General features: G+C 53.3%; 3 protein-coding genes across 6 annotated transcripts in view; 2 read left to right on the top strand and 1 right to left on the bottom strand.

Moving 5' to 3' along the window:
- The window catches only part of LOC116958342 (membrane-associated progesterone receptor component 2), a 13811-nt gene extending 4048 nt beyond the window's left edge, over window positions 1-9763 (top strand). For both annotated transcript variants that reach the window (XM_032980898.2, XM_032980899.2), the window contains exons 2-3: window positions 2661-2816; window positions 6748-9763. In XM_032980898.2, coding sequence (XP_032836789.2) covers window positions 2661-2816; window positions 6748-6845 — 254 coding nt within the window. In that variant the 3' untranslated portion in view covers window positions 6846-9763. The remainder of the gene's footprint in view (window positions 1-2660; window positions 2817-6747) is intronic.
- A 5668-nt stretch (window positions 9764-15431) lies between these two features.
- On the bottom strand, window positions 15432-55016 carry AKAP17A (A-kinase anchoring protein 17A). Of its 3 annotated transcripts, none has more exons than XM_076058560.1 (9): window positions 54835-55016; window positions 42695-42904; window positions 34637-34819; window positions 31039-31204; window positions 30242-30405; window positions 23349-23459; window positions 22135-22283; window positions 17048-17288; window positions 15432-15924 (listed from the first exon to the last, which is right to left on the bottom strand). In XM_076058560.1, the coding sequence occupies exons 2-9, from the start codon at window positions 42848-42850 to the stop codon at window positions 15436-15438; spliced, it is 1659 nt and encodes a 552-aa protein (XP_075914675.1). In that variant the 5' UTR covers window positions 42851-42904; window positions 54835-55016; the 3' UTR covers window positions 15432-15435. The 3 variants fall into 3 exon arrangements, with proteins under 3 accessions (XP_075914675.1, XP_075914677.1, XP_075914674.1); XM_076058562.1 differs by lacking the exon at window positions 54835-55016 and adding an exon at window positions 42133-42217 and having other exon boundaries at window positions 42695-42828; XM_076058559.1 differs by lacking the exons at window positions 42695-42904; window positions 54835-55016 and adding an exon at window positions 38489-38560.
- A 14689-nt stretch (window positions 55017-69705) lies between these two features.
- Window positions 69706-72089, top strand: part of LOC142908216 (arginine--tRNA ligase, cytoplasmic-like) — a 3456-nt gene continuing 1072 nt past the window's right edge. Inside the window, exons 1-2 of the mRNA XM_076058563.1 lie at window positions 69706-69875; window positions 71790-71948. Of these exons, the coding sequence (XP_075914678.1) occupies window positions 69831-69875; window positions 71790-71948 (204 nt within the window). The 5' untranslated portion in view covers window positions 69706-69830. The remainder of the gene's footprint in view (window positions 69876-71789; window positions 71949-72089) is intronic.

Below are 72089 nucleotides of genomic sequence, written 5' to 3' on the forward strand. Positions count from 1 at the left end.
TGAGGGTGGTTGTGAGGATGGTGGAGGTGGTGGTGGTAGTGGTGAGGGTGGTGGTGGTGGTGGAGGTGGTGGTGGTGAGGGTGGTGATGGTGGTGAGGGTGATGGTGTTGGCGAGGGTGGAGGTGGTGGTGGTGGCGAGGGTGGTGAGGGTGGTGGTGGTGAGGGTGGTGGTGGTGGTGAGGGTGGTGGTGGTGAGGGTGGTGGTGGTGAGGGTGGTGGTGAGGGTGGTGGTGAGGGTAGTGGTGGTGGTCGTGAGGGTGGTGGAGGTGGTGGTGATGAGGGTGGTGGTGGTGGTGGAGGTGGTGGGGGTGGTGGTGGGGGTGGTTGAGGTGGTGGTGGTGAAAGTTTCAAGCGAGAATTTCATCATCACTTGCAGCTGTGACTCATGCAGCTGCAATGGCTGCTTTGGGTACGTGGTCCAGACCTCCCCAGCGACCCTGGCTGACAGAGGATGTTTGAGAAAAAGCGACAGGCCACTCTCATCGGCTACAGCATCCCACGTCAGAAAATGAGGAGGCTTACCGCAGCCTTCGCTCGGAGGTTCGGAGAGCCGTGAGGCGCTGCAAGGATGGGTAGTGGTCGCGGGTTGCTGAGGAGATGGAGTCTGCCTCAGTGGCCTGCGATCACAAATCTTTATTTAACTCCATCAAAAAAGTTACCTGCAGCGCCATACCTATTACCATCATTAGGGGAAAGAACGGTGATCCAACCTCCGACCCCCAGGAACAGGTTTGCAGATTTGCTGAACATTTCTGTGGGGTCTTGGGGGAGGGAAAATCCCTCAGCCAGGAAAACATCATGGCACAAAGTGGGGATGACCCTGCTGAGGCTGCGGTGCCTCAAATATTGCAGGAGGAAGTCACCCCCTGTGAGTGGCTGGCTGAGGTGCCATCTGTTGAGGAAGTACTGAAGGCAATCCGGAGTCTGAGACCAGGAAAGGCAGCGGGCAGAGATGATCTCCCAAGCGAAATGCTGAGGGAGGGTGGCGTTTGTGCACAGACTGCCCTACATGACATCATAACAACAGTCTGGACCACTGGACGGGTTCCGCAGGATTGGAAGGATGCCCTGGTGGTCCCTCTCTGTAAGAAGGGGGACCGCACAGACTGTAACAACTACGGGGGCATCTCACTCCTCAGTGTGCCGGGAAAGGTCCTGGCAAGGATTATTCAACATCGCCTTGCCAGGCACGCTGAGGAGAGGCTTGCAGAGCCCCAATGTGGTTTCAGGAAAGGGCGGTCCTGCACAGATGCCATATTTTCTGTCCGTCCGCTACAGCAGAGGTGTAGGGAATTCCAACAAGACCTACATCTCTGCTTTATTGACCTGGTCAAGGCCCATGATACCATCAGTAGGCCTGGGCTCTGGGTCGTTCTTCGTGCTTTTGGAGTCCCTGACCCTCTGCTCACGATCATTAAGGACCTTCATGATGGTGAGCGGGCCCGGGTAAAACTACGTGGCCGGGAGTCGGAGCCATTCCCCGTTCACCTTGGGGTGCGACAGGGAAGTCTTCCTCTGGCTCCCACATTTTTTAACATCTATTTCTACCACGTGGTTCGTGAAGCCTTCGATGGCTGTACCGGAGGAATTTCCATCCGGTACAGATACAGTGAGTGGCTCCGACGCGATGAAATCTTGAATGGTTTCTTAATAAATCTTCGGTCCAGTCGGCTGTCTCTCTTCTCACTCGCACTGCCGATGGCACGTGGCGCTCGGCCGCTCTCCGGCACGCCGCCGGCTGCCCGCGCCCTCGGGAGCGGTGAGCGGCTGAAGGTGGAGCCGCCACGTGGCCCATGGAGACGTAGGGGCGGCGGCGGCGGTGGCGGCGGCGGCGACGGGGAGCTCCTCTTGATTCGTCGCGCGCCGACCCCCCGCCGATATTCGCTCCCCGGCGACTAAACCCCGCCCCTGGCCACGCCCCTCTTGGAACCTTCTGGAGCGTTCCAGAGGCTTCCCGGGTGGCTCCGCCCCATGACCTTTGGCCGAGATGTAATCATTTCCCCGAGATAACCCAGAACTGCATATCACGCCACTCCCCACGTAATACAGGAGATGGCGCTCTCGTTACACGGACACAATGGGAGGCTGATCGGCGCCCGGGTGCGGTCAAGGGATGGCTCCCTATTGCTCAACCAACGTTATGTATGCCGATGATTTGGGAGTTTCTGCTCACTCGGAGGAGGAGTTGGAGACGCTGCTGCTGAGACTGGAGCGTGCCACTAAGAGGTGGGGTCTTACCATCAGCCCCACCAAAACTAAGCACCTGCCTGGGTATTTTGTACCATCGGACACTCCACCCCCACAACTCCCAATCGGTGATGGGGCAGTTGTGGAGAGAGTGGAGAGTTTCCCATACCTGGGCAGTGTGCTCATGACCGGCTCCAGTTTAACAGCAGAGGTCTCGCTCCGAATCAGTCGAGCGGCAATCTTTTCACCGGTTGCGTAACGCTGTGTGGAAGCTACCTGGTCTGTCGCTCCGCACTAAGCTTCAGGTCTTCTCGGCCACGGTCATTCCCTCCCTTCTCTACGCTTGCGAAACGTGGACCCCCCCTAATGGAACATCTCTCTCCCCCCCCTCCCTCTCCCTCTCCCCCCTACCCCTCCCCCCCTACCCCTCCCTACCCCTCTCTCCGTCCCCTACCCCCCCGTCTCTCCCCCAGATGGCCCCTATGGAGCGTTTGCCGGCCGCGATGCCTCCCGTGGCCTGGCGTCCTTCCGGCTGGACACGGACGCCCTGCGGGACACCTATGACGACCTCTCAGACCTCACCGCTGTGCAGACGGAGAGCGTGCGGGAGTGGGAGATGCAGTTCATGGGTCAGAGACTCGCGCAGAGACTCACACAGAGACTCACGCAGAGACTCACGCAGAGACTCACGCAGAGACTCACTCAGAGACTCACGCAGAGACTCACGCAGAGACTCACTCAGAGACTCACGCAGAGACTCACTCAGAGACTCACTCAGAGACTCACACAGAGACTCGCACACACACAGAGACTCACACAGAGACTCACTTAGAGACTCACGCAGAGACTCACACAGAGACTCACTCAGAGACACGCAGAGACTCACGCAGAGACTCACTCAGACTCACTCACTCAGAGACTCACTCAGAGACTCACTCAGAGACTCATGCAGAGACTCACGCAGAGACTCAGAGACTCACACAGAGACACACAGAGACTCACTTAGAGACTCACGCAGAGACTCACTCAGAGACTCACTCAGAGACTCACACAGAGACTCACGCAGAGACTCGCACAGAGACTCACGCACTCACACAGACTCACACACACACAGAGACTCACTCAGAGACTCACTCAGAGACTCACTCAGAGACTCACGCAGAGACTCACGCAGAGACTCACGCAGAGACTCACTCAGAGACTCACTCAGAGACACGCAGAGACTCACTCAGAGACTCACTCAGACTCACTCACTCAGAGACTCACTCACTCAGAGACTCACTCACTCAGAGACTCACACAGAGACTCACTCAGAGACTCAGAGACTCACTCAGAGACTCGCTCAGAGACTCACGCAGAGACTCACGCCGAGACTCACACAGAGACTCACTCAGAGACTCACTCAGAGACACTCACTCAAGAGACTCACACAGAGACTCACGCAGAGACTCACTCAGAGACTCACACAGAGACTCACTCAGAGACTCACTCAGAGACTCACACAGAGACTCACTCAGAGACTCACGCAGAGAGTCACTCAGAGACTCACTCAAGAGACTCACACAGAGACTCACGCAGAGACTCACTCAGAGACTCACGCAGAGACTCGCGCAGAGACTCACTCAGAGACTCACTCAGAGACTCACTCAGAGACTCACCTCAGAGACTCACTCAGACTCACCCACCACAGACTCACTCACCACAGACTCACTCACCACAGACTCACTCACCACAGAGACTCACCACAGAGACTCACCACAGAGACTCACCACAGACTCACTCACCACAGACTCACCACAGAGACTCACCACAGACTCACCACAGAGACTCACTCTCCACAGACTCACCACAGAGACTCACCACACACAGAGACTCACCACAGACTCACCACAGACTCACTCTCCACAGACTCACCACAGAGACTCACCACACACAGAGACTCACCACAGACTCACCACAGACTCACTCACCACAGAGACTCACCACAGACTCACTCTCCACAGACTCACCACAGAGACTCACCACAGACAGACTCACCACAGACTCTCCACAGACTCACTCACCACAGGGACTCACCACAGACTCACCACAGAGACTCACCACAGACTCACTCACCACAGACTCACCACAGAGACTCACCACAGAGACTCACCACAGACAGACTCACCACAGAGACTCACCACAGACTCACTCACCACAGACTCACTCACCACAGACTCACTCACCACAGACTCACCACAGACTCACTCACAGACTCACCACAGACTCACCACAGACTCACTCACCACAGACTCACTCACCACAGACTCACCACAGAGACTCACCACAGACTCACTCACCACAGACTCACTCACCACAGACTCACCACAGAGACTCACCACAGACTCACTCCCCACCGACTCACTCACCACAGACTCACTCACCACAGACTCACTCACCACAGAGACTCACACCACAGAGACTCACCACAGACTCACCCACCAGACTCACCACAGAGACTCACCACAGACTCACTCACCACAGACTCACTCACCACAGACTCACTCTCCACAGACTCACTCACCACAGACTCACCACAGACTCACCACAGACTCACTCACAGACTCACCACAGACTCACCACAGACTCACTCACGACAGACTCACCACAGAGCCTCACCACAGACTCACCACAGACTCACTCACCACAGAGACTCACCACAGAGACTCACCACAGACTCACCACAGACTCACTCACCACAGACTCACCACAGAGACTCACCACAGACTCACCACAGACTCACTCACCACAGACTCACCACAGAGACTCACCACAGACTCACCACAGAGACTCACTCACCACAGACTCACCACAGAGACTCACTCACCAGACTCACTCACCACAGAGACTCACTCACCACACAGACTCACTCACCACAGACTCACTCACCACAGACTCACTCACCACAGAGACTCACCACAGAGACTCACCACAGAGACTCACCACAGAGACTCACCACAAACTCACCACAGAGACTCACTCACAGACTCACTCACCACAGACTCTCACCACAGAGACTCACCACAGAGACTCACCACAGAGACTCACCACAGAGACTCACTCACCACAGACTCACTCACCACAGAGACTCACCACAGAGACTCACTCACCACAGACTGACTCACCACAGAGACTCACTCACAGACTCACTCACCACAGACTCTCACCACAGAGACTCACCACAGACTCACCACAGAGACTCACCACAGAGACTCACCACAGACTCACTCACACACAGACTCACCACAGAGACTCACCACAGAGACTCACCACAGAGACTCACCACAGACTCACTCACCACAGAGACTCACTCACCACAGACTCACTCACCACAGAGACTCACTCACCACAGACTCACTCACACACAGACTCACCACAGAGACTCACTCACCACAGAGACTTACTCACCACAGACTCACTCACCACAGAGACTCACCACAGAGACTCACTCACCACAGACTCACTCACACACAGACTCACCACAGAGACTCACTCACCACAGACTCACTCACACACAGACTCACCACAGAGACTCACTCACCACAGACTCACTCACCACAGAGACTCACCACAGAGACTCACTCACCACAGACTCACCACAGAGACTCACCACAGACTCACTCACCACAGACTCACCACACACAGAGACTCACCACACACAGAGACTCACCACACACAGAGACTCACCACAGAGACTCACCACACACACAGACTCGCTCACCACAGACTCACTCACCACAGACTCACCACAGAGACTCACCACAGACTCACTCACCACAGACTCACCACACACAGAGACTCACCACACACAGAGACTCACCACAAAGACTCACCACAGACTCACTCACCACTCACCACAGACTCACTCACCACAGACTCACTCACCACAGACTCACTCACCACAGACTTACTCACCACTCATCACAGACTCACTCACCACAGACTCACTCATCACAGACTCACTCACCACAGACTCACTCATCACAGACTCACTCACCACAGAGACTCACTCACCACAGAGACTCACCACACAGACTCACCACAGAGACTCACCACAGAGACTCACCACAGAGACTCACTCACCACAGAGACTCACCACAGAGACTCACCACAGACTCACTCACCACAGAGACTCACCACACAGACTCACTCACCACAGACTCACTCACCACACAGACTCACCACAGAGACTCACCACACAGACTCACTCACCACAGAGACTCACCACAGAGACTCACCACAGACTCACTCACCACAGAGACTCACCACACAGACTCACTCACCACAGACTCACTCACCACAGACTCACCACAGAGACTCAAAACAGACTCACTCACCACAGACTCACCACAGACTCACCACACAGACTCACCACACACACAGACTCACCACAGACTCACTCACCACAGAGACTCACCACAGAGACTCACCACAGACTCACTCACCACAGACTTACCACAGAGACTCACCACACACACAGACTCACACAGAGACTCACCTCCCCCCCCCGTGCCCCTACAGAGAAGTATCGCTACGTTGGGCGCCTGCTCCGCCCGGGCGAGGAGCCGGCGGACTACACGGACGAGGAGGACCTCCGGGACACCTCCAGGGACAACTGACGGCAGCGCTCGGCACGGAGGGGCGGCAGCAGCGGCAGCAGCAGCAGCTGCCTACGACGGCGATGCGATTGGTCGATCCGTGGGAGGGGAGGTGGCTCTGGGTGGGCTGGGGGCGGGGTGTTCACGGTGGGGAGGGCGGTTAGGGTCAGGAAGCTGGACTACACTGGACCCGGACTGGACTCGACCGGATCAGACCGGACCGGACCGGATCAGACGGGACTAGACCGGACTGGACCAGATCAGACGGGACTAGACCAGACTGGACCGGACTAGACCGGACCGGATTAGACTAGACTGGACCGGAATGGACCAGACTGGACCAGATCAGACTGGACTAGACCGGATAAGACCTGACCGGACTAGACCCGACTAGACCTGACTGGACTAGACCCGACTGGACCGGATCAGACTGGACTAGAGGGAGTGCCGAGCACCCGGTTTGCTTGGGCGAGTCCAAAGATGCGATTGATCGAAGTGAACGCGCTGCGACGCGATTGGATGATGAATTTAGCGAGCGAGCCTCGCGATTGGACATTCGTTTAAGTGAGCGAGCGCCGCGATTGGTTGTTGTCGGTGCGCAGGCGCCGCGATTGGCCGAATCTTGACGGGGCGCCGCGATTGGCCGAATCTTGACGGGGCGCCGCGATTGGCCGAATCTCGCCGGGCTGCGAATAGCGATGATGCGTCTACTCGGCACTGCGATTGGCCAAATCGTGAACGATCGCTGGGGAGAGGGAAGCTTCGCCATTGGCCCGGCGTCTGGAACGCGAATGCCCGACGCCGCCCGATTGGCCGAGTGTGGCGGCGTCGGCGGAAGTCGCGTGAATGTGGGGGGTGGGGGCGGCTTGCGGCCATACTGGGCTCCACGTCCGCTCGTGGCTCACGGGAGCCGTGGCGAGTGGGGCGCTTTGCCTGCCACGCCCGGGGGCCGTGGGTCCGATCCCGACCGCGATGAGGCCCGCTGCTGTGTACTTGGGCTCCGCGTGTGTCTGGGCTCTCTCCCCCGCGGTGGCCGCGTGGATCTACGCTGCTGCTATAAATTCCCACGCGATGATGAACCACTTTGGCGTTTTGAGTGGGTGGGTTTTTGAGTGGGTGGGTGAGCTGGTTGGGGGCGAGTTGGAAGGCATGGGCCAGATCAGCTCAGTAACAACGGTAGGAGGCTGCTGGACTTCTGTGCAGGCCATGGGCTTGTTATTACCAACACGCTGTTCCGGCATCGGAGCATCCACACAACATCACGGATGCACGCCGGGTCCAAGCAAGAACATCTGCTGGACTACATAGTGACGGACCAGCGGATGCGAGCCCATGTCCTTGACACCAGGACCTACCGTGGAGCTGATCTGCCCTCTGACCATCGACTTGTCATCTGTAAGATGCGCCTGCCATTCTTCCGCTCCGGTGGTGGGTGTACACCCAGGACCCCATTCCAACCCATAGTGGCCTGGTCTCGGCTAGCTGATGAAAGTCCGTGACGTGCGGTGAGGTCAATGGTTGGGGAGGCACTGGCTAGTATCGCAGCCAGATTTACACACACACACATTCGCCCCATAGAGGGAGCTGAAATTCACCATTCAATTGGCACGCTGCACAATGACTATCGGTCAGGCGGCACTATTTCATATTTCATATCAGCATTCTTTACAACACACGCGTACAGGTGAGTTACGTATTCAATTCACGTTTTATAGGCGAATGCAGTTCCACTATTCATACTCGTTCAACACAAATGAAGATACATATTGCATGGTCTTACCTTGACTTTAATTCTAGATTTGAAGCTCTCGTGACTGCAAGGATTCATATTCTTGTTTTTTTTTTTCTCGGTCAAGTCACGCAGGTAAAATAAAATAAATGAAAACAACTAAATTCAGTCGCGACGTTTTCGGGAGGCAACACCAGCTTCCGTCTTCAGGTGGAACAGTCGCAGCAGAAGATCTGTGTCACGTGGAGAGCTCTTGAGACACCCAAGATTATATAGACGGGGTTCAGGGAGGGGCTAAGTTAAGCCGCCTTTTGTTATGCTGCAGGGGGTTTGGGGGAAGCGATGGCGTGGTGCTTGAGAGCGAGTACATACAACCCACTAGAAGCAACGGCAATGGCCGTACAATTATAAGGCAGCTAAAGTTTGACTTGGTTGATGACATCTTTCCAATGGTTGCTCAATTTAAAACCTTCCTCGGTTGAAGTTGTCTATTTTTGTACATCTGGATGGCTTCATGGACAAATCTTTGGTAGTATCCGGGAGGTTTGCAGAGAACTTTGGCATCGGAGAAAACAATATCATGAGAACCCCGCTGTGTTGAGACAGTGATCAGCCACGGCCGAAGAATTCGTTCTGCCGAGTTTCAAAATCTGATTTGTGCTCGCGAATTCGGTCAGAAATATGTCGCTTCGTCTCCCCGATATAGCAGTCGCCACAGGTGTACGGGTGTTGTGGGAAGGAAACGCAGTGTGGGAAGGTAACGCAGCCACACCATGGTGGCTACAACCACGTCCGCTATAGCCCCGCCCCTCAGTGGTGTATGGGTATAAAGGGCGCGGAGCCAGAGAGCTCGGGGCAGTGTGTTGGGGCCAAGAATGAAGAACCAGTGAAGAAGGAAGGCCGGCTAGATAGACCCTGGGACTTCCCTGACCGCTGTCCTTGTGAGGGCCGGCAGGGTAAGCCAGTGGTGCGGCCCCAGAGCCTCAGAGCCGGAGCCCTTTTAAGGGTCGGTCTGGTTGGTGGGGTGCCGTGATCTGTGCTTGACCAGGGCCAGATCAGATAGCCTCCTCTAGCGCCTGTAGCGGAGGAACTGGGAGCACAGGAGTTAGGCTAGATAGCCTAGGGGGTGTCCCAGCGTGTATACGGGTGAAAAAGCCGTTACCCCTTCCAGTGTAACCCCTGTTAAGTTAAATAAACAGTGCTGCCTCTACTCCACCGTCTCAGTGTCCCGTGAACCCACTACACAGGTACAACTCAATTTGTAAACACCGGGGTACTGTAAGTCAGGAATGACGTCCTTTACGGATGGGATCAGATCACGGATTTTGTGTACTGTATTGAACCGGACCTGGATCTTGTGTTTAGAATTTTGGAAATATTTTTGGTAACGCCTGCTATGTATGGCAGTGTGATGATTTTGATCGGAGTATCAGGTGGTTTGTTTCTGTATGGTGGGAGAAACAGCTTGGCGGATAGTACGGTCCTTTGGATTGCACTCTCATGCTCACATATCCTTTGGATTACACTCTCATGCTCATGTCCTTTGGATTACACTCTCATGCTCACATATCCTTTGGATTACACTCTCATGCTCGCATGTCCTTTGGATTGCACTCATGCTCACATATCCTTTGGATTACACTCTCATGCTCACATGTCCTTTGGGTTGCACTCCCTAGTCGAGGAGGCCGCTCCCCTCCTATCTTACAGTTGCACATTAACATCATGCTAATTAACATCACGCTAATCTCTCACATTAACATCACTGGCCCCGGCCACTTCTTTTTGACCCTTGGGCTACACCCATTTCAAACCTTTTAAAGCAGTCTGCCTCAGCGGCAGGCCAAGGCTTCCCCCACCTGATGATGGACGCTTGGTGTTTCGCCCGAAACGTCGTGATTTATTTTATTTGTTCTGCCGACTACGTGACGACTTTAAAGAGAGACGCACAGAGTGTGTGGATCCCTGCAGTTACGAAAGCCTCAAATCAACGATTGCTTCCAGAATGTTACGAAACATCATTCTCCTCTCATCTCTCATCGGCTGTTGACTTCGGGCAGTGTCGGGCCAAGCGCGACGCATTTCTGCCCGAATCGATCACGGAAACTTGACGAGCTCCCGTCCCTGGCGTTCCACAGCTCCCGTCGTGTCGCGGATTCGTGCGCAACAGAATCCAGTGTCCGTTACTTTATGCTGTAAATGCCCTCGCGAAGAAGCAGGTCGATGCCCTTTGACAGCCAGGGGTCATACCCGGCGGCCATCACCAGGGTGCCACCGTCCCCAACCGTCGGGATTTTCGCTCATAATCCGGAACACAGCAGGCAGATCAGATTGGTAGCTGCTGATCGTCCGAACGAGTCCACAATCTGAGCTCCATCCCGGTGGGCGCTGCTCTTGGTGAACGTCGCTTCGCGACATCGTCCAGTCGCTGGGGTGCGCCTGGTCGACTTATTGAAAAACGTCGCAAGTCCCTCAACTTCTTTCGGTAAATCATATTCTTAGTTTTTTTCGGTAAAGTCACGTTGAAGAGAAACAACAAAATAATAAAATATATATAAAAATAAAAAATTCTCACGACGTTTCGACCATAACTCAAACGGTCGTCTTCAGGTGTGTTGGTTCACATAAATTTATTTTTTATTTTCTTTCGGTAAAGTCACGTAGAAGGGAAACAATAAAAAACGCCACTTTTTTCAAATTTTCTTGCCGTGGTTTTCACACCTGATGACGATTGCTCCTGTTGCGGTCGAAACGTCGTGAGAATTTTATTGTTTTATATTTTTTTATTATTTTATCGTTGCCCTTCCACGTGGCGGTGACTTTACCGAAAGGACCAAGAATATGAACCCCTGCAGTCACGAAAGCTTTAAATCGAAATTTAGTCCCAACTGTTTTAAGGAACGTTTTACTCTCAGGCCTACACTTTGCTGAATGCGAGAGCACCGGGTTCACTTTGCGTGCATCACAATGGGTGACCGTGGCTTCAGGTACCCCCGTCTTGAATCTTGGCCTGCACCCCACTGAGATCTGATGCCATCACAGAGGCTCCGTCGTTAGTCTGAGCTAGCAGCTTTTAAACGCGATCGTGTTTCCCCAACACTCCCAAAACATCAGCAATAGCCTGGTGCTCGTCATCACTGACACCATTGCATCCCAAGGACGCCTCCCTCACCTCACAAGTGACCTCACTTTCAGCCGCACAACGTAACGTCACAGAGGCCTGGGCTTCGTTTTTTTTTTGTGACATCTCCGTTGGCGCGTCCACTTCGGCTGCAACAAATGGGGGCCGCATTAATCTCCCCTTTGATTTCATTTCTAATTACATCACCGAGTTAGCTCGACAAAATGTCGAGCTAACTTTTCATCTTTCTCAGCAAAAGCACGCAATAGCCCCACATAGTTGTCACGATTAGAAGAGCCTTTCACTCTCATCATTACCACGAAATGCCAATTCCTGTTGGGCTAGGAAGCAGGTTCGCATTAATAAGGCCTTTTAAAACCTCACGGTTTTCCTTAAACCTCGGCATTGTGGATGCTGAATAGTAAATCTCTGCCGTTCATTCAAAGCCAGATCCATCCTTGAAGCTCCAAAAGTTTTTAAAGCGATTTGGCTTTGAATGCCCACTTGCCGATTCTTCACGTCCGTAGAGGTTCCTCGGTAGATTTTTCAAGTCACAGAATCCCGCGTGAGTCCAGTCCAAACGTCGCCGGCAGTGGAGAACAGAAGGCAGGGGAAGCGGTGAAGGCGATTTACTTTCGTAGCACAGCCACGCAGCCAGTCTTTTCGTTGACACCACTCCATTTGAAATGACCGTGTTAGTGTCTGTCCCTTCGATTGAAGGAGGTCCTTAAGATCAGGCATTGGCCTACCATTGTTTATCACTCCCTGTTTTGATTGAAAGTCCCAACTTTGAGACGTTTTTCAGAGTCAGATTTATAACCTTTTCCATTTTTTGCAGCCGCTGGAATTTTTTTTTTTTTGCTAGAGCTTGCTAACGTGGAGGGAGAGCGAGCATCATTTACGTGGGCTCAAGACACGCCCCCCTGAGTGAGGCAGATGTGATAGCTGCCTCACTGAGGGGGGCGTGTCCTCACTGAGGGGGGCGTGTCTTCACTGAGGGAGGCGTGTCTGACACCCTCTTCGGTGAGGCAGATGTGATGGCTGCCTCACTGAGGGGGGCGTGTCTTCACTGAGGGAGGCGTCTGACGCCCCCTTCGGTGAGGCAGATGTGATAGCTGCCTCGCTGAGGGGGGCGTGTCCTCACTGAGGGGGGCGTGTCTTCACTGAGGGAGGCGTCTGACACGCCCCCTTCGGTGAGGCAGATGTGATAGCTGCCTGAGGGGGGCGTGTCCTCACTGAGAGGGGCGTCTTCACTGATGGAGGCGTGTCTAACACGCCCCCTTCGGTGAGGCAGATGTGATGGCTGCCTCACTGAGGGGGGCGTGTCCTCACTGAGGGGGGCGTGTCTTCACTGATGGAGGCGTGTTAGACACGCCCCCTTCGGTGAGGCAGGTGTGATAGCTGCCTCCCCTGGTGCTTTTTCATTGCAGTTTCATGACGAGACCAGCGAGCCTAAACATCTTTATACACAGTATGGAAGGCGAGGACATGTAATGAAGGGGTCTACAAACATTACTTTGGTGACATACTGAGATAGTAACAGGCACGTGCTTATTGCCCGCACTCCAATCCAGTTACTGAGGGGTTGCGCAACCAGAGGGGAGGCTGAGCTCGTCGCTGCCTCACCTGTCGTCGTCCCTTCCTGTATTTGCAGCGGAGCTCTGCAAATTTTGGCGATTTTGACTACAAAAAAAATTATTGGAACCGTGCAGAAATGGCATTCATAACACGGATCAGTGGGAAAAATCTTAATGTTTATTTTATTATGTACTTTTCGTTACAGCTATTTTCATTGGAGTGTGACAGGTGGTGAGGCGCTGCCTCCGTTGACCGCATGTCCCCGATGAAAGTTGCAAGCGAGAATTTCATCATCGCCTGCGGCTGGGGTTGGCATCGTCCCCCACTCCTCCTGATGTCGAGGGTAGATGGGCGAGGTTTAGGACTGTGGCTCGTGCAGCTGCAATGGCTGCTTTGGGTACGCGGTCCAGACCTCACCAGAGACCCTGGCTGACAGAGAAGGTGTTCAGGATGGTTGAGAAAAAGCGACAGGCCCACTCTCACGGTCTACAGGATCCCACGTCGGAGGATGAGGAGACTTACCGCAGCTTTCGCTGGATATTCGGAGAGCCGTGAGGCGCTGCAAGGATGGGTGGTGGTCGCGGGTTGCCGAGATGGAGTCTGCCTCAGGAGCTCGCGATCACAAGTCACTCTTTAGTTCCATCAAAAAAGTAACTTGCAGGGCCACACCTATCACCATCATTAGGGGAACGAACGGTGATCCAATCTCCGAGCCCCAGGAACAGGTTTTCAGATTATCTGAGCATTTATGTGAGGTCTTGGGGGAGGGGAAACCCCTCAACCTGGAAAACATCGTGGGGCAAAGTGGGGATGACCCTGCTGAGGCTGCGGTGCCTCAAATATTGGAAGAGGTCAGAGGGTCGAGCGGGATTATCTTTTCATCGGCTGCGTAACGCTGTGTGGAAGCTACCTGGCCTGTCACTCCACACGAAGCTTCAAGTCTTCTCGGCCACAGTCATTCCCTCCCTTCTCTACACTTGCGAAACGTGGACCCCCCTAATGGAACATCTTCGCCGGTTAGAAAAATTTAGGCTGGCCTGCCTACGATCCATCCTGGGTTTAACCAGGCTGGATTGTGTGAGCAGCTCACAAATCCTTGAAAGATCTGGGCACGGTCCCATCGGTGAGCTCCTCCGGCGGGCAAGGCTGCGATGGCTGGGTCATGTAGCCCGCATGCCCAGCCACCGCAAGCCGAAACAGCTTTTGTTCGGCCGGATTGAGGGGGCTAAACGGGGTTGGCACGGGCTAGAGATGGAATGACGTGGTACAGGAGGACGTGGAGCTGAGTGGACTTGCCGATGACTGGTACCAGCGGTGTCAAGATCGGCCTCTGTGGAGGAGGCTCGTGAAGGACGCTACTGGGCAGTTGGAGGCAGTCGCCCTCCAACAACAACGGAGGGCGGAGGAGCGACGCTCACAACAACGAGCGGAGCGCCGGGTGGCTAAAGCACAGCAGGTTGGCACAGTAGGGGGCACAGGTGGTGTATCAGCCAGTCATCTCAGTCAGTCGACCCGTGGCACCTGGGTCTGCCCCGTGACCTCCTGCCAGCGGGCGTTCGACACTTCACGTGGCCTCAGGGTGCACATAGCCTGGCACAAGCGTCGTGGTGACGTCACCGCCACTTAGTGGCGAATGGCGGTTGTTGTTGTTGTTGTTGTGGGTGAGCGGCACGGGCTGGTGAAGAGACGGAGCGACGTGGCACAGGAGCACGTGGAGCCGAGTGGACTTGCCGATGAGCGGTACCGGCGGTGTCAAGATCGCCCTCCGTGGTGGAGGAGGAGGAGGAGGCGTCTCGTGAAGGACGTCGCTACCGAGGCCGTACCAGGCTAGGTGCACCCCGAGGCGACTGGGCAGTTGGAGTGTCCCCGCGTCGGCGACAAGCCGGCACCCTCGGGGTGGTGGTGGTGAAGGGCGACAATCCGGCACCCCTCTGAGCTTTCCACTTTATTATTAAAATAGTAACGAGAACCAACTTGAGCTGCCACGGCAACTCCACGCCCCCCCCCGCTCCGTCACCTCCGGTCGCCACGGCAACCCCCAACCCCCCGCTCCGTCACCTCCGGTCGCCACGGCAACCCCCAACCCCCCGCTCCGTCACCTCCGGTCGCCACGGCAACTTCCCCCCCCCCCCCGCTCCGTCACCTCCGGTCGCCACGGCAACTCCCCCCCCCCCCCTGCTCCGTCACCTCCGGTCACCACGGCGATCGGCCAACCTCCCCGGCGACCGCCTCCCCCGCCTCCCCGACGACCGTCGCCGCGGCGGCGGCGGCGGCGGCGGCCCCGGCGACGACCCCGGCGACGACCCCGGCGACGACCCCGGCGACGACCCCATCTCACCCCCCCCTCCCCCCGCCGGAGCCCCGCCCCCCGCCGGAGCCCCGCCCCCCCCGCGGGTCACCACGGCCGACCTGAGCCTCGTCGCCACCAGGCCCCGGCGCTTCTCCTCCCGCCGGCGCTCGTCGTCGCGGCGACGGCGCTCGTCGTCGCGGCGACGGCGCTCGTCGTCGAGGAGGCGGCGGCGCTCGAGGGCGCGGAGGAGGCGGCGCCGCAGGCGGCGCTCGCGGCGACGCAGCTCGTCGCCGCGGCAACGGCGCTCCTCCGCCAGCGCCCGGAGGCGGCGCTCGTGGGCGTCGCGCTGCCGCTGCTCCTCGTCGCGACGCTGCAGCGCCACCTGGTGGCGGGGAGGGGGCGGTGAGTGAGTGGCTGAGTGAGTGAGTGAGTGGCTGAGTGAGCGAGTGGATGAGTGAGTGAGTGGCTGAGTGAGTGAGTGGCTGAGTGAGTGGCTGAGTGAGTGAGTGGCTGAGTGAGTGGCTGAGTGAGTGGCTGAGTGAGTGAGTGGCTGAGTGAGTGGCTGAGTGAGTGGCTGAGTGAGTGAGTGGCTGAGCGAGTGAGTGGCTGAGTGAGTGAGTGGCTGAGTGGCTGAGTGAGTGGCTGAGTGGATGAGTGAGTGGCTGAGTGAGTGGCTGAGTGAGTGGCTGAGTGAGTGGCTGAATGAGTGGCTGAGTGAGTGGCTAAGTGAGTGGATGAGTGAGTGGCTGAGTGAGTGGATGAGTGGATGAGTGAGTGGCTGAGTGAGTGGATGAGTGAGTGGATGAGTCAGCGGCTGAGTGAGCGGCTGAGTGAGTAGCTGAGTGAGTGGCTGAGTGGCTGAGTAAGTGGCTGAGTGAGCGGCTGAGTGACGAGTGGATGAGTGAGTGGCTGAGTGAGTGGATGAGTGAGTGGCTGAGTGAGTGGATGAGTGAGTGGATGAGTCAGCGGCTGAGTGAGCGGCTGAGTGAGTAGCTGAGTGAGTGGCTGAGTGGCTGAGTAAGTGGCTGAGTGAGCGGCTGAGTGACGAGTGGATGAGTGAGTGGCTGAGTGAGTGGATGAGTGAGTGGATGAGTGAGTGGATGAGTGAGCGGCTGAGTGAGCGGCTGAGTGAGTGGCTGAGTGAGTGGCTGAGTGGCTGAGTAAGTGGCTGAGTGAGCGGCTGAGTGAGTGGCTGAGTGAGTGGCTGAGTGAGTGGCTGAGTGAGTGATTGGCTGAGTGAGTGGCTGAGTGAGTGGCTGAGTGAGTGGCTAAATGAGTGGCTGAGTGAGTGGCTGAGTGAGTGATTGGCTGAGTGAGTGGCTGAGTGAGTGGCTAAATGAGTGGCTGAGTGAGCGAGTGGATGAGTGATTGGCTGAGTGAGTGAGTGGCTGAGTGAGTGGCTGAGTGAGTGGCTGAGTGAGTGGCTGAGTGAGTGACTGACTGAGTGAGTGGCTGAGTGAGTGGCTGAGTGAGCGGCTGAGTCCCACGCCCCCCCCCCCCCCTACCTGTGCACGTCCCAGCAGGTGACGCAGCAGGCGCACCGCGTGCAGGCGCCGCTGTGCCAGCAGCAGCTGGCGCTCCTCGCGTTTGACGCGCAGCAGGAGGCCGCGCTGCTGCTGCTGCTGACGGCGCCGCTCCCGGCGCAGGCCCCGGCGCTGCGTCCGCAGCAGCTGGCGCCGCTGGCGCTCGCGCTCACGCTGCTCACGGCGCTCGTGGCGGAGACGCTCCTCAGCAGCTCGGCGCAAGCTGCGGGGGGAGGGGGAGGGGGAGGGGGGGAGAGGGAGGGTGGGTGAGAGGTTACCTGGGGGTGTCTGGTCCACGTTGTCGTCATCGCCATCACTATCGCCGTCACTATCGTCGTCACTATCGCCGTCACTATCGCCGTCACTATCGCCGTCACTATCGCCGTCACTATCGCCGTCACTATCGCCGTCACTATCGCCGTCACTATCGCCGTCACTATCGCCGTCACTATCGCCGTCACTATCGCCGTCACTATCGCCGTCACTATCGCCGTCACTATCGCCGTCACTATCGCCGTCACTATCGCCGTCACTATCACCGTCACTATCGCCGTCACTATCGCCGTCACTATCGCCGTCACTATCGCCGCCACTATCGCCGTCACTATCGCCGTCACTATCACCGTCACTATCACCGTCACTATCACCGTCACTATTACCGTCACTATCACCGTCACTATCACCGTCAATATCACCGTCACTATCACCGTCACTATCACCGTCACTATCATCGTCAGCGTCATCATTGTCACTATCGCCGTCACTATCGCCGTCACTATCACCGTCACTATCACCGTCACTATCACCGTCAGCATCATCAACGTCACTATCATCGTCACTATCATCGTCACTATCACCATCACTATCACCGTCACTATCACCGTCACTATCATCGTCACTATCACCGTCACTATCACCGTCACTATCATCGTCAGCGTCATCATTGTCACTATCGCCGTCACTATCGCCGTCACTATCACCGTCACTATCACCGTCACTATCATCGTCACTATCATCGTCAGCATCATCAACGTCACTATCATCGTCACTATCATCGTCACTATCACCATCACTATCACCGTCACTATCACCGTCACTATCATCGTCACTATCACCGTCACTATCACCGTCACTATCGCCGTCACTATCACCGTCACTATCACCGTCACTATCACCATCACTATCACCGTCACTATCACCGTCACTATCACCGTCACCATCACCGTCACCGTCACTATCACCGTCACTATCACCGTCACTATCACCGTCACTATCACCGTCACTATCTCCGTCACTATCGCCGTCACTATCACCGTCACTATCACCGTCACTATCACCGTCACTATCACCGTCACTATCATCGTCACTATCATCGTCACTATCACCGTCACTATCACCGTCACTATCACCGTCACTATCACCGTCACTATCACCGTCACTATCACCGTCACTATCACCGTCACTATGATCGTCACTATCACCGTCACTATCATCACTATCACCGTCACTATCACCGTCACTATCACCGTCACTATCACCGTCACTATCACCGTCACTATCATCGTCACTATCACCGTCACTATCACCGTCACTATCACCGTCACTATTACCGTCACTATCACCGTCACTATCACCGTCAATATCACCGTCACTATCACCGTCAATATCACCGTCACTATCATCATCACTATCGCCGTCACTATCGCCGTCACTATCGCCGTCACTATCACCGTCACTATCACCGTCACTATCACCGTCACTATCACCGTCACTATCACCGTCACTATCATCGTCAGCATCATCAACGTCACTATCATCGTCACTATCATCGTCACTATCACCGTCACTATCACCGTCACTATCACCGTCAGCGTCATCATCGTCACTATCACTGTCACTATCACCGTCACTATCATCGTCAGCGTCATCATCGTCACTATCACTATCACCGTCACTATCACCGTCACTATCACCGTAACTATCACCGTAACTATCACCGTCACTATCACCGTCACTATTACCGTCACTATCACCGTCACTATCATTGTCACTATCACCATCACTATCATCGTCAGCGTCATCATCGTCACTATCACTGTCACTATCACCGTCACAATCACCGTCACAATCACCGTCACTATCACCGTAACTATCACCGTCACTATCACCGTCACTATCACCGTCAGCGTCATCACCGTCACTATCATCGTCAGAGTCATCATCGTCACTATCATCACTATCACCGTCACTATCACCGTCACTATCACCATCACTATCACCGTAAGCGTCATCACCATCAGCGTCATCACCGTCACTATCATTGTCACTATCACCGTCACTATCACCGTCACTATCATCGTCACTATCATCGTCACTATCATCGTCACTATCATCGTCACTATCATCGTCACTATCATCGTCACTATCATCGTCACTATCATTGTCACTATCACCGTCACTATCACCGTCACTATCACCATCACTATCACCATCACTATCATTGTCACTATCACCATCACTATCATCGTCAGCGTCATCATCGTCACTATCACTATCACCGTCACTATCACCGTCACTATCACCGTCAGCATCATCATCGTCAGCATCATCATCGTCACTATCATCGTCACTATCACCGTCACTATCACCGTCACTATCACCGTCACTATCATCATCACTATCATTGTCACTATCACCGTCACTATCATCGTCAGCATCATCATCGTCACTATCACTATCACCGTCACTATCACCGTCACTATCACCGTAACTATCACCGTAACTATCACCGTAACTATCACCGTCACTATCACCGTCAGCGTCATCACCGTCACTATCACCATCACTATCACCGTCACTATCACCGTCACTATCACCGTCACTATCACCGTCACTATCATCGTCAGCGTGATCATCGCCACTATCATCGTCACTATCATTGTCACTATCATCATCACTATCATCGTCACTATCATTGTCACTATCACCGTCACTATCACCGTCACTATCATCGTCACTATCATTGTCACTATCACCGTCACTATCACCGTCAGCGTCATCACCGTCACTATCATCGTCAGCGTCATCATCGTCACTATCACCGTCACTATCACCGTCACTATCACCGTCAGCGTCATCACCGTCACTATCGCCGTCACTATCACCGTCACTATCACCGTCACTATCACCGTCACTATCACCGTCACTATCACCGCCACTATCACCGTCACTATCACCGTCACTATCACCGCCACTATCACCGTCACTATCACCGTCACTATCACCGTCACTATCACCGTCACTATCACCGTCACTATCACCGTCACTATCACCGTCACTATCACCGTCACTATCACCGTCACTATCACCGTCACTATCACCGTCACTATCATCGTCACTATCACCGTCACTATCACGGTCACTATCACCGTCACTATCACTATCATCGTCAGCGTCAGCACTGTCAGTGTCATGGTCGTCATCGTCGTCAGCGTCATCACGACTGTGGCGGTGGCGGTTTTGGTGGCAGTGGTGGCGGTGGTTTCGGTGCAGGTGGCTGTGTTGGTGGTGGTGGTGTTGGTGGTGTTGGTGTTAGTGGTGTTGGTGTTGGTGTTAGTGGTGTTGGTGTTAGTGGTGTTGGTGTTGGTGGTGTTGGTGTTGGTGGTGTTGGTGTTAGTGGTGTTGGTGTTAGTGGTGTTGGTGTTAGTGGTGTTGGTGTTAGTGGTGTTGGTGTTAGTGGTGTTGGTGTTAGTGGTGTTGGTGTTAGTGGTGTTGGTGTTAGTGGTGTTGGTGTTAGTGGTGTTGGTGGTGTTGGTGTTAGTGGTGTTAGTGGTGTTGGTGTTAGTGGTGTTGGTGTTAGTGGTGTTGGTGTTAGTGGTGTTGGTGTTAGTGGTGTTGGTGTTAGTGGTGTTAGTGGTGTTGGTGTTAGTGGTGTTGGTGTTAGTGTTAGTGGTGTTGGTGTTAGTGGTGTTGGTGTTAATGGTGTTGGTGTTAGTGGTGTTGGTGTTAGTGGTGTTGGTGTTAGTGGTGTTGGTGTTGTTGGTGTTAGTGGTGTTGGTGTTAGTGGTGTTGGTGTTAGTGGTGTTAGTGTTAGTGGTGTTGGTGTTAGTGGTGTTAGTGGTGTTGGTGTTGGTGGTGTTGGTGTTAGTGGTGTTGGTGGTGTTGGTGGTGTTGGTGTTGGTGTTAGTGGTGTTGGTGTTAGTGGTGTTGTTGTTAGTGGTGTTGGTGTTAGTGGTGTTGGTGTTAGTAGTGTTGGTGGTGTTGGTGTTAGTGGTGTTGGTGTTAGTGGTGTTGGTGTTAGTGGTGGTGTTAGTGGTGTTGGTGTTAGTGGTGTTGGTGTTAGTGGTGTTGGTGTTAGTGGTGTTGGTGTTAGTGGTGTTAGTGGTGTTGGTGTTAGTGGTGTTAGTGTTAGTGGTGTTGGTGTTAGTGGTGTTAGTGGTGTTGGTGTTAGTGGTGTTGGTGTTAATGGTGTTGGTGTTAGTGGTGTTGGTGTTAGTGGTGGTGGTGTTAGTGGTGTTGGTGTTGGTGGTGTTGGTAGTGGTGTTGGTGGTGTTGGTGTTGGTGTTAGTGGTGTTGGTGTTAGTGGTGTTGGTGTTAGTGGTGTTGGTGTTGGTGGTGGCTGTGGTGTAGCTGTTGGTGGTGGTGTTGGTGGCTGTGGTGTTAGTGGCTGTGTTGGTGTTGGCAGTGGTGTCGGTGTTGGTGATGGTGGCTGTAGTGGTGGTGGCTGTGTTGGTGGTGTTGGTGTTGGTGGCTGCGTGGGTGGTGGCTGTGGTGTTGGTGGTGTTGGTGGTTGTGGCTGCGTGGGTGGTGGCTGTGGTGTTGGTGTTGGTGGTGTTGGTGGTTGTGGCTGCGTGGGTGGTGGCTGTGGTGTTGGTGTTGGTGGTGTTGGTGGTTGTGGCTGCGTGGGTGGTGGCTGTGGTGTTGGTGTTGGTGGTGTTGGTGGTTGTGGCTGCGTGGGTGGTGGCTGTGGTGTTGGTGTTGGTGGTGTTGGTGGTTGTGGCTGCGTGGGTGGTGGCTGTGGTGTTGTTGGTGGTGTTGGTGGCTGCTGCTGCTGCTGCTGTGTTTCCCACCGCTCCTGCTGTTCACTCTCGTGGGCCTGCCGCAGGAGGCGTTGCCGCTCCGCCTCGCGCTGCCGCTCCGCCTCGCGGATCTTCTGGCGCTCCGCCTCGCGGCGCCGCACGCTGCCGTCACTCAGGTGCTTCGTCGTGTCAAACGTCACCTGGGGGCGGGGGGCGGAGCTTCACCTGGGGGCGGGGCTTCACTTGGGGGAGGGGGGGCGGAGCTTCACTTGGGGGCGGGGGGGCGGAGCTTCACCTGGGGGCGGAGCTTCACTTTGGGGCGGGGGGGCGGAGCTTCACTTGGGGGCGGGGGGCGGAGCTTCACTTGGGGGCACGGGGCGGGGGGCGGAGCTTCACCTGGGGGCGGCGGGGCGGAGCTTCACTTGGGGACGGGGTGGAGCTTCACTTGGGGGCGGGGGGCGGAGCTTCACCTGGGGGCGGGGGGCGCGGAGCTTCACTTGGGGGCGGGGGGGGGCGGAGCTTCACTTGGGGGCGGGGGGCGGAGCTTCACCTGGGGGCGGGGGGCGCGGAGCTTCACTTGGGGGCGGGAGGGGCGGAGCTTCACTTGGGGGCGAGGGGCGGAGCTTCACTTGCTGGGGTCAAACTCCACCCCCTCCCGCACCCCGCGGGCCTCGCGGTGGCTACGAGATGTTGACGACCTCGCCTGGTCGACGGAGGGTCGTGGGGGTTTCCATCCCGGCCCTGACGATGCCTGCTGCTGCTGCTGTGTGTGTGGAGTCTGTGTTTGTGGAGTCTGTGTGTGTGGAGTCTGCGTCTCTCTCTCTCTCATCATCACCATCACGATGATGATGAGGAGTTTACCGGCTGAGGAGTTCACCGGCCGTGGAGTTTACCGGCCGAGGAGTTTACCGGCCGAGGAGTTTACCGGCTGTGGAGTTTACCGGCTGTCGAGTTTACCGGCTGAGGAGTTTACTGGCCGAGGAGTTTACCCATCGAGGAGTTCACCGGCTGAAGAGTTTAGCGGCTGTGGAGTTTACCGGCTGTCGAGTTTACCGGCTGAGGAGTTTACTGGCCGAGGAGTTTACCGGCTGAGGAGTTCACCGGCCGTGGAGTTTACCGGCCGAGGAGTTTACCGGCCGAGGAGTTTACCGGCTGTCGAGTTTACCGGCTGTCGAGTTTACCGGCTGAGGAGTTTACTGGCCGAGGAGTTTACCCGGCGAGGAGTTTACCGGCCGAGGAGTTCACCGGCTGCCCCCTGTGCTCACCTTGATGTTGCAAGCCAGGGCCTTGCCTCCCGCCGTGTGCATGAGCTTCACTCCACGCAGGGCGCCCATCGCACGCTCAAAGTCACAGTACTGCTCGTACTGCACGTAGGCCTGCAGCCGCACGCGGCAACCCCGGGGGGTTAAACAATGTCAACCGCAGGTCAAACGCGGGTCAACCGCAGGTCAACCGCAGGTCAACCATGGGCAACCGCATGCAAACCCGCGAGTGAAAACAAGTGTGAGTGAGTGAGTTGGTGGATGGGTGGGTGAGCGTGCGAGTGTGTATGTGGTTGAGCGGGTGAGTGAGTGAGTGAGCGTGTGAGTGTGTATGTGGTTGAGCGGGTGGGTGAGTGAGCGTGTGAGTGTGTATGTGGTTGAGCGGGTGGGTGGGTGAGTGAGTGAGCGTGTGAGTGTGTATGTGGTTGAGCGGGTGGGTGAGTGAGCGTGTGAGTGTGTATGTGGTTGAGCGGGTGGGTGGGTGAGTGAGTGAGTGAGTGTGTATGTGGTTGAGCGGGTGAGTGAGTGAGTGAGTGAGCGTGTGAGTGTGTATGTGGTTGAGCGGGTGGGTGAGTGAGTGAGCGGGTGAGTGTGTATGTGGTTGAGCGGGTGGATGGGTGAGTGAGTGAGCGGGTGAGTGTGTATGTGGTTGAGCGGGTGGGTGGGTGAGTGAGTGAGCGGGTGAGTGTGTATGTGGTTGAGCGGGTGGGTGAGTGAGTGAGTGAGCGGGTGAGTGTGTATGTGGTTGAGCGGGTGAGTGAGTGAGTGAGTGAGCGGGTGAGTGTGTATGTGGTTGAGCGGGTGGGTGGGTGAGTGAGCGGGTGAGTGTGTATGTGGTTGAGCGGGTGGGTGAGTGAGTGAGCGTGTGAGTGTGTATGTGGTTGAGCGGGTGAGTGAGTGAGTGTGTGAGTGTGTATGTGGTTGAGCGGGTGGGTGAGTGAGTGAGTGAGCGGGTGAGTGTGTATGTGGTTGAGCGGGTGGGTGAGTGAGTGAGCGTGTGAGTGTGTATGTGGTTGAGCGGGTGAGTGAGTGAGTGAGCGTGTGAGTGTGTATGTGGTTGAGCGGGTGAGTGAGTGAGTGAGTGGGTGAGTGTGTATGTGGTTGAGCGGGTGGGTGAGTGAGCGGGTGAGTGTGTATGTGGTTGAGCGGGTGGGTGAGTGAGTGAGTGAGCGGGTGAGTGTGTATGTGGTTGAGCGGGTGAGTGAGTGAGTGAGTGAGCGGGTGAGTGTGTATGTGGTTGAGCGGGTGGGTGGGTGAGTGAGCGGGTGAGTGTGTATGTGGTTGAGCGGGTGGGTGAGTGAGTGAGTGAGCGGGTGAGTGTGTATGTGATTGAGCGGGTGAGTGAGTGAGTGAGTGAGCGGGTGAGTGTGTATGTGGTTGAGCGGGTGGGGGGGTGAGTGAGTGAGCAGGTGAGTGTGTATGTGGTTGAGCGGGTGGGTGAGTGAGTGAGTGAGCGTGTGAGTGTGTATGTGGTTGAGCGGGTGAGTGAGTGAGTGAGTGAGCGTGTGAGTGTGTACGTGGTTGAGCGGGTGAGTGAGTGAGTGAGTGGGTGAGTGTGTATGTGGTTGAGCGGGTGGGTGAGTGAGTGAGTGAGCATGTGAGTGTGTATGTGGTTGAGCGGGTGGGTGAGTGAGTGAGTGAGTGAGCGTGTGAGTGTGTATGTGGTTGAGCGGGTGAGTGAGTGAGTGAGCGGGTGAGTGTGTATGTGGTTGAGCGGGTGGGTGAGTGAGTGAGTGAGCGTGTGAGTGTGTATGTGGTTGAGCGGGTGGGTGAGTGAGTGAGTGAGCAGGTGAGTGTGTATGTGGTTGAGCGGGTGGGTGAGTGAGTGAGTGAGCGTGTGAGTGTGTATGTGGTTGAGCGGGTGAGTGAGTGAGTGAGCGTGTGAGTGTGTATGTGGTTGAGCGGGTGAGTGAGTGAGTGAGCGTGTGAGTGTGTACGTGGTTGAGCGGGTGAGTGAGTGAGTGAGTGGGTGAGTGTGTATGTGGTTGAGCGGGTGGGTGGGTGAGTGAGTGAGCGGGTGAGTGTGTATGTGGTTGAGCGGGTGGGTGAGTGAGTGAGTGAGCGTGTGAGTGTGTATGTGGTTGAGCGGGTGGGTGAGTGAGTGAGTGAGCGTGTGAGTGTGTATGTGGTTGAGCGGGTGAGTGAGTGAGTGAGTGAGTGAGCGGGTGAGTGTGTATGTGGTTGAGCGGGTGGGTGAGTGAGTGAGCGTGTGAGTGTGTATGTGGTTGAGCGGGTGGGTGAGTGAGTGAGTGAGCGGGTGAGTGTGTATGTGGTTGAGCGAGTGAGTGAGTGAGTGAGCGTGTGAGTGTGTATGTGGTTGAGCGGGTGGGTGAGTGAGTGAGCGGGTGAGTGTGTATGTGGTTGAGCGAGTGAGTGAGTGAGTGAGCGTGTGAGCGGGTGGGTGAGTGTGAGTGAGCGGGTGGGTGAGTGTGTGAGTGAGCGGGTGAGTGAGTGAGCAGGTGAGTACGTGAGTGAGCGAGTAGGTGGGTGGGTGTGAGTAAGTGAGCGGGTGGGTGAGTGAGCGGGTGGGTGAGTGTGAGTGAGCGGGTGGGTGAGTGCGTGAGTGAGCGGGTGGGTGAGTGTGTGAGTGAGCGGGTGGGTGAGTGTGAGTGAGCGGGTGGGTGAGTGTGAGTAAGCGGGCAAGTGTGTGAGTGAGTGAGCGGGTGGTTGAGTGTGAGTGGGTGAGTGAGCGGATGGGTGAGTGTGTGAGTGAGTGGGTGGGTGAGTGAGTGAGTGAGCGGGTGAGTGTGTACGTGGTTGAACGGGTGGGTGGGTGAGTGAGTGAGCGGGTGAGTGTGTATGTGGTTGAGCGGGTGAGTGAGTGAGTGAGTGAGCGTGTGCGTGTGTATGTGGTTGAGCGGGTGAGTGAGTGAGTGAGCGTGTGAGTGTGTATGTGGTTGAGTGGGTGGGTGAGTGAGTGAGCGTGTGAGTGTGTATGTGGTTGAGCGGTTGAGTGAGTGAGTGAGCGTGTGAGTGTGTATATGGTTGAGCGGGTGAGTGAGTGAGTGAGCGGGTGAGTGTGTATGTGGTTGAGCGGGTGGGTGAGTGAGTGAGTGAGCGTGTGAGTGTGTATGTGGTTGAGCGGGTGGGTGAGTGAGTGAGTGAGCGTGTGAGTGTGTATGTGGTTGAGCGGGTGAGTGAGTGAGTGAGCGGGTGAGTGTGTATGTGGTTGAGCGGGTGGGTGAGTGAGTGAGTGAGCGTGTGAGTGTGTATGTGGTTGAGCGGGTGGGTGAGTGAGTGAGTGAGCAGGTGAGTGTGTATGTGGTTGAGCGGGTGGGTGAGTGAGTGAGTGAGCGTGTGAGTGTGTATGTGGTTGAGCGGGTGAGTGAGTGAGTGAGCGTGTGAGTGTGTATGTGGTTGAGCGGGTGAGTGAGTGAGTGAGCGTGTGAGTGTGTACGTGGTTGAGCGGGTGAGTGAGTGAGTGAGTGGGTGAGTGTGTATGTGGTTGAGCGGGTGGGTGGGTGAGTGAGTGAGCGGGTGAGTGTGTATGTGGTTGAGCGGGTGGGTGAGTGAGTGAGTGAGCGTGTGAGTGTGTATGTGGTTGAGCGGGTGGGTGAGTGAGTGAGTGAGCGTGTGAGTGTGTATGTGGTTGAGCGGGTGAGTGAGTGAGTGAGTGAGCGGGTGAGTGTGTATGTGGTTGAGCGGGTGGGTGAGTGAGTGAGCGTGTGAGTGTGTATGTGGTTGAGCGGGTGGGTGAGTGAGTGAGTGAGCGGGTGAGTGTGTATGTGGTTGAGCGAGTGAGTGAGTGAGTGAGCGTGTGAGTGTGTATGTGGTTGAGCGGGTGGGTGAGTGAGTGAGCGGGTGAGTGTGTATGTGGTTGAGCGAGTGAGTGAGTGAGTGAGCGTGTGAGCGGGTGGGTGAGTGTGAGTGAGCGGGTGGGTGAGTGTGTGAGTGAGCGGGTGAGTGAGTGAGCAGGTGAGTACGTGAGTGAGCGAGTAGGTGGGTGGGTGTGAGTAAGTGAGCGGGTGGGTGAGTGAGCGGGTGGGTGAGTGTGAGTGAGCGGGTGGGTGAGTGCGTGAGTGAGCGGGTGGGTGAGTGTGTGAGTGAGCGGGTGGGTGAGTGTGAGTGAGCGGGTGGGTGAGTGTGAGTAAGCGGGCAAGTGTGTGAGTGAGTGAGCGGGTGGTTGAGTGTGAGTGGGTGAGTGAGCGGATGGGTGAGTGTGTGAGTGAGTGGGTGGGTGAGTGAGTGAGTGAGCGGGTGAGTGTGTACGTGGTTGAACGGGTGGGTGGGTGAGTGAGTGAGCGGGTGAGTGTGTATGTGGTTGAGCGGGTGAGTGAGTGAGTGAGTGAGCGTGTGCGTGTGTATGTGGTTGAGCGGGTGAGTGAGTGAGTGAGCGTGTGAGTGTGTATGTGGTTGAGTGGGTGGGTGAGTGAGTGAGCGTGTGAGTGTGTATGTGGTTGAGCGGTTGAGTGAGTGAGTGAGCGTGTGAGTGTGTATATGGTTGAGCGGGTGAGTGAGTGAGTGAGTGAGCGTGTGAGTGTGTATGTGGTTGAGCGGGTGGGTGAGTGAGTGAGCGGGTGAGTGTGTATGTGGTTGAGCGGGTGGGTGAGTGAGTGAGTGAGTGAGCGGGTGAGTGTGTATGTGGTTGAGCGAGTGGGTGGGTGAGTGAGTGAGCAGGTGAGTGTGAATGTGGTTGAGCGGGTGGGTGAGTGAGTGAGCGGGTGAGTGTGTATGTGGTTGAGCGGGTGAGTGAGTGAGTGTGTGAGTGTGTATGTGGTTGAGCGGGTGGGTGAGTGAGTGAGTGAGCGTGTGAGTGTGTATGTGGTTGAGCGGGTGAGTGAGTGAGTGAGTGGGTGAGTGTGTATGTGGTTGAGCGGGTGGGTGGGTGAGTGAGTGAGCGGGTGAGTGTGTATGTGGTTGAGCGGGTGGGTGAGTGAGTGAGTGAGCGTGTGAGTGTGTATGTGGTTGAGCGGGTGGGTGAGTGAGTGAGTGAGCGTGTGAGTGTGTATGTGGTTGAGCGGGTGAGTGAGTGAGTGAGTGAGTGAGCGGGTGAGTGTGTATGTGGTTGAGCGGGTGGGTGAGTGAGTGAGCGTGTGAGTGTGTATGTGGTTGAGCGGGTGGGTGAGTGAGTGAGTGAGCGGGTGAGTGTGTATGTGGTTGAGCGAGTGAGTGAGTGAGTGAGCGTGTGAGTGTGTATGTGGTTGAGCGGGTGGGTGAGTGAGTGAGCGGGTGAGTGTGTATGTGGTTGAGCGAGTGAGTGAGTGAGTGAGCGTGTGAGCGGGTGGGTGAGTGTGAGTGAGCGGGTGGGTGAGTGTGTGAGTGAGCGGGTGAGTGAGTGAGCAGGTGAGTACGTGAGTGAGCGAGTAGGTGGGTGGGTGTGAGTAAGTGAGCGGGTGGGTGAGTGAGCGGGTGGGTGAGTGTGAGTGAGCGGGTGGGTGAGTGCGTGAGTGAGCGGGTGGGTGAGTGTGTGAGTGAGCGGGTGGGTGAGTGTGAGTGAGCGGGTGGGTGAGTGTGAGTAAGCGGGCAAGTGTGTGAGTGAGTGAGCGGGTGGTTGAGTGTGAGTGGGTGAGTGAGCGGATGGGTGAGTGTGTGAGTGAGTGGGTGGGTGAGTGAGTGAGTGAGCGGGTGAGTGTGTACGTGGTTGAACGGGTGGGTGGGTGAGTGAGTGAGCGGGTGAGTGTGTATGTGGTTGAGCGGGTGAGTGAGTGAGTGAGCGTGTGCGTGTGTATGTGGTTGAGCGGGTGAGTGAGTGAGTGAGCGTGTGAGTGTGTATGTGGTTGAGTGGGTGGGTGAGTGAGTGAGCGTGTGAGTGTGTATGTGGTTGAGCGGTTGAGTGAGTGAGTGAGCGTGTGAGTGTGTATATGGTTGAGCGGGTGAGTGAGTGAGTGAGCGTGTGAGTGTGTATGTGGTTGAGCGGGTGGGTGAGTGAGTGAGCGGGTGAGTGTGTATGTGGTTGAGCGGGTGGGTGAGTGAGTGAGTGAGTGAGCGGGTGAGTGTGTATGTGGTTGAGCGAGTGGGTGGGTGAGTGAGTGAGCAGGTGAGTGTGAATGTGGTTGAGCGGGTGGGTGAGTGAGTGAGCGGGTGAGTGTGTATGTGGTTGAGCGGGTGAGTGAGTGAGTGTGTGAGTGTGTATGTGGTTGAGCGGGTGGGTGAGTGAGTGAGTGAGCGTGTGAGTGTGTATGTGGTTGAGCGGGTGGGTGGGTGAGTGAGTGAGCGAGTGGGCGAGTGTGTGAGTGAGCGGGTGAGTGAGTGAGCGGGTGGGTGAGTGTGTGAGTGAGCGGGTGGGTGAGTGTGAGCGAGCGGGTGAGCGAGTGCGTGAGTGAGTGGGCGAGTAGGTGGGTGGGTGAGTGAGTGAGCGGGTGGGCGAGTGTGTGAGTGAGCGGGTGAGTGAGTGGGTGGGTGAGTGTGAGTGAGCGGGTGAGTGCGTGAGTGAGTGAGCGAGTGAGCGGGTGGGTGAGTGTGAGTGGGTGAGTGAGTGGGTGGGTGAGTGTGAGCGAGCTGGTGAGTGAGTGAGCGGATGGGCGAGTATGTGAATAAGCGGGTGGGTGAGTGTGAGCGAGCGGGTGGGTGAGTGTGAGCGAGTGAGCGAGTGAGTGAGCGGGTGGGTGAGTGTGAGTGAGCGGGTGGTGAGCGGGTGGGTGAGTGAGCGGATGGGTGAGTGTGTGAATGAGTGAGTGAGTGGGTGAGTGCGTGAGTGAGTGAGCGTGTGAGCGGGTGGGTGAGTGCGAGTGAGCGGGTGGGTGAGTGTGGGTGAGTGAGCGGGTGGGTGAGTGTGAGTGAGCGAGTGAGTGAGCGGGTGGGTGAGTGCGTGAGTGAGAGTGTGGGTGAGTGTGGGTGAGTGTGAGTGAGCGAGTGAGCGGGTGAGTGAGTGCGTGTGGGTGAGTGTGAGTGAGTGAGCGGGTGAGTGAGTGAGTGAGTGCGTGGGTGAGCGAGTGAGTGAGTGAGTGAGCGGGCACCTGGAAGTGGAGTTTCCCGCCGTAGCCGAAGGAGTGGAACTCCTTGCCGGAGAGGCGCCGTTCCACCTCCTCGCGGTGGGGGTCCAGGCACGGTACGTCTGCGGCACGCACCGCGCCAAACACGGAGAGGGCACGGCGGAGGACAGCCTCACTCGGCCGGTCGGCTACACACAGAGAGAGGGAGGGAGACGCTCACTCATCACTGGTGGTGGTGACGGTGGTGGTGGTGGTGGTGATGACGGTGGTGGTGGTGGCGGTGGTGGTGACAGTGGTGGTGGTGACGGTGGTGACGGTGGTGACGGTGGTGGTGACGGTGGTGGTCTTGGTGACGGTGGTGATGGTGGTGGTGGTGACGGTGGTGGTGACGGTGACGGTGGTGGTGACGGTGGTGACGGTGGTGACGGTGGTGACGGTGTTGACGGTGGTGGTGGTGGGGATGGTGGTGGTGACGGTGGTGGTGGTGGTGGTGACGGTGGTGGTGACGATGATGGTGGTGGTGACGGTGGTGGTGACGGTGATGGTGGTGACGGTGATGGTGGTGATGGTGGTGGTGACGGTGGTGGTGACGGTGGTGGTGACGGTGGTGTTGGTGGTGGTGGTGACGGTGGTGGTGGTGACGGTGGTGTTGGTGGTGACGGTGGTGGTGACGGTGGTGGTGTTGGTGGTGGTGGTGACGGTGGTGGTGGTGACGGTGGTGTTGGTGGTGACGGTGGTGTTGGTGGTGGTGGTGACGGTGGTGGTGGTGGTGGTGTTGGTGGTGGTGACGGTGGTGTTGGTGGTGGTGTTGGTGGACTCACGGTCCGTGGCGCCGGGCTCTGCGAACCAGCGGCAGGGGAGGCCCTGCAGGTGGAGCGTGTCCGGCCGCTCGCCCGCCACACGCTCGTCCATGTCGCTCGCCCCACGGAAGAACGACTCCCAGTCAGGGCGCGTGGGGAAGTCGTCCCTAGCAGCTGACGCTCGCACCTGCATGGGGGGGGGGGGTGGACAATGTCACGTGGTGGGGGGTGGACAACGTCACGTGGTGTGGGGGGGTGGACAATGTCACGTGGTGGGGGGGGGGGGGGTGGACAATGTCACGTGGTGGGGGGTGGACAACGTCACGTGGTGGGGGGTGGACAATGTCATGTGGTGAGGGGTGGACAACGTCACGTGGTGGGAGGAGGGAGTGGGCAGGCTGTGTATGGCTGTGTGTGTGTGGCTGTGTGTGTGTGGCTGTGTGTGTGTGGCTGTGTGTGTGTGGCTGTGTGTGTGTGGCTGTGTGTGTGTGGCTGTGTGTGTGTGGCTGTGTGTGTGTGGCTGTGTGTGTGTGGCTGTGTGTGTGTGGCTGTGTGTGTGTGGCTGTGTGTGTATGGCTGTGTGTGTATGGCTGTGTGTATGGCTGTGTGTATGGCTGTGTGTGTAGGGCTGTGTGTGTAGGGCTGTGTGTGTGTGGCTGTGTGTGTGTGGCTGTGTGTGTGTGGCTGTGTGTATGGCTGTGTGTGGCTGTGTGTGTAGGGCTGTGTGTGTGTTGCTGTGTGTGTGTGGCTGTGTGTGTATGGCTGTGTGTGTGTGGCTGTGTGTGTATGGCTGTGTGTATGGCTGTGTGTGTATGGCTGTGTGTGTATGGCTGTGTGTGTGGCTGTGTGTGTGTGGCTGTGTGTGTGTGGCTGTGTGTGTGTGGCTGTGTGTGTATGGCTGTGTGTGTGTGGCTGTGTGTGTATGGCTGTGTGTATGGCTGTGTGTGTATGGCTGTGTGTGTATGGCTGTGTGTGTATGGCTGTGTGTGTGGCTGTGTGTGTAAGGCTGTGTGTGTGTGGCTGTGTGTGTGTGGCTGTGTGTGTATGGCTGTGTGTGTATGGCTGTGTGTATGGCTGTGTGTGTGGCTGTGTGTGTATGGCTGTGTGTGTATGGCTGTGTGTGTATGGCTGTGTGTGTATGGCTGTGTGTGTATGGCTGTGTGTGTATGGCTGTGTGTATGGCTGTGTGTGTAGGGCTGTGTGTATGGCTGTGTGTGTGTGGCTGTGTGTGTGGCTGTGTGTAGGACTGTGTGTATGGCTGTGTGTGTGTGTGGCTGTGTGTGTGGCTGTGTGTGTGTGGCTGTGTGTGTGGCTGTGTGTGTAGGGCTGTGTGTGTATGGCTGTGTGTGTGTGGCTGTGTGTGTGTGTGTGTGGCTGTGTGTATGGTTGTGTGTGGCTGTGTGTGTATGGCTGTGTGTGTGTGGCTGTGTGTGTATGGCTGTGTGTGTATGGCTGTGTGTATGGCTGTGTGTGTGGCTGTGTGTGTGTGGCTGTGTGTGTATGGCTGTGTGTGTATGGCTGTGTGTATGGCTGTGTGTGTGGCTGTGTGTGTGTGGCTGTGTGTGTGTGGCTGTGTGTATGGCTGTGTGTATGGCTGTGTGTGGCTGTGTGTGGCTGTGTGTGTGTGGCTGTGTGTGTATGGCTGTGTGTGGCTGTGTGTGTAGGGCTGTGTGTGTATGGCTGTGTGTGTGTGGCTGTGTGTGTGTGGCTGTGTGTGTGTGGCTGTGTGTGTATGGCTGTGTGTATGGCTGTGTGTGTATGGCTGTGTGTGTATGGCTGTGTGTGTGGCTGTGTGTGGCTGTGTGTGTGGCTGTGTGTGTATGGCTGTGTGTGTATGGCTGTGTGTGTATGGCTGTGTGTGTGGCTGTGTGTGTATGGCTGTGTGTGTATGGCTGTGTGTGTATGGCTGTGTGTGTATGGCTGTGTGTATGGCTGTGTGTGTAGGGCTGTGTGTGTGTGGCTGTGTGTGTTTGGCTGTGTGTAGGACTGTGTGTATGGCTGTGTGTGTATGGCTGTGTGTGTGTGGCTGTGTGTGTGTGGCTGTGTGTGTGTGGCTGTGTGGCTGTGTGTATGGCTGTGTGTGTATGGCTGTGTGTGTGTGGCTGTGTGTGTGTGGCTGTGTGTGTATGGCTGTGTGTGTGTGGCTGTGTGTGTATGGCTGTGTGTATGGCTGTGTGTGTATGGCTGTGTGTGTATGGCTGTGTGTGTATGGCTGTGTGTGTGGCTGTGTGTGTAAGGCTGTGTGTGTGTGGCTGTGTGTGTGTGGCTGTGTGTGTATGGCTGTGTGTGTATGGCTGTGTGTATGGCTGTGTGTGTGGCTGTGTGTGTATGGCTGTGTGTGTATGGCTGTGTGTGTATGGCTGTGTGTGTATGGCTGTGTGTGTATGGCTGTGTGTGTATGGCTGTGTGTATGGCTGTGTGTGTAGGGCTGTGTGTATGGCTGTGTGTGTGTGGCTGTGTGTGTGGCTGTGTGTAGGACTGTGTGTATGGCTGTGTGTGTGTGTGGCTGTGTGTGTGGCTGTGTGTGTGTGGCTGTGTGTGTGGCTGTGTGTGTAGGGCTGTGTGTGTATGGCTGTGTGTGTGTGGCTGTGTGTGTGTGTGTGTGGCTGTGTGTATGGTTGTGTGTGGCTGTGTGTGTATGGCTGTGTGTGTGTGGCTGTGTGTGTATGGCTGTGTGTGTATGGCTGTGTGTATGGCTGTGTGTGTGGCTGTGTGTGTGTGGCTGTGTGTGTATGGCTGTGTGTGTATGGCTGTGTGTATGGCTGTGTGTGTGGCTGTGTGTGTGTGGCTGTGTGTGTGTGGCTGTGTGTATGGCTGTGTGTATGGCTGTGTGTGGCTGTGTGTGGCTGTGTGTGTGTGGCTGTGTGTGTATGGCTGTGTGTGGCTGTGTGTGTAGGGCTGTGTGTGTATGGCTGTGTGTGTGTGGCTGTGTGTGTGTGGCTGTGTGTGTGTGGCTGTGTGTGTATGGCTGTGTGTATGGCTGTGTGTGTATGGCTGTGTGTGTATGGCTGTGTGTGTGGCTGTGTGTGGCTGTGTGTGTGGCTGTGTGTGTATGGCTGTGTGTGTATGGCTGTGTGTGTATGGCTGTGTGTGTGGCTGTGTGTGTATGGCTGTGTGTGTATGGCTGTGTGTGTATGGCTGTGTGTGTATGGCTGTGTGTATGGCTGTGTGTGTAGGGCTGTGTGTGTGTGGCTGTGTGTGTTTGGCTGTGTGTAGGACTGTGTGTATGGCTGTGTGTGTATGGCTGTGTGTGTGTGGCTGTGTGTGTGTGGCTGTGTGTGTGTGGCTGTGTGGCTGTGTGTATGGCTGTGTGTGTATGGCTGTGTGTGTGTGGCTGTGTGTGTATGGCTGTGTGTGTATGGCTGTGTGTGTGACTGTGTGTGTGACTGTGTGTGTGGCTGTGTGTATAGGGCTGTGTGTGTAGGGCTGTGTGTGTGGTTGTGTGTATGGCTGTGTGTACGGCTGTGTAAGTGTGGCTGTGTGGCTGTGTGTGTGTATGGCTGTGTGTGTGTGGCTGTGTGTGTGGCTGTGTGTGTATGGCTGTGTGTGTATGGCTGTGTGTGTGGCTGTGTGTATGGCTGTATGGCTGTGTGTGTGTGGCTGTGTGTGTGTGTTGCACCTTGAGTGTCTCTGTGAAGCCACTCAGTTTGATGTTTTTGCCGTCGAGGCGCGAGGCGAGGGCGTGGACGGCGGCACGTGTCTCCACCTCGCCCTCGAAGCGGAGCACCTCCAGCGAGCTCTTGGCTACGCGGAGCACCGAGAAGTCGTCGGGCAGCGCCATCGCCTTCAGCCTCTCCATCACCTACACACACACAGATACACACACACACAGACACACACACAGATACACACACACAGATACACACACACACAGATACACACACACCCAGATACACACACACACACACAGATACACACACACAGACACACGCACATAAACACACAGACACACACATACACACACAGATACACACACACACAGACACACACACAGATACACACACAGATACACACACACACAGATACACACAGATATACACACACAGATACACACACACACAGATACACACACACACAGATACACACCACACAGATACACACACAGATACACAGATACACACACACAGATACACACACACAGATACACACACACACAGATACACACCACACAGATACACACACAGATACACACACACAGATACACAGATACACACACACACAGATACACACAGATACACACACACACACACAGATACACAGATACACAGACACACACACAGATACACACACAGATACACACACACACAGATACACAGATAGACACACACACACACAGACACAACAACAACAACCGCCATTCGCCACTAAGTGGCGGTGACGTCACCACGACGCTTGTGCCAGGCTATGTGCACCCTGAGGCCACGTGAAGTGTCGAACGCCCGCTGGCAGGAGGTCACGGGGCAGACCCAGGTGCCACGGGTCGACTGACTGAGATGACTGGCTGATGCACCACCTGTGCCCCCTACTGTGCCAACCTGCTGTGCTTTAGCCACCCGACGCTCCGCTCGCTGTTGTGAGCGTCGCTCCTCCGCCCTCCGTTGTTGTTGGAGGGCGACTGCCTCCAACTGCCCAGTAGCATCCTTCACGAGCCTCCTCCACAGAGGCCGATCTTGACACCGCTGGTACCAGTCATCGGCAAGTCCACTCAGCTCCACGTCCTCCTGTACCACATCACTCCATCTCTTCTCTAGCCCGTGCCGCGCCCGCTTAGCCCCCTCAATCCGGCCAAACAAAAGCTGTTTCGGCATGCGGTGGCTGGGCATGCGGGCTACATGACCCAGCCATCGCAGCCTTGCCTGCCGGAGGAGCTCACCGATGGGACCCTGCCCAGATCTTTCAAGGATTTGTGAGCTCCTCACACAATCCAGTCTGGTTAAACCCAGGATGGATCGTAGGCAGGTCAGCCTAAATGTTTCTAACCGGCGAAGATGTTCCATTAGGGGGGTCCACGTTTCGCAAGCGTAGAGAAGGGAGGGAATGACCGTGGCCGAGAAGACCTGAAGCTTAGTGCGGAGCGACAGACCAGGTAGCTTCCACACAGCGTTACGCAACCGATGAAAAGATATTGCCGCTCGACTGATTCGGAGTGAGACCTCTGCTGTTAAACTGGAGCCAGTCATAAGCACACTGCCCAGGTATGGGAAACTCTCCACTCTCTCCACAACTGCCCCATCACCGATTGGGAGTTGCGGGGGTGGAGTGTCCGATGGTACAAAATACCCAGGCAGGTGCTTAGTTTTGGTGGGGCTGATGGTAAGGCCCCACCTCTTAGTGGCACGCTCCAGTCTCAGCAGCAGCGTCTCCAACTCCTCCTCTGACTGAGCAGCTATTACCAAGTCATCAGCATACATAACGTGGTTGAGCAATAGGGAGCCATCCCTTGACCGCACCCGGGCATCGATTAGCCTCCCATTATATCTGTACCATATGGAGATTCCCCCGGTACAGCTATTGAAGGCTTCACGAACTACGTGGTCAAAATAGATGTTAAATAATGTGGGAGCCAGAGGACATCCCTGTCGCACCCCAAGGTGTACAGGGAATGGCTCTGACTCCCGGCCACGTAGTTTTACCCGGGCCCGCTCACCATCATGAAGGTCCTTAATGATCGTGAGCAGAGGGTCAGGTACTCCAAAAGCACGAAGAACGACCCAGAGCCCAGGCCTACTGATGGTATCATAGGCCTTGACCAGGTCAATAAAGCAGAGATGTAGGTCTTGTTGGAATTCCCTACACCTCTGCTGTAGCAGACGGACAGAAAATATGGCATCTGTGCAGGACCGCCCTTTCCTGAAACCGCATTGGGGCTCCGCAAGCCTCTCCTCAGCGTGCCTGGCAAGGCGATGCTGAATAATCCTTGCCAGGACCTTTCCCGGCACACTGAGGAGTGAGATGCCCCTGTAGTTGTTACAGTCTGTGCGGTCCCCCTTCTTAAAAAGGGGGACCACCAGGGCATCCTTCCAATCCTGCGGAACCCGTCCAGTGGTCCAGACTGTTGTTATGATGTCATATAGGGCAGTCTGTGCACAAACGCCACCCTCCCTCAGCATTTCGCTTGGGAGATCATCTCTGCCCGCTGCCTTTCCTGGTCTCAGACTCCGGATCGCCTTCAATACTTCCTCAGCAGATGGCACCTCAGCCAGCCACTCACAGGGGGTGACTTCATCCAATATTTGAGGCACCGCAGCCTCAGCAGGGTCATCCTCACTTTGTGCCACGATGTTTTCCTGGCTGAGGGATTTTCCCTCCCCCAGGACCTCACAGAAATGCTCAGCAAATCTGCGAACCTGTTCCTGGGGGTCGGAAATTGGATCACCGTTTTTTCCCCTAATGATGGTAATAGGTGTGGCGCTGCAGGTTACTTTTTTGATGGAGTTAAATAGCGATTTGTGATCACGGGCCACTGAGGCAGACTCCATCTCCTCAGCAACCCGCGACCACCACCCATCCTTGCAGCGCCTCACGGCTCTCCGAACCTCCGAGCGAAGGCTGCGGTAAGCCTCCTCATTCTCTGACGTGGGATTCTGTAGCCGATGACAGTGGGCCTGTCGCTTTTTCTCAACCATCCTGAACAACTCCTCTGTCATCCAGGGTGTCTGGGGAGGTCTGGACCGCGTACCCAAAGCAGCCATTGCAGCTGCATGAGTCACAGTCCTAAACCTCGCCCATTTACCCTCGACATCAGGAGGAGTCGGGGACGATGCCAATCCCAGCCGCAAGCGATGATGAAATTCTCGCTTGCAACTTTCATCAGATAACTGAGACCAGGCCACTTTAGGTTGGAATGGGGTCCTGGGTGTACACCCACCACCGGAGTGGAAGAATGGCAGGCGCATCTTACAGATGACTAGTCGATGGTCAGAGGGCAGATCAGCTCCACGGTAGGTCCTGGTGTCAAGGACATGGGCTCGCATTCGCTGGTCCGTCACTATGTAGTCCAGCAGATGTTCTTGCTTGGACCCGGCATGCATCCATGATGTTGTGTGGATGCGCCGATGCCGGAACAGCGTGTTGGTAATTACAAGCCCATGGGCTGCACAAAAATCTAGCAGCCTCCTACCGTTGTTATTGAGCTGATCTGGCCCATGCCCTCCAATCACTCCAGACCAGGTGCCAGTATCATGACCAACTCGGGCATTGAAGTCACCCAACATGATGACTCTATCCCGAGGGGCCACTTTAGCCAGCACCTGTGACAGGAGGTCATAGAAGGCATCTGACTCATCGGCTTTGCCTGCATCCCTCCACGGATGTTCATCTTCGGTGGGGGCATAAGTAACCACGACCACCATTCCTCGCCTCCGGTTGATGGGAAGGCGAGCCCAAAGTAGCCTGGGGCTTACAGCTTCCCACACCTCACCGCCACGCTCCCACGCCCCGTTCATTCTTTTATTCAAAAGAAGACCCACACCCTGTTGTTTGGCAGTCTGCTGCCCCGAGTAGAGGACTGTCCACCCCTCATGGTGGCAGGAGCCAGAGCCGGTCCACCGGACCTCCTGAATGCCGCATAGATCCAGGCGGTACCGGTCCAGCTCCCGACAGAGGAGTGGCAGCCTCTCCTCTGCAGTGAGCGTTCGAACATTCCACGTGGCCACCCGTAGTGGCTTTTCGTTGTTTCTGGAGTAGCCCCGAGGGTAGGTATTCAATCTCCTGGCTCCGCCAATTGGGGTTTGGCCAGGAGACGTCATAGACGCCTGGCCCCCCGGGGCCTCCGGCACAAGCTTAGTTGTTACATATTTCACTTTAATTCGTGGTTTTGTGGTAATTAATTGAAGGTGGAGGGGTTACCAGCCCCTCGCACCCGTCCAGAGCCCCCGTTTAGCCCCTGTGGTGGACACATATGCCATGAGGGGAGGAGCCAATCAAAATTGGAACTCCCCCCACAGCACTGTCCACGACAGAGTTGCCCGTCCGGCACCGCGAGGAGGTAGGGGGTTGTTTTTGCCAGACACACACAGACACACGCACATACACACACACATACACACACAGATACACACACACAGATACACACACACAGATACACACACATACACGTACACACACAGATACACACACACACAGATACACACACACACACATACAGATACACACACACAGATACACACACACAGATACACACACACACAAATACACACACACACATACAGATACACACACACAGATACACACACACAGATACACAGATACACACACACACACAGATACACAGATATACACACACACACACAGATACACACACACAGATAAACACACACACAGATACACACACATACACACACAAACAGATACACACACACAGATACACACAGACACACACACACACACACAGATACACACATACACACACACACACACAGATACATACACACAGATACACACACATACACACACACACAGATACACACACACAGATACACAGATACACACACACACACAGATACACACACATACACACACAGATACACACACACACAAACAGACACAGATACACACACATACAGATACACACAACAACAACAACAACCGCCATTCGCCACTAAGTGGCGGTGACGTCACCACGACGCTTGTGCCAGGCTATGTGCACCCTGAGGCCACGTGAAGTGTCGAACGCCCGCTGGCAGGAGGTCACGGGGCAGACCCAGGTGCCACGGGTCGACTGACTGAGATGACTGGCTAATGCACCACCTGTGCCCCCTACTGTGCCAACCTGCTGTGCTTTAGCCACCCGGCGCTCCGCTCGTTGTTGCGAGCGTCGCTCCTCCACCCTCCGTTGTTGTTGCAGGGCGACTGCCTCCAACTGCCCAGTAGCATCCTTCACGAGCCTCCTCCACAGAGGCTGATCTTGACACCGCTGGTACCAGTCATCGGCAAGTCCACTCAGCTCCACGTCCTCCTGTACCACATCACTCCATCTCTTCTCTAGCCCGTGCCGCGCCCGCTTAGCCCCCTCAATCCGGCCAAACAAAAGCTGTTTCGGTATGTGGTGGCTGGGCATGCGGGCTACATTACCCAGCCATCGCAGCCTTGCCTGCCGGAGGAGCTCACCGATGGGACCCTGCCCAGATCTTTCAAGGATTTGTGAGCTCCTCACACAATCCAGTCTGGTTAAACCCAGGATGGATCGTAGGCAGGCCAGCCTAAATATTTCTAACCGGCGAAGATGTTCCATTAGGGGGGTCCACGTTTCGCAAGCGTAGAGAAAGGAGGGAATGACCGTGGCCAAGAAGACCTGAAGCTTAGTGCGGAGCGACAGACCAGGTAGCTTCCACACAGCATTACGCAGCCGATGAAAAGATATTGCCGCTTGACTGATTCAGAGTGAGACCTCTGCTGTTAAACTGGAGCCAGTCATAAGCATACTGCCCAGGTATGGGAAACTCTCCACTCTCTCCACAACTGCCCCATCACCGATTGGGAGTTGTGGGGGTGGAGTGTCCGATGGTAAAAAATACCCAGGCAGGTGCTTAGTTTTGGTGGGGCTGATAGTATGGCAGCATCTCCAACGTGCCTAGCAAGGCGATGCTGAATAATCCTTGCCAGGACCTTTCCCGGCACACTGAGGAGTGAGATGCCCCTGTAGTTGTTACAGTCTGTGCGGTCCCCCTTCTTAAAGAGGGGGACCACCAGGGCATCTTTCCAATCCTGCGGAACCCGTCCATTGGTCCAGGCTGTTATATTATATAGGGCAATCTGTACACAAACGCCACCCTCCCTCAGCATTTCGCTTGGGTCTCAGAATCCGGATCGCCTTCAGTACTTCCTCAACAGATGGCACCTCAGCCAGCCACTCACAGGGGGTGACTTCCTCCAATATTTGAGACACCGTAGCCTCAGCAGGGTCATCCTCACTTTGTGCCACGATGTTTTCCTGGCTGAGGGATTTTCCCTCCCCCAGGACCTCACAGAAATGCTCAGCAAATCTGAAAACCTGTTCCTGGGGGTCAGAGATTGGATCACCGTTCTTTCCCCTAATGATGGTAATAGGTGTGGCGCTGCAGGTTACTTTTTTGATGGAGTTAAATAGAGATTTGTGATCGCGGGCCACTGAGGCAGACTCCATCTCCTCAGCAACCCGCGACCACCACCCATCTTTGCAGCGCCTCACGGCTCTCCGAACCTCCGAGCGAAGGCTGCGGTAAGCCTCCTCATTCTCTGACGTGGGATTCTGTAGCCGATGACAGTGGGCCTGTCGCTTTTTCTCAACTATCCTGAAAACCTTCTCTGTCAGCCAGGGTCTCTGGGGAGGTCTGGACCGCGTACCCGAAGCGGCCATTGCAGCTGCATGAGTCACAGTCCTAAACCTCGCCCATTTACCCTCGACATCAGGAGGAGTGGGGGACGATGCCAACCCCAGCCGCAAGCGATGATGAAATTCTCGCTTGCAACTTTCATCAGATAACTGAGACCAGGCCACTTTAGGTTAGAATGCGGTCCAAGGTGTACACCCACCACCAGAGTGGAAGAATGGCAGGCGCATCTTACAGATGACTAGTCGATGGTCAGAGGGCAGATCAGTTCCACGGTAGGTCCTGGTGTCAAGGACATGGGCTCGCATCCGCTGATCCATCACTATGTAGTCCAGCAGATGTTCGTGCTTGGACCTGGCATGCATCCATGATGTTGTGTGGATGCGCCGATGCCGGAACAGCATGTTGGTAATTACAAGCCCATGGGCTGCACAAAAATCTAGCAGCCTCCTACCGTTGTTATTGAGCTGATCTGGCCCATGCCCTCCAATAAATCCAGACCAGGTGCCAGTATCATGACCAACTCGGGCATTGAAGTCACCCAACAAGATGACTCTATCCGGAGGGGCCACTTTAGCCAGCACTTTTGACAGGAGGTCATAGAAGGCATCTGACTCATCGGCTTTGCCTGCATCCCTCCACGGATGTTCAACTTTGGTGGGGGCATAAGTAACCACGACCACCACTCCTCGCCTCCGGTTGATGGGAAGGTGAGCCCAAAGTAGCCTGGGGCTTACAGCTTCCCACACCTCACCGCCACGCTCCCACGCCCCCTTCATTCGTTTGTTCAGAAAAAGAGCCACACCCTGTTGTTTGGCAGTCTGCTGCCCCGAGTAGAGGACTGTCCACCCCTCATGGTGGCAGGAGCCAGAACCAGTCTACCGGACCTCCTGAATGCCACAGACACACACACAGACACACACACAGAGACACACACACACACAGACACACACACACAGACACACACACACAGACAGAGACACACGCACAGACACACACAGAGACACACACACAGACACACACAGAGACACACACACACAGACACACACAGACACACACACACAGACACACACACACTTAGACACACACACACAGACACACACACAGACACACACACACACAGACACACACACACAGAGACACACACACAGACACACACAGACACACACACACAGACACACACACACACAGACACACACACACACACAGACACACACACACACAGACACACACACACACAGACACACACACACAGACACACACACACACATACACTTAGACACACACACACACACAGACACACACACACAGAGACACACACACAGAGACACACACACACAGAGACACACACACAGAGACACACACACCTCCCAGTTGGAGATGACCTGCCCGGGCGTCTTGAGGTGAGGCAGTGACACCACCACCACGATCCGCCCCACAGGCTTCAGGTAGAGGCCCAGCTCGGGACACAGCGACACGGCCTCCGACGTGTCGGCCACGGGGGCCGCTCCCGAGTACGCCATGACGGCCTCACCACACCGCCACCACCTTCCTCCCCCTCCTCCTCCTCCTCCCGACTGCCGACACAGACACAGCGGCAAGCAAGGAGGCAGCGGCCTCCATCAGCTGACGTCCACGGCATCCTCACCGTCGCGGGCAGACGGTGGGTCCAGCGGGGGACGGACCGCGGCTGATGAACGATCGTCCACGCAGCAGCGGCTGTTGGCTGGCCGCGGTGGGCACCGGGTCATCGTCAACGTCGTCATCGTCAACGTCATCGTCAACGTCGTCATTATCATCAACGTCATCATCATCGTCGTCGTCATCGTCGTAGTCGTCATCATCATCGTTATCATCATCGTCAACGTCATCGTCGTAGTAGTCATCGTCATCATTGTCAACGTCATTGGCGTCGTCATCGTCATCATCATCGTCGTCGTCATCATCATCGTCATCATCGTCGTCATCATCATCGTCATCATCGTCGTCATCATCATCATCATCGTCATCATCGTCATCATCATCGTCGTCGTCATCATCATCGTCATCATCGTCATCATCATCATCATCATCGTCACCATCATCGTCGTAGTAGTCATCGTCATCATCGTCAACGTCATCGGCGTCGTCATCGTCATCATCATCGTCGTCGTCATCATCATCGTCATCATCGTCGTCATCATCATCATCATCATCGTCATCATCGTCATCATCATCATCATCGTCGTCGTCATCATCATCGTCATCATCATCATCATCGTCGTCGTCATCATCATCGTCATCATCGCGCGGCACTTTCGGACGCGCTGCTTCTGCGGCCGTCTGGAACGCTCTTCTTGCTGCCAAGATGAGGAAGCCACTGGGAGCTGTGGTTCACTTTCAATCATCGTCGTCTCGAATGACAAACTCACTGCTTTAGAAGTGCTTCATGTTGTTGTTGTTGTTGTGAAGTTTGTGGTTCTACACACACACCTCCAATTAACACGGTCGGCTACGTACGGTGCTACACTATACACTACACTATACACTATACTATACACTACACTATACACTACACTATACTACACTATACACTACACTAATATACATTACACTATACACTACACTATACACTACATTATACACTACACTATACTACACTACACTATACACTACACTACTATACTACACTACTATACACTACACTATACACTATACTATACTACACTATACACTACACTGTACTACACTATACACTACACTATACGCTACACTATGCAATACACTACACTATACACTATACTACTATACAGTACACCACTATACACTACAATATACTACTATACACTACACTACTATACACCACACTATATTACTATACACTACACTACTATACACTACACCACTATACACTACACAATACCATACACTACACTATATACTACACTACTATACACTACACTACTATACACTACACTACTATATACTACACTACTATACACTACACTTCACTATACACTACACTATACACTACTATACACTACACTATTATACACTATACACTACAACACTATACACTATGCACTACTATACACTATACACTACACTAATATACTATACACTACATTACTATACACTACACTATACACTACACTACTATACACTACACACTACACTATTATACACTATACACTACAACACTATACACTACACTACTATACACCACACTATATTACTATACACTACACTACTATACACTACACCACTATACACTACACAATACCATACACTACACTATATACTACACTACTATACACTACTATACACTACACTACTATATACTACACTACTATACACTACACTACTATATACTACACTACTATACACTACACTTCACTATACACTACACTATACACTACTACACACTACACTATTATACACTATACACTACAACACTATACACTACACTACTATACACCACACTATATTACTATACACTACACTACTATACACTACACCACTATACACTACACTATATACTACACTACTATACACTACACTACTATATACTACACTACTATACACTACACTACTATATACTACACTACTATACACTACACTTCACTATACACTACACTATACACTACTATACACTACACTATTATACACTATACACTACAACACTATACACTATACACTACTATATACTACACACTACACTATTATACACTATACACTACAACACTATACACTACACTACTATACACTACACTATACACTACTATACACTACACTATACACTACACTATTATACACTATACACTACAACACTATACACTACACTACTATACACTACACTATACACTACTATACACTACACTACTACAGTGAGGGAAAAAAGTATTTAAACCCCTGCTGATTTTGTACGTTTGCACACTGACAAAGAAATGATCAGTCTTTAATTTTAATGGTAGGTTTATTTGAACAGTGAGAGACAGAATAACAACAACAAAATCCAGAAAAACGCATGTCAAAAATGTTATAAATTGATTTGCATTTTAATGAGGGAAATAAGTATTTGACCCCCTCTCAATCAGAAAGATTTCTGGCTCCCAGGTGTCTTTTATACAGGTAACGAGCTGAGATTAGGAGCACACTCTTAAAGGGAGTGCTCCTAATCTCAGCTTGTTACCTTTATAAAAGACACCTGTCCACAGAAGCAAACAATCAATCAGATTCCAAACTCTCCACCATGGCAAAGACCAAAGAGCTCTCCAAGGATGTCAGGGACAAGATTGTAGACCTACACAAGGCTGAAATGGGCTACAAGACCATTGCCAAGCAGCTTGGTGAGAAGGTGACAACAGTTAGGTGCGATTATTCGCAAATGGAAGAAACACAAAAGAACTGTCAATCTCCCTCGGCCTTGGGCTCCATGCAAGATCTCACCTCGTGGAGTTGCAATGATCATGAGAACGGTGAGCAATCAGCCCAGAACCACACGGGATGATCTTGTCAATGATCTCAAGGCAGCTGGGACCATAGTCACCAAGAAAACAATTGGTAACACACTACGCCGTGAAGGACTGAAATCCTGCAGCGCCCGCAAGGTCCCCCTGCTCAAGAAAGCACATATACATGCCCGTCTGAAGTTTGCAAATGAACATCTGAATGATTCAGAGGACAACTGGGTGAAAGTGTTGTGGTCAGATGAGACCAAAATGGAGCTCTTTGGCATCAACTCAACTCACTGTGTTTGGAGGAGGAATGCTGCCTATGACCCCAAGAACACCATCCCCACCGTCAAACATGGAGGTGGAAACATTATGCTTTGGGGGTGTTTTTTTCTGCTAAGGGGACAGGACAACTTCACCGCATCAAAGGGACGATGGACGGGGCCATGTACCGTCAAATCTTGGGTGAGAACCTCCTTCCCTCAGCCAGGGCATTGAAAATGGGTCGTGGATGGGTATTCCAGCATGACAATGACCCAAAACACACGGCCAAGGCAACAAAGGAGTGGCTCAAGAAGAAGCACATTAAGGACCTGGAGTGGCCTAGCCAGTCTCCAGACCTTAATCCCATAGAAAATCTATGGAGGGAGCTGAAGGTTCGAGTTGCCAAACGTCAGCCTCGAAACCTTAATGACTTGGAGAAGATCTGCAAAGAAGAGTGGGACAAAATCCCTCCTGAGATGTGTGCAAACCTGGTGGCCAACTACAAGAAACGTCTGACCTCTGTGACTGCCAACAAGGGTTTTGCCACCAAGTACTAAGTCATGTTTTGCAGAGGGGTCAAATACTTATTTCCCTCATTAAAATGCAAATCAATTTATAACATTTTTGACATGCGTTTTTCTGGATTTTGTTGTTGTTATTCTGTCTCTCACTGTTCAAATAAACCTACCATTAAAATTATAGACTGATTATTTCTTTGTCAGTGGGCAAACGTACAAAATCAGCCGGGGATCAAATACTTTTTTCCCTCACTGTATATACTACACTACTATACACTATTATACACCACACACTACTATACACTATACACTACTATACACTACGCTACTATACACTACACAACTGTACACGACACTACTAAACACTACACTACTAGACACTACAATACACTACACTATACACTACACTACATACTACACTATACACTACACTACTATCCACTATACGACTATACACTACACTACAATACACTACACTATACACGATACATTACACTATATACTACACTATACACTACACTATACACTACACTTCACTATACTTCACACTACACTATACACTACACTACTATACACTACACTACTATACACTACACTACTATACACTACTATACACTACACTATGATACACTACACACACTACACGACTATACACACTACACTACTATACACACTACAGTACTATATACACTACACTACTATACATGCTACACTGCTATACACACTACACCGCTATACACACTACACCACTATACAAACTACACTACTATATACACTACACTACTATATACACTACACTACTATACACACTACACCACTATACACACTACACTACTATACACGCTACACCGCTATACACGCTACACACGCTACACCGCTATACACGCTACACCGCTATACACACTACACCACTATACACACTACACCACTATACACACTACACCACTATACACACTACACCACTATACACACTACACCACTATATACACTATACACACTACACCACTATACACACTACACCACTATACACACTACACCACTATACACACTACACGACTATACACACTACACTACAACACTATACACACTACACCACTATACACACTACACCACTATACACACTACACTACTATACACACTACACTACTATACACACTACACCACTATACACACTACACCAATATACACACTACACCACTATACACACTACACCACTATACACACTACACCACTATACACACTACACTACTATACACACTACACACTACAACACTACACCACTATACACACTACACTACTATACACACTACACACTACAAAACTACACCACTATACACACTACACCACTATACACACTACACACTATACACACTACACCACTATACACACTACAACACTACACTACTATACACACTACACCACTATACACACTACACACTATACACACTACACCACTATACACACTACACACTACAACACTACACCACTATACACACTACTATAAACACTACACCACTACACTACACCACTATACACACCACTATACACACTACTATAAATACTACACCACTACACTACACCACTATACACACTACTATACACACTACACCACTACACCACTATACACACTACACCACTATACACACTACACCACTATACACACTACACCACTATACACACTACAACACTACACCACTATACACACTACACCACTATACACACTACACCACTATACACACTACACTATACACACTACACTATACACACTACACTACAACACTACACCACTATACAAACTACACTACTATATACACTACACTACTATATACACTACACTACTATACACACTACACCACTATACACACTACACTACTATACACGCTACACCGCTATACACGCTACACCGCTATACACGCTACACCGCTATACACGCTACACCGCTATACACACTACACCACTATACACACTACACCACTATACACACTACACCACTATACACACTACACCACTATATACACTATACACACTACACCACTATACACACTACACCACTATACACACTACACCACTATACACACTACACGACTATACACACTACACTACAACACTATACACACTACACCACTATACACACTACACCACTATACACACTACACTACTATACACACTACACTACTATACACACTACACCACTATACACACTACACCAATATACACACTACACCACTATACACACTACACCACTATACACACTACACCACTATACACACTACACTACTATACACACTACACACTACAACACTACACCACTATACACACTACACTACTATACACACTACACACTACAAAACTACACCACTATACACACTACACCACTATACACACTACACACTATACACACTACACCACTATACACACTACAACACTACACCACTATACACACTACACCACTATACACACTACACACTATACACACTACACCACTATACACACTACACACTACAACACTACACCACTATACACACTACTATAAACACTACACCACTACACTACACCACTATACACACCACTATACACACTACTATAAATACTACACCACTACACTACACCACTATACACACTACTATACACACTACATCACTATACACACTACACACTATACACACTACACCACTATACACACTACACCACTATACACACTACACCACTATACACGCTACACCACTATACACACTACACCACTATACACGCTACAACACTATACACACTACACCACTACACCACTATACACACTACACCACTATACACACTACACCACTATACACACTACACCACTATACACACTACAACACTACACCACTATACACACTACACCACTATACACACTACACCACTATACACACTACACTATACACACTACACTACAACACTACACCACTATACACACTACACTACTATACACACTACACTACTATACACACTACACTACTATACACACTACACCACTATATACACTACACCACTATACACACTATACACACTACAACACTATACACACTACAACACTACACCACTATACACACTACAACACTACACCACTATACACACTACAACACTATACACACTACAACACTACACCACTATACACACTACACCACTATACACACTACACTACAACACTACACCACTATACACACTACACCACTATACACACTACACTACAACACTACACCACTATACACACTACACTACTATACACACTACACTATACACACTACACTACAACACTACACCACTATACACACTACACTACTATACACACTACACTATACACACTACACTACTATACACACTACACCACTATATACACTACACTACTATACACACTACACCACTATATACACTACACTACTATACACACTACACTACTATACACACTACACTACTATACACACTGCACTACTATACACACTACACTACTATACACACTACACCACTATACACACTACAACACTACACCACTATACACGCTACACTACACACTACACTACACACTACACCACTATACACACTACACTACAACACTACACACACTACACTACTATACACACTACACTACTATACACACTGCACTACTATACACACTACACTACTATACACACTACACCACTATACACACTACAACACTACACCACTATACACGCTACACTACACACTACACTACACACTACACCACTATACACACTACACTACAACACTACACACACTACACTACTATACACACTACACACTACTATACACACTACACCACTATACACACTACATCACTATACACACTACACTACTATACACACTACACTACTATACACACTACACTACTATATACACTACACTACTATACACACTACACCACTATACACACTACACTGCTATACACACTACACCACTATACACACTACACTACAACACTATACACACTACACCACTATACACACTACACCACTATACACACTACACTACAACACTATACACACTACAACACTATATACACTACACTACTATACACACTACACGACTATACACACTACCCCACTATACACACTACACTACTATACACGCTACACCACTATACACGCTACACCGCTATACACGCTACACCGCTATACACGCTACACTGCTATACACACTACACCGCTATACACACTACACCACTATACACACTACACTACTATACACACTACACCACTATACACACTACACCACTATACATACTACACCACTATAAACACCATAAACACTACACCACTATACACACTACACCACTATACACACTACACCACTATACACACTACACTACAACACTATACACACTACACCACTATACACACTACACCACTATACACACTACACCACTATACACACTACACTACTATACACACTACACTACTATACACACTACACCACTATACACACTACACCAATATACACACTACACCACTATACACACTACACTACTATACACACTACACACTACAACACTACACCACTATACACACTACACTACTATACACACTACACCACTATACACACTACACACTATACACACTACACCACTATACACACTACACACTACAACACTACACCACTATACACACTACACCACTATACACACTACACACTATACACACTACACCACTATACACACTATACACACTACACACACTACACCACTATACACACTACACCACTATACACACTACACCACTATACAAACTACACCACTATACACACTACACACTATACACACTACACCACTATACACACTACACACTACAACACTACACCACTATACACACTACTATAAACACTACACCACTACACTACACCACTATACACACTACTATACACACTACACCACTATACACACTACACTACTATACACACTACCCCACTATACACACTACACTACAACACTACACCACTATACACACTACACTACTATACACACTACACTATACACACTACACTACTATACACACTACACCACTATATACACTACACCACTATACACACTATACACACTACAACACTATACACACTACAACACTACACCACTATACACACTACAACACTCTACACACTACAACACTACACCACTACACTACTATACACACTACACTACAACACTACACCACTATACACACTACACCACTATACACACTACACCACTATACACACCACAACACTATACACACTACACCACTATACACACTACACCACTATACACACTACACCACTATACACACTACACCACTATACACACTACACCACTATACACACTACACCACTATACACACTACACCACTATACACACTACACCACTATACACACTACACCACTATACACACTACACCACTATACACACTACACCACTATACACACTACACCACTATACACACTACACTACTATACACACTACACCACTATACACACTACACCAATGTACACACTACACCACTATACACACTACACTACTATACACACTACACACTACAACACTACACCACTATACACACTACACTACTATACACACTACAAAACTACACCACTATACACACTACACCACTATACACACTATACACACTACACCACTATACACACTACACCACTATACACACTACACACTATACACACTACACCACTATACACACTACACACTACAACACTACACACTACAACACTACACCACTATACACACTACACCACTATACACACTACACACTACAACACTACACCACTATACACACTACACCACTATACACACTACACACTATACACACTACACCACTATACACACTACAACACTACACCACTATACACACTACTATAAACACTACACCACTACACTACACCACTATACACACCACTATACACACTACTATAAACACTACACCACTATACACACTACACCACTACACCACTATACACACTACACACTATACACACTACACTACTATACACACTACCCCACTATACACACTACACTATACACACTACACTACTATACACACTACACTACTATACACACTGCACTATACACACTACACTACTATACACACTACACCACTATATACACTACACCACTATACACACTATACACACTACAACACTATACACACTACAACACTACACCACTATACGCACTACAACACTACACCACTATACGCACTACAACACTACACCACTATACACACTACAACACTATACACACTACAACACTACACCACTATACACACTACACTACTATACACACTACACTACACCACTATACACACTACGCCACTATACACACTACAACACTATACACACTACACTACAACACTACACCACTATACACACTACACCACTATACACACTACACCACTATACACACTACACTACACACTACACCACTATACACACTACAACACTATATACACTACACCACTATACACACTACAACACTATACACACTACACCACTATACACACTACAACACTATATACACTACACCACTATACACACTACAACACTATACACACTACACTACTATACACACTACACCACTATACACACTACACCACTATACACACTACACTACTATACAAACTACACTACTATACAAACTACACTACAACACTATACACACTACACCACTATAAACACTACACCACTATACACACTACACTACTATACACACTACAACACTATACACACTACACTACTATACACACTACAACACTATACACACTACAACACTATACACACTACACTACTATACAAACTACAACACTATACACACTACACCACTATACACACTACACTACTATACACACTACTATACACACTACACCACTATACACACTACAACACTATACACACTACACCACTATACACACTACAACACTATACACACTACACTACTATACACACTACAACACTATACACACTACACCACTATACACACTACACCACTATACACACTACACTACTATACACACTACACCACTATACACACTACACCAATGTACACACTACACCACTATACACACTACACTACTATACACACTACACACTACAACACTACACCACTATACACACTACACTACTATACACACTACAAAACTACACCACTATACACACTACACCACTATACACACTATACACACTACACCACTATACACACTACACCACTATACACACTACACACTATACACACTACACCACTATACACACTACACACTACAACACTACACACTACAACACTACACCACTATACACACTACACCACTATACACACTACACACTACAACACTACACCACTATACACACTACACCACTATACACACTACACACTATACACACTACACCACTATACACACTACAACACTATACACACTACAACACTACACCACTATACACACTACACTACTATACACACTACACTACACCACTATACACACTACGCCACTATACACACTACAACACTATACACACTACACTACAACACTACACCACTATACACACTACACCACTATACACACTACACCACTATACACACTACACTACACACTACACCACTATACACACTACAACACTATATACACTACACCACTATACACACTACAACACTATACACACTACACCACTATACACACTACAACACTATATACACTACACCACTATACACACTACAACACTATACACACTACACTACTATACACACTACACCACTATACACACTACACCACTATACACACTACACTACTATACAAACTACACTACTATACAAACTACACTACAACACTATACACACTACACCACTATAAACACTACACCACTATACACACTACACTACTATACACACTACAACACTATACACACTACACTACTATACACACTACAACACTATACACACTACAACACTATACACACTACACTACTATACAAACTACAACACTATACACACTACACCACTATACACACTACACTACTATACACACTACTATACACACTACACCACTATACACACTACAACACTATACACACTACACCACTATACACACTACAACACTATACACACTACACTACTATACACACTACAACACTATACACACTACACCACTATATACACTACTATACACCACTATACACGCTACACCACTCAGCTCGACTAGAAGGCCGAAGCGGGCCGTGATTCGTGAGCGCGAGGGGGGAGCTGTCGGGGGGAGTTCTCCACTGCTGGCTGAGTACCTTGGGGGAGCGAGGGGGCTGTGCTTTGTCTGAGTTCGAGCGTCGGCGGCGGCGTCAGCGACGCCTGAGGAAGGAGGGGAGGTTGAACGTCGATACTTCCAGAAGATGCGGAGGTGCGCTGTGAGGGCGAGACCAAGTGGGAGACTCACGTGGGGGTGATGTGGATTAGTCCAAGTGGGATACTCACGTGGGGGTGATGTGGATTAGTCCAAGTGGGAGACTCACATGGGGGTGGTGTGGATTAGTCCAAGTGCGAGAGTCACGTAGGGGTGGTGTGGATTAGTCCAAGTGGGAGACGCACGTGGGGGTGGTGTGGATTAGTCCAAGTGGGAGACTCACGTGGGGGTGGTGTGGATTAGTCCAAGTGGGAGACTCACGTGGGGGTGGTGTGGATTAGTCAAAGTGCGAGACTCACGTGGGGGTGGTGTGGATTAGTCCAAGTGCGAGGCTCACGTGGGGTGGTGTGGATTAGTCCAAGTGGGAGACGCACGTGGGGGTGGTGTGGATTAGTCCAAGTGGGAGACTCACGTGGGGGTGGTGTGGATTAGTCCAAGTGGGAGACTCACGTGGGGGTGGTGTGGATTAGTCCAAGTGGGGGACTCACGTGGGGGTGGTGTGGATTAGTCCAAGTGGTAGACTCACATGGGGGTGGTGGGGATGTGGATTAGTCCAAGTGGGAGACTCACGTGGGGGTGGTGTGGATTAGTCCAAGTGGGAGACTCACGTGGGGGTGGTGTGGATTAGTCCAAGTGGGGGACTCACGTGGGGGTGGTGTAGATTAGTCCAAGTGGTAGACTCACATGGGGGTGGTGGGGATGTGGATTAGTCCAAGTGGGAGACTCACGTGGGGGTGGTGTGGAGTAGACCAAGTGGGAGACTCACGTGGGGGTGGTGTGGGGTAGTGGATTAGTCCAAGTGGGAGAATCACGTGAGAGCAGTGGGGTTGTGGATTAGTCCAAGTGGGAGACTTACGTCGGGGTGGTGTGGATTAGTCCAAGTGGGAGACTCACGTGGGGGTGGTGTGGATTAGTCCAAGTGGGAGACTCACGTGGGGGTGGTGTGGATTAGTCCAAGTGGGAGACTCACGTGGGGGTGGTGTGGATTAGTCCAAGTAGGAGACTCACGTGGGGGTGGTGTGGATTAGTCCAAGTGGGAGACTCACGTGGGGGTGGTGTGGATTAGTCCAAGTGGGAGACTCACGTGGGGGTGGTGTGGATTAGTCCAAGTGGGAGACTCACGTGGGGGTGGTGTGGATTAGTCCAAGTAGGAGACTCACGTGGGGGTGGTAGAGGGGTTGTGGATTAGTCCAAGTGGGAGACTCACGTGGGGGTGGTGTGGATTAGTCCAAGTGGGAGACTCACGTGGGGGTGGTGTGGATTAGTCCAAGTGGGGGACTCACGTGGGGGTGGTGTGGATTAGTCCAAGTGGGAGACTCACGTGGGGGTGGTGTGGATTAGTCAAAGTGGGAGACTCACGTGGGGGTGGTGTGGATTAGTCCAAGTGCGAGGCTCACGTGGGGTGGTGTGGATTAGTCCAAGTGGGAGACGCACGTGGGGGTGGTGTGGATTAGTCCAAGTGGGAGACTCACGTGGGGGTGGAGGGGTTGTGGATTAGTCCAAGTGGTAGACTCACGTGGGGGTAGTTTGGATTAGTCCAAGTGCGAGACTCACGTGGGGGTGGTGTGGATTAGTCCATGTGGGAGACTCACGTGGGGGTGGTGTGGATTAGTCCAAGTGGGAGACTCATGTGGGGGTGGTGTGGATTAGTCCAAGTGAGAGACTCATGTGGGGGTGGTGTGGATTAGTCCAAGTGGGAGACCAACGTGGGGGTGGTGTGGATTAGTCAAAGTGGGAGACTCACGTGGGGGTGGTGTGGATTAGTCCAAGTGCGAGGCTCACGTGGGGGTGGTGTGGATTAGTCCAAGTGGGAGTCTCACGTGGGGGTGGTGGGGATGTGGATTAGTCCAAGTGGGAGACTCCCGTGGGGGTGGTGGGGTTGTGGATCAGTCCAAGTGGGAGACTCCCGTGGGGGTGGTGGGGTTGTGGATTAGTCCAAGTGGGAGACTCACGTGGGGGTGGTGTGGATTAGTCCAAGTGCGAGACTCACGTGGGGGTGGTGTGGATTAGTCCAAGTGGGAGACTCACTTGGGGGTGGTGTGGATTAGTCCAAGTGGGAGACTCACTTGGGGGTGGTGGGGTTGTGGATCAGTCCAAGTGGGAGACTCCCGTGGGGGTGGTGGGGTTGTGGATTAGTCCAAGTGGAAGACTCACACGTGAGTGGTGGGGTTGTGGATCAGTCCAAGTGGGAGACTCACACGTGGGTGGTGGTGGTTGTCGATTAGTCCAAGTGGGAGACTCACGTGGGGGTGGAGGTGGTGGGCTTGTGGATTAGTCCAAGTGGGAGACTCACGTGGGGGTGGTGGGGTTGTGAATTAGTCCAAGTGGGAGACTCACGTGGGGGTGGTGGGGTTGTGGATTAGTCCAAGTAGGAGACTCACGTGGAAGTGGTGGAGTAGACTAAGTGGGAGACTCACACGTGGGTGGTGGGGTTGTGGATTAGTCCAAGTGGGAGACTCACGTGGGGGTGGTATGGATTAGTCCAAGTGGGAGACTCACGTGGGGGTGGTATGGATTAGTCCAAGTGGGAGACTCACGTGGGGGTGGTAGAGGGGTGTGGAGTAGACCAAGTGGGAAACTCACGTGGGGGTGGTGTGGGGTTGTGGATTAGACCAAGTGGGAGACTCACGTGGGAGTGTTGGTGGGTTGTCGATTAGTCTAAGTGGAAGACTTACGTGGGGGTGTTGGGGTTGTGGATTATTCGAAGTGGAAGGCTTACGTGGGTGTGGAGGTGGTGGGGTTGTGGACTAGTCCAAGCGGGAGACTTATGTGGGGGTGGAGGTGGTGGGTTCGTGGATTAGTCCAAGTGGGGACTCACGTGGGGGTGGTGTGAATTAGTCCAAGTGGGGGACTCACGTGGGGGTGGTGTGGATTAGTCCAAGTGGGAGACTCACGTGGGGGTGGTGTGGATTAGTCCAAGTGGGAGACTCACGTGGGGGTGGTGTGGATGAGTCCAAATGGGAGACTCACGTGGGGGTGCTGTGGATGAGTCCAAATGGGAGACTCACGTTTGGGTGGTGTGGATTAGTCCAAGTGGGAGACTCACGTGGGGGTGGTGTGGATTAGTCCAAGTGGGAGACTCACGTGGGGGTGTTGTGGAATAGTCCAAGTGGGAGACTCACGTGGGGGTGCTGTGGATGAGTCCAAATGGGAGACTCACGTGGGGGTGGTGTGGATTAGTCCAAGTGGGAGACTCACGTGGGGGTGGTGTGGATTAGTCCAAGTAGGAGACTCACGTGGGGGTGGTAGAGGGGTTGTGGATTAGTCCAAGTGGGAGACTCACGTTTGGGTGGTGTGGATTAGTCCAAGTGGGAGACTCACGTGGGGGTGGTGTGGATTAGTCCAAGTGGGATACTCACGTGGGGGTGGTGTGGATTAGTCCAAGTGGGAGACTCACGTGGGGGTGGTGTGGATTAGTCCAAGTAGGAGACTCACGTGGGGGTGGTAGAGGGGTTGTGGATTAGTCCAAGTGGGAGACTCACGTTTGGGTGGTGTGGATTAGTCCAAGTAGGAGACTCACGTGGGGGTGGTAGAGGGGTTGTGGATTAGTCCAAGTGGGGGACTCACGTGGGGGTGGTGTGGATTAGTCCAAGTGGGAGACTCACGTGGGGGTGGTGTGGATTAGTCAAAGTGGGAGACTCACGTGGGGGTGGTGTGGATTAGTCCAAGTGCGAGGCTCACGTGGGGTGGTGTGGATTAGTCCAAGTGGGAGATGCACGTGGGGGTGGTGTGGATTAGTCAAAGTGGGAGACTCACGTGGGGGTGGTGTGGATTAGTCCAAGTGGGAGACTCACATGGGGGTGGTGGGGATGTGGATTAGTCCAAGTGGGAGACTCACGTGGGGGTGGTGTGGATTAGTCCAAGTGGGAGACTCACGTGGGGGTGGTGTGGATTAGTCCAAGTGGGGGACTCACGTGGGGGTGGTGTGGATTAGTCCAAGTGGTAGACTCACATGGGGGTGGTGGGGATGTGGAGTAGACCAAGTGGGAGACTAACGTGAGGGTGGTGTGGGGTAGTGGATTAGTCCAAGTGGGAGAATCACGTGAGAGCAGTGGGGTTGTGGATTAGTCCAAGTGGGAGACTTACGTCGGGGTGGTGTGGATTAGTCCAAGTGGGAGACTCACGTGGGGGTGGTGTGGATTAGTCCAAGTGGGAGACTTACGTCGGGGTGGTGTGGATTAGTCCAAGTGGGAGACTCACGTGGGGGTGGTGTGGATTAGTCCAATTGGGAGACTCACGTGGGGGTGGTGTGGATTAGTCCAAGTGCGAGACTCACGTGGGGGGGTGTGGATTAGTCCAAGTGGGAGACTCACGTGGGGGTGGTGTGGATTAGTCCAAGTGGGCGACTAACGTGGGGGTGGTGTGGATTAGTCCAAGTGGGAGACCAACGTGGGGGTGGTGTGGATTAGTCCAAGTGGGAGACTCACGTGGGGGTGGTGTGGATTAGTCCAAGTGGGAGACTCACGTGGGGGTGGTGTGGATTAGTCCAAGTGGGAGACTCACGTGGGGGTGGTGTGGATTAGTCCAAGTAGGAGACTCACGTGGGGGTGGTAGAGGGGTTGTGGATTAGTCCAAGTGGGAGACTCACGTGGGGGTGGTGTGGATTAGTCCAAGTGGGATACTCACGTGGGGGTGGTGTGAATTAGTCCAAGTGGGGGACTCACGTGGGGGTGGTGTGGATTAGTCCAAGTGGGAGACTCACGTGGGGGTGGTGTGGATTAGTCAAAGTGGGAGACTCACGTGGGGGTGGTGTGGATTAGTCCAAGTGCGAGGCTCACGTGGGGTGGTGTGGATTAGTCCAAGTGGGAGACGCACGTGGGGGTGATGTGGATTAGTCCAAGTGGGAGACTCACGTGGGGGTGGAGGGGTTGTGGATTAGTTCAAGTGGTAGACTCACGTGGGGGTAGTTTGGATTAGTCCAAGTGCGAGACTCACGTGGGGGTGGTGTGGATTAGTCCATGTGGGAGACTCACGTGGGGGTGGTGTGGATTAGTCCAAGTGGGAGACTCATGTGGGGGTGGTGTGGATTAGTCCAAGTGAGAGACTCATGTGGGGGTGGTGTGGATTAGTCCAAGTGGGAGACTCACGTGGGAGTGTTGGTGGGTTGTCGATTAGTCTAAGTGGAAGACTTACGTGGGGGTGTTGGGGTTGTGGATTATTCGAAGTGGAAGGCTTACGTGGGTGTGGAGGTGGTGGGGTTGTGGACTAGTCCAAGCGGGAGACTTATGTGGGGGTGGAGGTGGTGGGTTCGTGGATTAGTCCAAGTGGGGACTCACGTGGGGGTGGTGTGGATTAGTCCAAGTGGGGGACTCACGTGGGGGTGATGTGGATTAGTCCAAGTGGTAGACTCACGTGGGGGTGGTGTGGATTAGTCCAAGTGGGAGACTCACGTGGGGGTGGTGTGGATGAGTCCAAATGGGAGACTCACGTGGGGGTGCTGTGGATGAGTCCAAATGGGAGACTCACGTTTGGGTGGTGTGGATTAGTCCAAGTGGGAGACTCACGTGGGGGTGGTGTGGATTAGTCCAAGTGGGAGACTCACGTGGGGGTGTTGTGGAATAGTCCAAGTGGGAGACTCACGTGGGGGTGCTGTGGATGAGTCCAAATGGGAGACTCACGTGGGGGTGGTGTGGATTAGTCCAAGTGGGAGACTCACGTGGGGGTGGTGTGGATTAGTCCAAGTAGGAGACTCACGTGGGGGTGGTAGAGGGGTTGTGGATTAGTCCAAGTGGGAGACTCACGTTTGGGTGGTGTGGATTAGTCCAAGTGGGAGACTCACGTGGGGGTGGTGTGGATTAGTCCAAGTGGGATACTCACGTGGGGGTGGTGTGGATTAGTCCAAGTGGGAGACTCACGTGGGGGTGGTGTGGATTAGTCCAAGTAGGAGACTCACGTGGGGGTGGTAGAGGGGTTGTGGATTAGTCCAAGTGGGAGACTCACGTTTGGGTGGTGTGGATTAGTCCAAGTAGGAGACTCACGTGGGGGTGGTAGAGGGGTTGTGGATTAGTCCAAGTGGGGGACTCACGTGGGGGTGGTGTGGATTAGTCCAAGTGGGAGACTCACGTGGGGGTGGTGTGGATTAGTCAAAGTGGGAGACTCACGTGGGGGTGGTGTGGATTAGTCCAAGTGCGAGGCTCACGTGGGGTGGTGTGGATTAGTCCAAGTGGGAGATGCACGTGGGGGTGGTGTGGATTAGTCCAAGTGGGAGACTCACGTGGGGGTGGTGTGGATTAGTCCAAGTGGGAGACTCACATGGGGGTGGTGGGGATGTGGATTAGTCCAAGTGGGAGACTCACGTGGGGGTGGTGTGGATTAGTCCAAGTGGGAGACTCACGTGGGGGTGGTGTGGATTAGTCCAAGTGGGGGACTCACGTGGGGGTGGTGTGGATTAGTCCAAGTGGTAGACTCACATGGGGGTGGTGGGGATGTGGAGTAGACCAAGTGGGAGACTAACGTGAGGGTGGTGTGGGGTAGTGGATTAGTCCAAGTGGGAGAATCACGTGAGAGCAGTGGGGTTGTGGATTAGTCCAAGTGGGAGACTTACGTCGGGGTGGTGTGGATTAGTCCAAGTGGGAGACTCACGTGGGGGTGGTGTGGATTAGTCCAAGTGGGAGACTTACGTCGGGGTGGTGTGGATTAGTCCAAGTGGGAGACTCACGTGGGGGTGGTGTGGATTAGTCCAATTGGGAGACTCACGTGGGGGTGGTGTGGATTAGTCCAAGTGCGAGACTCACGTGGGGGGGGTGTGGATTAGTCCAAGTGGGAGACTCACGTGGGGGTGGTGTGGATTAGTCCAAGTGGGCGACTAACGTGGGGGTGGTGTGGATTAGTCCAAGTGGGAGACTCACGTGGGGGTGGTGTGGATTAGTCCAAGTGGGAGACTCACGTGGGGGTGGTGTGGATTAGTCCAAGTGGGAGACTCACGTGGGGGTGGTGTGGATTAGTCCAAGTAGGAGACTCACGTGGGGGTGGTAGAGGGGTTGTGGATTAGTCCAAGTGGGAGACTCACGTGGGGGTGGTGTGGATTAGTCCAAGTGGGATACTCACGTGGGGGTGGTGTGAATTAGTCCAAGTGGGGGACTCACGTGGGGGTGGTGTGGATTAGTCCAAGTGGGAGACTCACGTGGGGGTGGTGTGGATTAGTCAAAGTGGGAGACTCACGTGGGGGTGGTGTGGATTAGTCCAAGTGCGAGGCTCACGTGGGGTGGTGTGGATTAGTCCAAGTGGGAGACGCACGTGGGGGTGGTGTGGATTAGTCCAAGTGGGAGACTCACGTGGGGGTGGAGGGGTTGTGGATTAGTTCAAGTGGTAGACTCACGTGGGGGTAGTTTGGATTAGTCCAAGTGCGAGACTCACGTGGGGGTGGTGTGGATTAGTCCATGTGGGAGACTCACGTGGGGGTGGTGTGGATTAGTCCAAGTGGGAGACTCATGTGGGGGTGGTGTGGATTAGTCCAAGTGAGAGACTCATGTGGGGGTGGTGTGGATTAGTCCAAGTGGGAGTCTCACGTGGGGGTGGTGGGGATGTGGATTAGTCCAAGTGGGAGACTCCCGTGGGGGTGGTGGGGTTGTGGATCAGTCCAAGTGGGAGACTCCCGTGGGGGTGGTGGGGTTGTGGATTAGTCCAAGTGGGAGACTCACGTGGGGGTGGTGTGGATTAGTCCAAGTGCGAGACTCACGTGGGGGTGGTGTGGATTAGTCCAAGTGGGAGACTCACTTGGGGGTGGTGTGGATTAGTCCAAGTGGGAGACTCACTTGGGGGTGGTGGGGTTGTGGATCAGTCCAAGTGGGAGACTCCCGTGGGGGTGGTGGGGTTGTGGATTAGTCCAAGTGGAAGACTCACACGTGAGTGGTGGGGTTGTGGATCAGTCCAAGTGGGAGACTCACACGTGGGTGGTGGTGGTTGTCGATTAGTCCAAGTGGGAGACTCACGTGGGGGTGGAGGTGGTGGGCTTGTGGATTAGTCCAAGTGGGAGACTCACGTGGGGGTGGTGGGGTTGTGAATTAGTCCAAGTGGGAGACTCACGTGGGGGTGGAGGTGGTGGGGTTGTGGATTAGTCCAAGTGGGAGACTCACGTGGGGGTGGTGGGGTTGTGAATTAGTCCAAGTAGGAGACTCACGTGGAAGTGGTGGAGTAGACTAAGTGGGAGACTCACACGTGGGTGGTGGGGTTGTGGATTAGTCCAAGTGGGAGACTCACGTGGGGGTGGTATGGATTAGTTCAAGTGGGAGACTCACGTGGGGGTGGTATGGATTAGTCCAAGTGGGAGACTCACGTGGGGGTGGTAGAGGGGTGTGGAGTAGACCAAGTGGGAAACTCACGTGGGGGTGGTGTGGGGTTGTGGATTAGACCAAGTGGGAGACTCACGTGGGAGTGTTGGTGGGTTGTCGATTAGTCTAAGTGGAAGACTTACGTGGGGGTGTTGGGGTTGTGGATTATTCGAAGTGGAAGGCTTACGTGGGTGTGGAGGTGGTGGGGTTGTGGACTAGTCCAAGCGGGAGACTTATGTGGGGGTGGAGGTGGTGGGTTCGTGGATTAGTCCAAGTGGGGACTCACGTGGGGGTGGTGTGGATTAGTCCAAGTGGGGGACTCACGTGGGGGTGGTGTGGATTAGTCCAAGTGGGAGACTCACGTGGGGGTGGTGTGGATTAGTCCAAATGGGAGACTCACGTGGGGGTGTTGTGGAATAGTCCAAGTGGGAGACTCACGTGGGGGTGGTGTGGATGAGTCCAAATGGGAGACTCACGTGGGGGTGCTGTGGATGAGTCCAAATGGGAGACTCACGTTTGGGTGGTGTGGATTAGTCCAAGTGGGAGACTCACGTGGGGGTGGTGTGGATTAGTCCAAGTGGGAGACTCACGTGGGGGTGTTGTGGAATAGTCCAAGTGGGAGACTCACGTGGGGGTGCTGTGGATGAGTCCAAATGTGAGACTCACGTGGGGGTGCTGTGGATGAGTCCAAATGGGAGACTCACGTGGGGGTGGTGTGGATTAGTCCAAGTGGGAGACTCACGTGGGGGTGGTGTGGATTAGTCCAAGTGGGAGACTCACATGGGGGTGGTGGGGTTGTGGATCAGTCCAAGTGGGTGACTCACATGGGGGTGGGGGGTTTGTGGATTAGTCCAAGTGGGAGACTCACGTGGGGGGTGGTAGAGGGGTGTGGAGTAGACCAAGTGGGAGACTCACTTGGGGGTGGTGTGGGGTTGTGGATTAGTCCAAGTGGGAGACTCACGTGGGGATGGAGTGGATTAGTCCAAGTGGGTGAGTGGGTGGGTTAGTGGGTGAGTGTGTGGGTGAGTGGGTGTGTGTGTGGATGTGTGGGTGGGTAGTTGGTTGTGTGTGTGTGGGGTCTGTGTGGGGAGGTGGCGGGTGTGTGTGGGTGGGTGTGGGGGGTGTATGTGGGTGTGCACGTAGGTGCGTGGCTGTGTGGGTGAGTGGGTGTGTGGGTGGGTGTGTGGATGGGTGTGTGGATGGGTGTGTGGATGGGTTGATATGTGGGTGTGTGGGTGGGTGAGTGGGTGTGTGGGTACAGGGGTGGGTTAGTGGGTGCATGGGTGGGTGAGTAGGTGGGTGGGTGAGTGGGGTGGGGTGAGTGAATGGATGGGTGAGTGGGTGGGTGAGTGGGTGGGTGAGTGAATGGATGGGTTAGTGGGTGGGTTAGTGGGTGGGTGAGTGGGTGGGTGAGTGGGTGGGTGAGTGGGTGGGTGGGTAGTGTGGCAAAACAACCCCCTACCTCGTCGCGGTGCCGGACGGGCAACGATGTCGTGGACAGTGCTTTGGGGAGGAGGGCCAATTACGATTGGCCTTTCCCCTCATGACGTCTGTGACTACCACAGCGGCTAAATGGGAGCTCTGGACGGGTGCGAAGGGCTGGTAACCCCTCCACCTTCAATTAATTACCACTAAACTACGACTAAAACGTAACTAATAAGCTTGTGCCGGAGGCCTCGGGGGGACAGGCGTCTATGACGTCTCCTGGCCAAACCCCATTTGGCAGAGCCAGGAAACTGAATCCTTACCATCGGGGCTCCTCCAGAAACAACGAAAAGCCACTACAAATGGCCACGTGGAATGTTTGAACATTCACTGCGGAGGAGAGGCTGCCACTCCTCTGTCGGGAGCTGGACCGTCTAGATCTCGGGGCAGGGGACTGTCAAACAACAGGGTGTGGCTCTTCTTCTGAACAAAAGAATGAAGGGGGCGTGGGAGCGTGACGGTGAGGTATGGGAAGCTGTAAGCTCCAGGTTACTTTGGGCTCACCTTCTCATCAACCGGAGGCGAGGAGTGGTGGTCGTGGTTACTTATGCCCCCACCGAAGACAAACATCCGTGGAGGGATGCAGGCAAGGCCGATGAGTCAGATGCCTTCTATGACCTCTTGTCACAGGTGCTGGTTAAAGTGGCCCCTCGGGATAGAGTCATCTTGTTGGGTGACTTCAATGCCCGAGGTGGTCATAACAACGGTTGGAGGCTGCTGGATTTTCGTGCAGCCTATGGGCTTGTAATTACCAACACGCTGTTCCGGCATCGGCGTATCCACACAACATCATGGATGCATGCCGGGTCCAAGCAACAACATCTGGACTACATAGTGACGGACCAGCGGATGCGAGCCCATGTCCTTGACACCAGGACCTACCGTGGAGCTGATCTGCCCTCTGACCATCAACTAGTCATCTGTAAGATGCGCCTGCCATTGTTCCACTCTGGAGGTGGGTGTACACCCAGGACCCCATTCCAATCTAAAGTGGCCAGGTCTCAGTTATCTGATGAAAGTTGCAAGCGAGAATTTCATCATCGCTTGCGGCTGGGGTTGGCATCGTCCCCCACTCCTCCTGATGTCGAGGGTAAATGGGCGAGGTTTAGGACTGTGACTCATGCAGCTGCAAAAGCCGCTTTGGGTACGCGGTCCAGACCTCCCCAGAGACCCTGGCTGACAGAGGAGTTGTTCAGGATAGTTGAGAAAAAGCGACAGGCCCACTGTCATCGGCTACAGAATCCCACGTCAGAGAATGAGGAGGCTTATGGCAGCCTTCGCTCGGAGGTTCGGAGAGCTGTGAGGCTCTGCAAGGAAGGGTGGTGGTTGCGGGTTGCTGAGGAGATGGAGCCTGCCTCAGTGGCCCACGATCACAAATCTCTATTTAACTCCATCAAAAAAGTAACCTGCAGCGCCACACCTATTACCATCATTGGGGGAAAAAACGGTGATCCAATCTCTGACCCGCAGGAACAGGTTTGCAGATTTGCTGAGATTTTCTGTGAGGTCCTGTGGGAGGGAAAATCCCTCAGCCAGGAAAACATCGTGGCACAAAGTGAGGATGACCCTAGTGAGGCTGTGGTGCCTCAAATATTGGAGGAAGTCACCCTCTGTGAGTGGCTGGCTGAGGTGCCATCTGTTGAGGAAGTACTGAAGGCGATCCGGAGTCTGAGACCAGGAAAGGCACCGGGCAGAGATGATCTCCCAAGCGAAATGCTGAGGGAGGGTGGCGTTTGTGCACAGACTGCCCTATATGACATCATAACAACAGTCCGCACAGACTGTAACAACTACAGGGGCATCTCACTCCTCAGTGTGCCGGGAAAGGTCCTGGCAAGGATTATTCAACATCGCCTTGCCAGGCACGCTGAGGAGATGCTTGCGGAGCCCCAATGCGGTTTCAGGAAAGGGCGGTCCTGCACAGATGCAATATTTTCTGTCCATCTGCTACAGCAGAGGTGTAGGGAATTCCAGCAAGACCTACATCTCTGCTTTATTGACCTGGTCAAGGCCTATGATACCATCAGTAGGCCTTGGCTCTGGTTTGTTCTTGGTGCTTTTGGAGTCCCTGACCCTTTGCTCACGATCATTAAGGACCTTCATGATGGTGAGCGGGCCTGGGTAAAACTACGTGGCCGGGAGTCAGAGCCATTCCCTGTTCACCTTGGGGTGCGACAGGGATGTCCTCTGGCTCCCACATTATTTAACATCTATTTTGACCACGCAGTTCGTGAAGCCTTCAATAGATGTACCGGGGGAATCTCTATTTGGTACAGATATAATGGGAGGCTGATCGATGCCCAGGTGCGGTCAAGGGATGGCTCCCTATTGGTCAACCACGTTATGTATGCCGATGATTTGGTAATAGCTGCTCATTCAGAGGAAGAGTTGGAGACGCTGTTGCTGAGACTGGAGCGTGCCACTAAGAGATGGGGCCTTACCATCAGCCCCACCAAAACTAAGCACCTGCCTGGGTATTTTGTACCATTGGACACTCCACCCCCACAACTCCCAATCGGTGATGGGGCAGTTGTGGGGAGAGTGGAGAGTTTCCCATATCTGGGCAGTGTGCTCATGACCGGCTCCAGTTTAACAGCAGAGGTCTAACTCCGAATCAGTCGAGCGGCAAAATCTTTTCATCGGTTCCGTAATGCTGTGTGGAAGCTACCTGGTCTGTCGCTCCGCACTAAGCTTCAGGTCTTCTCGGCCACGGTCATTCCCTCCCTTCTCTACGCTTGCGAAACGTGGACCCCCCTAATGGAACATCTTCGCCGGTTAGAAACATTTAGGCTGGCCTGCCTACGATCCATCCTGGGTTTAACCAGACTGGATTGTGTGAGGAGCTCACAAATCCTTGAAAGATCTGGGCAAGGTCCCATCGGCGAGCTCCTCCGGCGGGGATGGCTGTGATGGCTGGGTCATGTAGCTCGCATGCCCAGCCACCGCATGCCGAAACAGCTTTTGTTCGTCCGGATTAAGGGGGCTAAGCGGGCGCAGCACGGGCTAGAGAAGAGATGGAGTGATGTGGTACAGGAAGATGTAGAGCTGATTGGACTTGCCGATGACCGGTACCAGCGGTGTCAAGATCGGCCTCTGTGGAGGCTCGTGAAGGACGCTATTGGGCAGTTGGAGGCAGTCGCCCTCCAACAACAACGGAGGGCGGAGGAGCGACGCTCACAACAACGAGCGGAGCGCCGGGTGGCTAAAGCACAGCAGGTTGGCACAGTAGGGGGCACAGGTGATGCATCAGCCAGTCATCTCAGTCAGTCGACCCGTGGCACCTGGGTCTGCCCCCTGACCTCCTGCCAGCGGGCGTTCGACACTTCACGTGGCCTCAGGGTGCACATAGCCTGGCACAAGCGTCGTGGTGACGTCACCGCCACTTAGTGGCGAATGGCGGTTGTTGTTGTTGTTGTGTGAGTGAGTGGGTGAGTGAGTGGGTGAGTGAGTGAGTGTGAGTGTGTGAGTGAGTGGGTGTGTGTGAGTGTGTGAGTGAGTGGGTGTATGAGTAAGTGAGTGTGTGAGTGAGTGTATGAGTGGGTGGGTGAGTGAGTGTGTGGGTGAGTGAGTGTGTGAGTGAGTGTGTGTATGAGTGGGTGAGTGTGTGAGTGAGTGGGTGTGTGTGTGAGTGGATGAGTGTGTGAGTGAGTGGGTGAGTGTGTGAGTGGGTGAGTGAGTGAGTGAGTGTGTGAGTGAGTGGGTGTGTGAGTGAGTGACTGGGTGAGTGAGTGTGTGAGTGAGTGAGTGTGTGAGTGAGTGAGTGTGTGAGTGAGTGAGTGGGTGTGTGAGTGAGCGAGTGGGTGTGTGAGTGAGTGTGTGAGTGAGTGAGTGTGAGTGTGTGAGTGAGTGTGTGAGTGAGTGAGTGTGAGTGTGTGAGTGAGTGTGTGCGTGAGTGAGTGAGTGTGTGAGTGCGTGTGTGAGTGAGTGAGTGTGTGAGTGAGTGAGTGTGTGAGTGGGTGAGTGAGTGAGTGGGTGAGTGTGTGAGTGGGTGAGTGAGTGTGTGTATGAGTGTGTGAGTGGGTGGGTGAGTGAGTGAGTGAGCGAGTGAGTGAGTGAGTGAGCGGGTGAGTGTGTGAGTGTGTGAGTGAGTGTGTGAGTGTGAGTGAGTGTGTGGGTGTGTGAGTGAGTGTGTGAGTGAGTGGGTGAGTGTGTGAGTGTGTGTGAGTGAGTGTGTGAGTGAGTGTGTGAGTGTGTGAGTGGGTGAGTGAGTGTGTGAGTGTGTGAGTGAGTGTGTGAGTGAGTGAGTGGGTGAGTGAGTGAGTGTGAGTGAGTGTGTAAGTGTGTGTGTGATTGTGTGAGTGAGTGTGTGGGTGAGTGTGTGAGTGAGTGAGTGTGTGGGTGAGTGAGTGGGTGAGTGAGTGAGTGTATGTGTGTATGTGTGTGAGTGAGTGTGTGTGAGTGAGTATGTGTGTATGTGTGTGAGTGTGTGAGTGGGTGGGTGAGTATGTGTGTGAGTGGGTGGGTGGGTGAGTGGGTGAGTGTATGTGTGTGAGTGAGTGTGTGTGAGTGAGTATGTGTGTGAGTGTCTGAGTGAGTGTGTGTGTGAGTGAGTGTGTGAGTTAGTGAGTGTGTGAGTGAGTGGGTGAGTGTGTGAGTGGGTGTGTGAGTGAGTGTGTGTGTGAGTGTGTATGTGTATGAGTGAGTGTGTGAGTGAGTGTGTGTGTGAGTGGGTGAGTGAGTGGGTGAGTGAGTGAGTGTATGTGTGTATGTGTGTGAGTGAGTTGTGTGTGAGTATTTGTGTGAGTGTGAGTGAGTGGGTGAGTGAGTGAGTGTATCTGAGTGAGTGTGTGTGAGTATGTGTGTGAGTGTGTGTGAGTGGGTGGGTGTGTGAGTGGGTGGGTGTGTGAGTGGTGTGAGTGGGTGGGTGTGTGAGTGGTGGGTGTGTGGTGGTGGTGTGTGTGAGTGGGTGGGTGTGAGTGGGTGGGTGGATGTGTGAGTGGATGGGTGGGTGTGGTGGTGAGTATTTGTGTGAGTTGTGAGTGGGTGCGGGGCGGGACCCGGAAGCTGTCTCGCGCGCTGCACTCTGGGCCATTTCTTCTTCCCAGGACACGTGGTGTGTCAGTCCCGTCGCAGAGTTCCGACGTTTTCGCTTCCTCCTCCTCGACCTCTACTCGACTCAGTCGCCATGGCAGAAGTCGTTGACCGGTTCAAGAACCGGTTACAGCAGCAGGTGAGGGTCTCTATGTGTGGTGAGTCTATGGGTCTCTGTGCGGTGAGTCTGTGGGTCTCTGTGTGCTGAGGAGTCTGTGGGTCTCTGTGTGGTGAGTCTGTGGGTCTCTGTGTGGTGAGTCTGTGGGTCTCTGTGTGGTGAGTCTGTGGGTCACTGTGTGGTGAGTCTGTGGGTCTCTGTGTGGTGAGTCTGTGGGTCTCTGTGTGGTGAGTCTGTGGGTCTCGGTGTGGTGAGTCTGTGGGTCACTGTGTGGTGAGTCTGTGGGTCTCGGTGTGGTGAGTCTGTGGGTCACTGTGTGGTGAGTCTGTGGGTCTCTGTGTGCTGAGTCTGTGGGTCTCTGTGTGGTGAGTCTGTGGGTCTCTGTGTGGTGAGTCTGTGGGGTCACTGTGTGGTGAGTCTGTGGGTCTCTGTGTGGTGAGTCTGTGGGTCTCTGTGTGCTGAGTCTGTGGGTCTCTGTGTGCTGAGTCTGTGGGTCTCTGTGTGGTGAGTCTGTGGGTCACTGTGTGGTGAGTCTGTGGGTCTCTGTGTGGTGAGTCTGTGGGTCTCTGTGTGGTGAGTCTGTGGGTCTCGGTGTGGTGAGTCTGTGGGTCACTGTGTGGTGAGTCTGTGGGTCTCTGTGTGCTGAGTCTGTGGGTCTCTGTGTGGTGAGTCTGTGGGTTTCTGTGTGGTGAGTCTGTGGGTCTCTGTGTGGTGAGTCTGTGGGTCTCTGTGTGGTGAGTCTGTGGGTCTCTGTGTGGTGAGTCTGTGGGTCTCTGTGTGGTGAGTCTGTGGGTCTCTGTGTGGTGAGTCTGTGGGTCTCTGTGTGGTGAGTCTGTGGTTCTCTGTGTGCTGAGTCTGTGGGTCTCTGTGTGGTGAGTCTGTGGGTCACTGTGTGGTGAGTCTGTGGGTCTCTGTGTGGTGAGTCTGTGGGTCTCTGTGTGCTGAGTCTGTGGGTCTCTGTGTGCTGAGTCTGTGGGTCTCTGTGTGGTGAGTCAGACTCATTCACCTGCTCACCCACTGATTGACTGGTCGACTCACCCACCCACCCACTCACTCACCCACCCACTCACCCACTGACTGACTGGTCGACTCACCCACCCACTCACCCACCCACTCACCCACTGATTGACTGGTCGACTCACCCGCCCACTCACTCACCCACCCACCCACTCACCCACCCACTCACCCACTGACTGACTGGTCGACTCACCCACTCACCCACTGACTGACTGGTCGACTCACCCACTCACCCACAGACTGACTAACCCACCCACTCACCCACTGACTGACTGGTCGACTCACCCACTCACCCACTCACCCACTGACTGACTGGTCGACTCACCCACTCACCCACTGACTGACTGGTCGACTCACCCACCCACTCACCCACCCACTAACCCACTGACTGACTGGTCGACTCACCCACTCACCCACTCACCCACTGACTGACTAACCCACCCACTCACCCACTGACTGACTGGTCGACTCACCCACTCACCCACTGACTGACTGGTCGACTCACCCACCCACTCACCCACCCACTAACCCACTGACTGACTGGTCGACTCACCCACTCACCCACTCACCCACTGACTGACTAACCCACCCACTCACCCACTGACTGACTGGTCGACTCACCCACTCACCCACTGACTGACTGGTCGACTCACCCACTCACCCACTGACTGACTGGTCGACTCACCCACCCACTCACCCACCCACTAACCCACTGACTGACTGGTCGACTCACCCACTCACCCACTCACCCACTGACTGACTAACCCACCCACTCACCCACTGACTGACTGGTCGACTCACCCACTCACCCACTGACTGACTGGTCGACTCACCCACTCACCCACTGACTGACTGGTCGACTCACCCACTCACCCACTGACTGACTGGTCGACTCTCCCGCCCGCCCACTCTCGTCAGGATCTGGAGATCAGCCGTCTCTCGGCCGAGGTGTTGTCTCTGCGTGGGGCCGTGGTGGACGCCGGCGGCGCCTCCGGGTCGACCTGTGCTCCTCCTGGGGTGGAGCGTCTCCGCGAGGAGAACGGGAAGCTGCTGTACCGCCTCCGCCACCTCAAGCGGGTGAGAGGCACCGCGGTTGGCTGCTGTGCCAGGCTAGGTGCACGAGGAGGAGGGCACGGGACAGACCCAGCAGGTGCCATGGGTTGACTGCTGTGCCAGGCTAGGTGCAGGAGAAGGAGGTCACGGGACAGACCCAGCAGG

The sequence above is a fragment of the Petromyzon marinus genome (genome assembly GCF_048934315.1).
Source record: "Petromyzon marinus isolate PM22_M1 ecotype Great Lakes invasive population chromosome 76 unlocalized genomic scaffold, UKy_Petmar_22M1.pri1.0 chr76_unloc.3, whole genome shotgun sequence".
Taxonomy (NCBI): Eukaryota; Metazoa; Chordata; class Hyperoartia; order Petromyzontiformes; family Petromyzontidae; genus Petromyzon; species Petromyzon marinus.

Coding starts and splice junctions, on each gene's coding strand:
- AKAP17A (XM_076058560.1), bottom strand. CDS start 42,850: ATGGCGTACTCGGGAGCGGCCCCCGTGGCCGACACGTCGGAGGCCGTG. Junction 30,406..31,038: donor AGAGCCCGGCGCCACGGACC/GTGAGTCCACCA, acceptor CTCTGTGTGTAG/CCGACCGGCCGAGTGAGGCT. Junction 22,284..23,348: donor CCCTGGCTTGCAACATCAAG/GTGAGCACAGGG, acceptor CCCCGCCCCCAG/GTGACGTTTGACACGACGAA.